The 57,681-nt window shown below is 43.7% G+C and overlaps 2 protein-coding genes and 1 long non-coding RNA gene across 8 annotated transcripts; 1 reads left to right on the forward strand and 2 right to left on the reverse strand.

Moving 5' to 3' along the window:
• Positions 1 to 2,495: 2,495 nt before the first annotated feature.
• Positions 2,496 to 5,490, reverse strand: LOC135302540 (uncharacterized). Of its 2 annotated transcripts, none has more exons than XR_010364127.1 (3): positions 4,978 to 5,490; positions 4,470 to 4,545; positions 2,496 to 3,725 (listed from the first exon to the last, which is right to left on the reverse strand). It is a non-coding gene; the product is annotated as an uncharacterized LOC135302540 (long non-coding RNA). The 2 variants fall into 2 exon arrangements; XR_010364126.1 differs by having other exon boundaries at positions 4,650 to 5,490.
• An 8,184-nt stretch (positions 5,491 to 13,674) lies between these two features.
• SOCS4 (suppressor of cytokine signaling 4) lies at positions 13,675 to 21,895 on the reverse strand. 3 transcript variants are annotated; one of them, XM_064423088.1, is made up of 2 exons: positions 21,745 to 21,895; positions 13,675 to 15,513 (listed from the first exon to the last, which is right to left on the reverse strand). In XM_064423088.1, exon 2 carries the CDS (start codon positions 15,410 to 15,412, stop codon positions 14,102 to 14,104), a length of 1,311 nt encoding a protein of 436 aa, XP_064279158.1. In that variant the 5' UTR covers positions 15,413 to 15,513; positions 21,745 to 21,895; the 3' UTR covers positions 13,675 to 14,101. The 3 variants fall into 3 exon arrangements, with proteins under 3 accessions (XP_064279158.1, XP_064279159.1, XP_064279160.1); XM_064423089.1 differs by having other exon boundaries at positions 21,703 to 21,855; XM_064423090.1 differs by lacking the exon at positions 21,745 to 21,895 and adding an exon at positions 15,722 to 15,998.
• A 37-nt stretch (positions 21,896 to 21,932) lies between these two features.
• WDHD1 (WD repeat and HMG-box DNA binding protein 1) lies at positions 21,933 to 50,458 on the forward strand. 3 transcript variants are annotated; one of them, XM_064423085.1, is made up of 26 exons: positions 21,933 to 21,971; positions 24,096 to 24,188; positions 25,141 to 25,252; positions 27,181 to 27,332; positions 29,277 to 29,388; positions 29,913 to 29,963; positions 31,063 to 31,158; positions 32,560 to 32,652; positions 33,559 to 33,665; positions 34,622 to 34,757; positions 34,913 to 35,105; positions 35,274 to 35,464; positions 36,071 to 36,255; positions 38,131 to 38,372; positions 38,878 to 39,015; positions 39,944 to 40,100; positions 41,736 to 41,850; positions 43,170 to 43,301; positions 43,775 to 43,992; positions 45,500 to 45,630; positions 46,258 to 46,317; positions 47,120 to 47,163; positions 47,299 to 47,457; positions 47,844 to 47,983; positions 48,882 to 49,017; positions 49,578 to 50,458. In XM_064423085.1, the coding sequence occupies exons 2-26, from the start codon at positions 24,112 to 24,114 to the stop codon at positions 49,776 to 49,778; spliced, it is 3,378 nt and encodes a 1,125-aa protein (XP_064279155.1). In that variant the 5' UTR covers positions 21,933 to 21,971; positions 24,096 to 24,111; the 3' UTR covers positions 49,779 to 50,458. The 3 variants fall into 3 exon arrangements, with proteins under 3 accessions (XP_064279155.1, XP_064279157.1, XP_064279156.1); XM_064423087.1 differs by having other exon boundaries at positions 27,181 to 27,274; positions 29,303 to 29,388; XM_064423086.1 differs by lacking the exon at positions 21,933 to 21,971 and adding an exon at positions 21,985 to 22,004.
• Positions 50,459 to 57,681: the final 7,223 nt, after the last annotated feature.

Raw genomic sequence — 57,681 nt, forward strand, 5'->3', positions numbered from 1 at the left:
GCCGTGGGAGACCCACCCAAGGCAAGGCTGTGGGACAGTGCCATTTGTGCCATGGGATGGCTGCTGGTGACCCCTGCTACCCTGGGAGCAGCTCCCAGCAGGAAGGATGTGCCTGGATTGCTGGACTCTCAATCACTCCATTTTTCATCACTTCCCCGTGACACCAGTCGTGGCTGTATCTTGAGTCTTGTTTTTATCTTTCTGTGTTGGGATCCGTTTGCTCACTGGGAGAGGTTTCTGTGCTTGGGCACTTTTCTCTGCAAACCTCTGAGGTCTCTGGTTTAGCACAGCCACTGACACAAGCCCTGGGGACATGGTTAGTGGTGAATATGGCAGTGGCGGGGTAATAGTTGGACTCGATGATCTTAGAGGTCTTTTCCAACCTGAACGATTCTAGGATTTTGTACATGACGTTAAATGATCGATACCGAGTTGTTCTCTCTGGTTCAGATGTGTATTGATGCTGTGGCCGTACTGGCAAGGTCAATGATCCACTGATGGGTGCCAAAGAACACATTTACAGGCAAATGGCTTGTAGCAATGCAGGGTATGAGGCACGGAAGGATCGTTCGAGCTCGTGAAAGATCTCTAAGTCATTGATGTGACACAGGTGCTGCTGAAGGGCATGTGATGAATTATCGACAAGAGTATTGAGTAAAAAACACTCTGTGCGAAGTGTTCCATCCAGAGCTGATCCAGGGGAGGGTGTGGCAGCGTGGGCTGAGCTGCATTCTCTGCTTTCCTGATGTTCTTCTGGTAATTTCAGTAGTTTTAGGAATCTTTCAGGGTGGGAGAAATTTTCCCCAGCATTTCTTCGCTAAACTGGTGTGGGCATTTACCAAGCACCTGGAACAGCTAAGAGAGTTGATTCCATTCCAGGACTGAGTTTTGTATTTTACCTCTACCCTCCCTGCTCGGGGCAGGGATTTGATGGCTGCAATTCCTTTGCCAGATTTGGGCTACCTCATCAAAAGAGCCCGAATTTCACCCACTGCAACTTCATACAGTTAAATCTTAGCCCTATTAGCCATTTAATGCTCCAAGAAATTCTGTGGGAATAACACCCATGCTATTCCTCCTCCTTCTCCTCAGCTTTCAGGCCCTGATTAAGCAAATAGCTTAAGTGCCAGGCTGAAGTGGTGCCTTTTAGTTGCTAATGCCATGCAAAAATGCCCTGAGAATAAAGCAGTTTTCATGATCACTGTTAAGAATCCGCTTCCTTCTTTGGGTCTTATTTTTCCATCAGCCTGCTGGAAGAGTACAGCCAGAAAACAGATTAGCCAGGGACAGACTTCTCAACTAATAAACAAACCGCAAATACACTTCTTAGTCACATTTTAGGTCAAATGGATTTGTCAAGTCAATAGTCGCCCAACTATGAAGAAGTCCTATAAATAAATGAGACATATATTTTTACTATCTGCCTAACAGAGATCCTGCAAAGTGCAGATAGATCTGGAATTAACTGAAGTCAAGATAATTTCTTGGAAAAAAAAAAAAAAGAGAAAACAAGATTTTGAACTTTTTTAACCTTGGGCTTGTTTCCAGCCACATCTCTCACAATGATAATAAATTAAAAAAATTCCATGAAAATCTCTATTCTTTGGACTCTTGAGGCATTTAGCATAATGGTCTCAGTTCCTCCCTCTTATGAAAACAGGAAGAAATTATGCAGGGTAGTAGCTGTTTAAATACTAGAAATTCTCCCTGGGGAGAATTACATCCATTTCAGTGATAAATTGCAAGTGAGATAACGGAAGGTTGGGAATGAGCCTGATCCAAACTTCATTTCCAAGCTTCCTCACTGATTTCAGGGCTTTTTGGATCAGGTTTGAGATGAGAAAGCCTCAAGTTTGAGGCTGAGTTTGAGTGGCAGGTTTGTCTTTGTGCGGGCTTACGCTGGGGAGTTCTCGTTGAAGCAGGGCGAAATAATGTCAGCTCAGCTCTGGATTTTTTTTTTTTTTTTTAAATTTTTCATGGAAATCCTACATCTAGAATTCACCGCGAGCCTTCCCAGCAGCCAGGCTGCTCTTCCCCGCCGGAGCAGAGCCTTACAGCCCCAGGCTGGGAGTGAGCATCATCCCTTCCCTCAGCCCTCCCTGCCGGGGGCCGGCACTCCTCCTCCTGTGCATGTTTGCAATATTGTCTGAAGAAACAGATCCCAAATCCCACCGTCAGCTCTTTCCCCCCGCCAGGGGCGAAGGCATCCTAATTAATTAGCGGGAATACTCCTCCCTACAGCCATTTAGAAAGCAAAGGGACCGACTGTTGTGATGAAGTGCTCGGCAAAGCATCCCGGGCTGAGCTCTAACAGCATCGCAGGGACCCGAGGCCATAATTGCCTTGTTATTTCCGTGCTCCCAGGGCTGTGCTGGAGGCGCTTTAGCAGAGCGGGCACTTAAAAAGTGCCTCCAGCAAACTCCGCTCCCCGCTGCCTGCTTTCCCAGATCCCTCATTGCCTTCGCTCCGCTTGGCAGGAGCTCGTTTTCCTCCTCCTCCGGGAAATTCCCGTCCTTAGGTTCCCCATGCCGTGAGGGCAGCCCCGGCCGTGGTGAGCGCTCGCCTCCAGCGCCGCTCCTGGAGCCATCTCCTGTTTCCCACTCGGAATTTCTTAGGAGCATCTCCTTGGTTTGGTTTGGTTTGGTTTGGTTTGGTTCGGTTCGGTTCGGTTCGGTCCGGTTTGGTTTGGTTTGGTTTGGTTCGGAGGTCTGCAGCACCGAGCGCCTGTTGCAGCACAAACTGAATGAATAACCCTTCCTCGGTGACATTGCAGCCCGGTGTGACAGCGCTCGGGCCGCTGGTGGCCTGAGAAAACCAGTCTCGTTCGGGACCGGGGCTCACTCCTCCCTTCCCTCGGCGCTACTTCAGCTGAACACATTCTGGGAAAACAACAAGATATGCGGCCAAAATAGCAGAGAGGACCAACTCCCCAAACAGGAGGCCTCCCCTGAGCTTGAACCGCGGGTTTAATGAAGTAACAGGAGGTAAAAACAACCAGTGCAGCGCTCTTTAAACTTCTGAACAGCTCACACACATTGTCTCTAAAGAATACATAGGTAGGAGCGAGGATTGCAGAATAAGACTCCAGAGAAACCATTATGCTGAAGTGCAGTAAAAAATGGAAGGACTCTTTCCCTCAGCAAAGATTTCACCGAGGTTAGGTCTTCTACTGCTTCTACTTCTATGCTCTGACTTTTCTTTTCGGCAATGTATACATTACACATGTGCTAAAATGTATTTTCATAGTTAAAAACGAGCTGTAATTAGCAAATGAATTGAGTGCACTTTTGTGGAGATCCACTCTCATTCACTCACTGATTTGCAGTCAGTTGTTTGCAATGACTCTCCCTACTGACAGAAATTCAGACACTTTATAACATTTAGCCCATAAATGCAGAATAATGGAATCAAAGAATATCCTGAGCTGGGAGAGACACAAAAGGATCATTTTTGAGTCTAAGTCCTTGCCCTGCACAGGACAGCCCCAAGAATCCCAACACGTGCCTGAGACAATTGTCCAATGCAAGAATTCAGTGTTTCATTCGAAGCAACTTCTTACAATAATGCTTATTTTTATTTTGAGATGAGTAAAGCGCACATTGATAAATTGGGCTGGCCACTGGCTGAGCTCCTCTTCCTTGAGCTTTCACTTGTGGCCACTGTGGGATACAGAGGACTCATCCATATGGACTTTTGGCCCAGCCTGGTGTGGCCATGGACGTGTTCTGCTTTTAGAGAAAACCAAGTAAGTCTTGTCTTACAGTACAAAAAGGAATTTTGGTTGCTCTTGACAGCGCTCCAGCCAGCAGGCGATGGAGGGAAGTGTACATGGCCTTTTTGCTTTGCTCCCTCCCACTGAGCATTTCAGGTTAAGGTGAATAAGACCCACTTGTGATTTCAGCTGTTACAGTATTAAATTTCATTTGCTAATGCCATATGTTATTTGTGTGCTAACAAATGTGCCATTTTTAGCTCGTAAAGTGCTGAATGAATTTATCTGCAATAATTTCCACCCTAACGTGGCCAAACATTTGGCAAACAAAGTTCCTAAGTGAGCTTTTGGGAGTTGTGTTTGATGACAGTGTGTGGGTATCGAAATAATTAGGAGTGCAGGCTGGGGGGAGGAGGACAGATGATTACAGAGCAGGGACACAACTCATAGCTTGGGAAGCCCTTGGAAAGAGGTGACTCCGGTTCCTCAGTTTCCCTGCCTCCTCTTTCTGCCTCCTTCCTCCCCTTCCTTTCCCCCTGGATAATCCTGCCTGTCTGGAATCAATAAAGGGAGCACATCAGATAAGGCAAGGGATTATTTCCTTATGCTTTTGCTATTATATGAAGCACAATATCAAAGTACTCCGTGCATCCTCCCAGCTCCTTGTGAAAGAAAGGATCCTTTTATTCCTTGGCTGGCCTTTTGTCTAGCCAAGTATCTGCCACCCACTCAGGTAATTTGTACTAACAGATCATACCTGTGGTAGCAGAAGATCCTGTCAGGAGGGAATATCCAGAAGAAACCAGGCATTGCTCATGGGTGAGGAAGGATGGCTGGAAAGGGGAGGAGAGCTGATTTTTTTTTTTCAATTCCTTTGGAGGAGGGGAACTCTTGGGAAGAGGTTTTTGCTCAAGCAGGGAACCTTTTTTAATCTTACCTTAGTAAATGTGTGTGTTCCTAGTGAGGTGATGAAGTGCCTCATCTGCTGAGGGCTCAAACTCACACCCTCCCACTCAGTATTCCCCTTGGCCATATCTTCCCCAATAAAATATTCTCTTATTTTGCCTTCATGTGGGGAAATAAGAGTCAAAAGAGTCAAAAACCTTAACTAAAAGCCCCTCTCTTTGGGCACAGGACCTAGATTCCTGGTGCACAAGGACACCAGATCCAGCAGCATCACACTGGGATATAATTTGTCTTGGAGGTTATAAAAATGACAGGAGTGTAGAAATGACAGGATGTCCCTGTGGCCAGCCCTGCGGTACCTTGGTGGTGGTGACATCTCAGGCAGCTCCCAGTCTGATGCCAGAGGTTCTGCTGGGAAGAGAGGGACAGAACCAGCCTTCAGCTTGTCCTCAGCTTCCAGCTTGCCAGGTCAAAGATGCCAAAAAACCACCAGGGTGGGGGTTCCCATTCCCACTGCTGCGAGGTCGTAGCCGGCCCACAGAGAGGAGGCTCTGCTGCACCCCAGCACTGCCTTTTTGCCTTGCTCCAGCTGTTAACCCAGTTTATCCCAGTCTGCTTATCCTTCCTGCTCCTGCAGACACCCTTCCCTCAGGCTGACAGCACCCTTTGTGTGTTTGTTGCATGAGAGGCTTCTGGGACAACACTACAATGCTGATAAAGAAATAAAGTTTGGGGGTGTGGGGGTGGATTAATTTCTAATATGCTGAAACCATCGAAAAAATAGCCACAAACCTGAAATTACCTCAATTTGCAACAGTGCAAATGTCATATTTAATAGAGCTACTCCCTATTTGCTGCCCCAGTGTTCATAAAGACCTTTCCTCCTTCCCCCGAGTCAGAGGATGAGAAGTTTTGGATGGCTCCAAACAACACAGGCAGTGCTCAGATTGATTATTCTTGATGAAATTTGCTTAATTTTTTTTTCTTTTCCGGGCTTTGGATATCAATTAAAAGAACACAACTCTTTTGTCTTGTGTGTTGCTCCCTTCAAAATAATGAACTGTTTAATACACCAGAGGCAATTTCAAATTATCTAGTTTAATGAGGAAGGTTGTGACGGAAGATTTATTACCCATTCTGATCTGCTAATGTATTTTCTCAACCATCCCAGCAGAACCAATCACTGTATTTTCATTATACACTCTATTTTCAGGGGTTCATTAGCTGTAGATAAAAATAACAGTGAAGGTCTCAATCTGAAAGCTAATTCAATTTTTTTTTTTAATTGGAAACAAAATTTGATCAGACAACTTTCTAACCATAACAGCATCAAGCATCAAGACCCTTACTAGGTGTTTTGTCCAATTTGGAACTTCATTTGGCTACACATAAAGACCTGACCTAGAAATACAATCATGTAGCTGCTAGGAAGGACAAGCCCAGCCTTTTCCTGAACAAAAAAAAAATATCCCACATTAGCACAAGCCATGGACTGTGGTCTAGTCCAATTGACACAGATTAAAAATAAAATGTCTGGCAATGAACCTGCTCATCTGAAACAAACTCAAGGGATGCTACTGGCTCAACATCAGACTTAAGAAATAACTAAGACTTTTTTTTCTCCCACAGAATTAAAAATAAAATCAAGAAAATAAGATGGAAGAGTTTCTAGATAGCCAAATGATCTCCCACCTTCAATCTGGATTGAAATCTTTAGGTTGGCACTTCCCAGCAATGTTGGATTATAGGATGGAACATGGGCCCAGTGTTTTTCCTGCTGCATCATTCTGATGTTCAAGAGCCACAGGAATAACAAGAGGACAGGGAAGAGGGATCCATATTCCCAAGGCCCAGCTTCAGCAGAGGGGCTCTGGCTTTGGCTCTCTACACAGGCCTGAAATATTTCCTGGGAAATGATGGTAATTATGTTGTGGGAATGTTCCTCACAGAATCATGGAATGACTGGGGCTGGAAGGGACCTTAAAGACCATAACATTCCACCCCTGCCATGGCAGGGACACCTTCCACTATCCCAGGCTGCTCCAAGCCCTGTCCAACCTGGCCTTGGACACTTCCAGGGATCCAGGGGCAGCCACAGCTTCTCTGGGCACCCTGTGCCAGGACCTCAAACCCCTCACAGGGAAGAATTTCATCCGAATATCTCATCCAAACCTACTCTCTGTCAGTTTGAATCCACTCCCCCCTGCTCTTGTAAAAAGTTCCTTTCCATGTTTCTTGTAGGCTCCCTTCAGGTACTGCAGGGCCACAATTAGGTCACCCTGAAACCTTCTCTTTTCCAAGCTGAACAATTCCAATTTTCTTAGCCTTTTCTCATAGGAGAGCTGCTCCAGCCCTCTGATCATTCTGTGGCAACCACAGGAGCTGTGCTTGCTGCAGGCATCCCTGGGGCTGGTCCCAAACCCACATTGTTCTAGGGATTCTCCACAGCAATAAAATATCTGGGATACCCACACGAGGCCATCCAGGGGGTGTCACCATCATATTTTCTGGAAAAATCTTTTTGCCAGGAATTCTCTCCTGGGAAGCTGAGAAGCCTCTGAGGAAAAGGAAAACGATTTTATCTCATTTGCTTCTCCTGTATTTTTCTGCTTTGGAATGTGGTTTGGAGATGGTTTATCCAGCAGGTGGTTTCATGTGAATTGCTTTTACTTATTGGCCAATCAGGGGCCAAGCTGTGTCTGACTCTGAAGAGAGAGTCACGAGTTTTTCATTGGTATCTTTTAGCCTTCTGTCTGTATCCTTTCTGTATTCTTTAGTATAGTTTAGTATAGTATTCTTTAATATAATATCGATCATAAAATAATAAATTAGCCTTATAAGAACATAGAGTCGGATTAATAATTTCCTTCCTTCATCAGGGTCCCAGAAAGTACAAGGAGGGGGCATGTGGCAGTCATTCCTAAAGGATCCCCACAGGAAGATGTTTGCAGTGACCTGCCTGTGGGGAGGCTGGGCTGAGGATGTGTTTTGTCCAGATAACGCATCCCCCAGACACCCAGGGGATTTTTAAAAGGGATACAGGGAAGTTATTGCACCTCCCGCCAGCCCCACACTATAGATTTTAGATGCATAAATTATATATTTACGTTCAGAACTCTATTATTCATAGAGTTGAGTAAACAAGTATCGATTTTTACACTGCAGCACGGATGAGTATTTGTAGTGATGCAGAGGCTCCTCTTTCACCCTGGGTACCTCTGACCTCATCGGTGCTTCCTGAGCAAGGAGCATCCTTTGCCCAGGATGATCAGGTTTAGAACCAGCTGGCTGCTGCTGCTGCTGGGAATGGAAATCAATGTGCATTTCCTTCTCAATGGACACTTCTCCACCCACGCCGCGTCACGTGCGGCTCGCCGGGATGCGGGGCCAGACAGAGGCGGCTGAAAAGTGAGGGAAGGGAGGATGTGTGAAAGCATCTCAGCTCACACACAGCAGCCTCGGCTCCCACCTCCCGGGCAGAATAGAGCAGGGAAAAAGAGCTGGAATGCATTTTAAAAGCGATACTACTGCAGAGATCACGTTAAACCCTCTGTGAAGGGTCTTGTGTCAAGATTTCTCTCTGTTAAATATTTCTATTAAAATTTTCTCTCTATTAAATACTTCTCTCTATTAAATATTTCTCTCTATTAAATATATGGTGCCACCATGCACATTTAGGGGTGGCAGGAAAAAGTCCTCTAACTGCATTTTCCAGTGCTCCGTTGTTTCAGAGGTTAACCAAAATCACTTACTTCATGGGTAACTTTGCCATATTGAATCAATGAACAAGTTCCTTATTGGATTTTTATTGCAGATAAAATTGACAGGGAAAATCACTAGGATATACTTAAAAATGGGAAGGAAATGTACGTTTACAATAAAAAGGTCTCTCCAGGTCTCTTGTTTCATAGGAAGGAAGCTGTCTTTATAGTGCATGAACTATAAAAAATGATTAAAACTGAAGAGAGACAGGAAGCTGATAATTTGATTTATCATCTTAATGGCTATGATTCATGAATAAATAATATAATGGTTTATGTCTCTCTTGTAAAAGAAGTAGAGAAGAGCAATTTGTCTAATAAATGACTCCAAAAATTACAGCTGAGTCTTGTTTGCCACGTTTGTTCTATTTAAAAAGAATGAGCAAGTATCTTATTTCTTATTACTTACTAGGACATTTGTTGTATTATTTATAAGAGTCAAAAACCTTAACTAAAAGCCACTCATCTCTGACCACAGTCTCCCATTAGCTTTAAATTCAGGAAAGAGAAAAGGATTGATCACTAGATCAATAAATCTAACCTTGGATCTGACTAAAAGCTTCCTTTAACCTCCTTCCTCCAGCATCCTTTTTCAAAATTAAAGTATCCCCATTTTTAATTATTTAAGAGCATGTCAATTTTATAGTAAGGCCCTGTATGACTGCATCATACAAGGATTTCTTTATGCTGGAAGCCCACCAGCATCTTTAAAAGGAAAGCATTTAAATAATGATAATTTGTTGGTTTGGCTTTTTTTTAAAGTTGGATGTGCTGCTATAGATACACATATCCTGCTCCAAATACACAAATTTCTTGATGAAATACACTGGATTTCATCAAGACAAATGCTAGAATAGGAAAATAGAGAAGAAATGTGTATTCCCAATTATCAGACACCCCAAGCCCGTCAATGACTCTGCTGCAGCTGAAGTCGCTCTGTATCAATGGCCCCAGGCCAATGAGTGACATTGTTACAGACCTGCAAAAAGTCATTCCAGGCAAAAGCAAACTCCAGAGGACACAATTAATGGAAATTAATATTTTTTCTAAACCATCCCATAAAAATAACTTGGATATGTAGTTTGCCCAGCGTGCATCAAGAGCCTCACCATTTCCCTCCCTCTTATATCAAACTAATAATCAGATCTTTTTTAACCAGAAGCTGCTCACACCAATTCAACACACTCTGTTTCCACTGTGCTGCTGTGGGACAACCTTCAAAACATCTCAAAGCACATCTTGCAGACACAATTCCTGATGCCAAACTGGTTGGGTGGCCCAAACAGGGGAGCTGTGACCAGAGTCACCTCTGGATTTATGGCCTTGCTCATCCGCTGGCCTGCTGCATAATCTTGAACACATGGGTGTGGGCACATCTCTGCACCTTCCCTTGTTCCACTTTAAATTGTCATCCTGAAGAATGGGGGATTTCTGTCTTGGCAGGATTTGGGCTGAGAAGAGAGGCTGTGGACTTCTCATCCTGGGAAATGTTCAAGGCCAGGTTGGATGGAGCTTGGAGCAGCCTGGGTGGTGGAAGTTGTTCCTGCCCATGGCAGGGGTGGAATTGCATGATCTATGAGGTCCCTTCCAACTCAAACCATTCTGGGATTCTGGGATTCTAGAAATGGAAGTTCTTACCCTCTTTTTGAGGCTAATTTTTAAGAGGGTTTCAAAATTGAACTCAAGACTTGCTTGTCTTTGGGCCAAGGTGTTCTAAGGTGGTACTGGAATGAGCAGCACTGATAGGACTGATAATGACAAGTGGGAGGAAAACCTTAGGGTGACAATTCTTGGCATATTGTAAAACCAGTCCTGCCAGGTTTATTTAAAACAGAGAGGGAAAGAAGAGAAAAAAAGGTAAATGGATTTAAACAAAATAGATATTTTGAATTTTTCTGTTTCATAAAACAGGTACAGTTCACGGCATGGATCTTGCACAGACTGCATGTGTGACACAACTCAGTGTTGTTAGGGACAAATGTCACACAGGTGGACAAAAATCAGGAAAAAATAGTGGGAACTTTCACAAAATTCCATTTATCAATACTTTCTACAAAAGATTTCTCTAAATTAATGCAATTAACTGCCCCAGAGTCCAAAGGCACTATTTTTACGTGCCACACCTTCTTCCCCCAACTGCTGTATTATATAGGTCTCCTAAATTTGGAGTGCTCAAGATGTTTTTGGGGTAAGTGATGCATCAACTCATGTCAAAACAATGTAGGCTGAATCCAGAACGACACTGAAACACAGTGTGTTGGGGAATGATACCCCAAAAAAGGTTCTCTCCTGGCCTTTCATTTTGAAGGGACAAAATCTTTGCTGATTTTGAAAATGACAGTGGCCTTCACTAACTTCTTAAACACCACTTTTGATCAAAATCTAATGTTTGTGGTCCTGCCATAAAAATAATGCTAATCCCTGTCTAAAATGATGAGTTTTTTGCCCTAATTAGGAGTTTCTGAAAGAGAATTTTCATCATGCAGACTGCAAATATCTCTGCTGTCACTCCAGATCTTGAACCAGCAGCTCTTCCTTCTTACTGCAGCCTCCCAAATCCCAGCCCACCATCCCACTGTGATGGGCACAGTGGACAGGAGCAGAGCAATGATGATCCCTACATTGCATTTGGAAAATGGCAGTGACAGGGTAAAATAGACTCAGCAATATGAATCTGCCCTTGATAAAATACAGTTTATACAAAGGGCAATGAATGAAAGGAAGGTAAAAATTACAGAAAAAAGCAGGGTGATTTTTCTGCCATCATTGCCACAATTCCACTTGGATATGGAGGAGGGAGGATCTCAGCTGGGATGAGCCACTATAAGTGTATCAATAAAGCCATGCTGATTTATAGCAGCTGAGAATTCGTCCTGGAGCGCGTTCATCCGTGTGCGATGCCACGGATTGATGTGTTAGCATTTTCTCCCTGGAGACTTTGGTTCCAAACCTATTTAAAACCCAGGGAAAACAAACGGGCTGGTCTCTAGGCAGATGTCCCTGGAAATCTGTTTACATCATCACAGTGGCAGCAGCTCAGTGGAAAGGGTTTTATCTGCTCAGGTTGGGGGTAAGGGCAGGGTGGCAGGTCCTGGTGGAGTTCCATGGCAAAGCTCCTTTGGTAATTCCTGAGCAGCCACCTTGCTGCAGGGATTTGATGTCCACAAATCTACAGGAATCCATACAAGGTGAAATGAAAAGATCCAAATTGCTTAGTCTGAGTCTACAATCTTGGAACCAGACTCTACAGCACTGTGCTCTACTGCTCCTTGCCTGCACAGAGATTCCCAAGGGATCAGTGATGGGTGCAGTCTTGTTCAGCTTATTCACCACCCTGGATGAAGGGACAGAGTGTTCCCTCAGCAGGTTTGCTGGTGATACAGAACTGGGAGGAGTGGCTGGCGCACCAACAGGCTTGCTGACACTCAGCCAGACCCAGAACAGCCTGGAGAGATGGGCAGGGAGGAACCCAAGGAAGTTCAAGCAGGGTGCCCCTATCCTGGGGAAGAATGACCCCCTGCACCAGCCCAGGCTGGGGCTGAGCTGCTGGAAAGCAGAGCTGTGGAGAAGGACCTGGAGTGAGGCAGCACTGTGTCCTTGTGGCCAGGAAGGCCAATGGAATCCTGGGCTGCATGAGGGAAAGTGTGGCCAGCAGGTCGAGGGAGGTGATCCTGCCCCTCTCCTCAGCCATGGTGAGGGCTCAGCTGGGACTGCTGGGTTCAGTTCTGGGCTGCTCAGTACAAGAAATGCAAGGAATTACTGGAGTGGGCCAGTGGCTGTGAAGGTGCTGAGGGGACTGGAGCAGCTCTGCTGTCAGGAAAGGCTGAGGGAGCTGAGCACCAGCTCTGGAGAAATGACAGCTGAGAGGGGAACCAATCAATCCATACAAATACCTTAAGGGCAGGTCTCAGGAGGATGGAAACAGACTCTTTCCAGTGGTGCCCTGAGACAGGACAAGGAGCAACAGGCACAAACTGAAACACAGGAAGTTCCATCTGATTATGAGGAAAATCCTCTTTACTGTGCAACTGATGGAGGCCTAGAACAGACTGTGCAGAGAGGTTGTGGAGTCTCCTACTCTGGAGATGTCCAAAACCCACCTGGATGTGATGCTATGCTTGAGCAGGGGGCTTGGATGAGATCCTCTCCAGAGCTCCCTTCCAACCCCAACCATTCAGTGACAACCTCACCCACAGGTCATTGCTGATTTTTTGATAGGATCCTTCACATGCATGAAATTCAACACATTTGTAATTCAGCAGGCTTGGGGCTCAGTTTCAAAAGCATTTTGAGAGGATACAAAGGCTCCCTGTAGTCAAAGGAGAGGAAACAATGTGGTTGTTTGAGTTACAATTCCACCATCTCACATCCTTTTGGCAGAGGAGTTCCGGGCCCAGTTTGGGAGAGGAGATAAAGCAGGAACAGGGAACAGAACTGCAGGTCACTGCTGCACCTCCTGCAGCTGCACCCCGAGCCCAGCCTGGAGTTCCCTGCCTGACCCCACATCCACTGAGTCTCCTGGGATTCCACCAACAGCTCAGCAGCAGATCTGCCATCCAATGTAAGTAATGCTTTTAGGAGCATTATCCATGCATGGTTTTCCCGTACATGGAATTTGGCAGGAAGCCATTCGACCGAATGTTTCACATTGCAAGAAAATCAGCAGACTTGTTTTCTTTTTAAACTATACTTATTAAAAAAAACCAAGCCCCCTACTAACAAAGTAGGAAAGTTATTCACCATCACCTCAGGTTCAACCATGCAGAATCAGATGGTTAAATATGCAGATTTTAAAGGAAATATCTTCCTTCCCACCCTCCCACCCTGTGCTGTATCATTTAAGCAGTGGCAGCTCCTACAGCAAAAATTGGGTATTTCATAAAATGCAACAGGAACACAGAAACAGAGTTCCCAAGTCCAAGCCCCATCTATCACAAGTAACTACATGATTATCTCTTCCAGACACTGATCAAATCCCAGTTTATGAGCAGTTTGCTTTTTACAGCTATTACACAAAATGAAAAGCTCTTCCAGAACCCTGCTGCTCTGACGACGATGAGTCTTCCTCCTCTCCAAGCAAAACCTTTCCAGGACCAGTTTATACATGTTTGTTCCTGCACTCAGTGTTGTCCTTAACTTGAATTGTTTTTCCTCTCCCTGGTATTTAGTCCCCTGATATATTTATAGAAAGATCATATCCTCTTTCAAACTTCATTTTGCTTGGAATAGTAATGTTAGAAATAGACTGACAAATTTACTGCAGTGGATAGGGATGGACAGACACACACACAGAGGCTAGAGCACTCATTTTAAAAGAAATGCAGAAAATACAGATGAGTCAATCTTTAGTTAACAGTGCATTATTTCAATCATGTCAGCAACACGTGTCAACTACAATAGAAAAGACAGATCAAGTTCAAAACTGATTTTCAGGGGGTTTTAGATCTAATGACTATCCATCTATAGAAATACCAGAAAGCCTACCTGGAATTCTGTAAAACTCTAGCCTAGGGACGGTACCAAAAGCCCACAATGAATATAATTTCTAAAAAAGAGAGCTGTGAAGACTCAAAAGTACATTTAAACAGAGACTAGTTGGGTGGTAAATAATATGCAGAAAAAGAAAAAGTAATCAAGTCGCTATTAAAAAAAATCCTAGAAGGAAAAGAGATTGAACGTACTATTGTCTGTTCGGAGAAAATTTCTTTCACAAAAATATTTTCTAGCTTTGCTGCTCTGGTACATCAATCCTGAGCACTCTAACTTTTGACTTATAATGATATTCCTTCAGATACAGCTTCACCGAGGGAGGAATGGGAAGTGCATCGATACCATCATAAGTTGTACAGTTGCAAATGACCGTTCTACATATATGCTGAAGAGAGAAGGGAAAGGTCCTGTTCAGGGGAGTGGATAAAAGTGGTTCAAAGAACATACAGGAACTTGGATCTTTGTAGTGTTCTAGAAGTCCCGTGATGTCAGGGGAATGGAAGACACAGGGATCATGGGCATCAAAGCTGAAGTTGTGATTCCACTGCTCTATCCGAGCGTGGAGGGAGCGACTGTAGCGCCGGAAGCTCACGGAAAACAAATAGTCCTCCTGGGCAGAGTCTCTCAACAGAAACGTTCCCTCTGGCTTCCCTTCCAGCAGCGCCTCAGCTGCGTATTTATCCATGACTCCCCAGTAGCAGGGATTGTTATTGATCTGGAGGAGGTCTGGCACTAGGCAGTGGACATAATCAATCTGGGTGTGGTATTTCGGGGGCGTTTCCATCCGCAGCAGCTCGTCATCCGTTTCCCACTTGGGCTTGTTTCGTTTCCGAGAACTTGTGCACAGAGTTATGACTTCATCGTCGGAGTCCATGTCGCTCTCATCTCTACTGCTCCTCGCCACCTTACCTGTCACCAGCTCAGGCCTCGGGTCACCCCGAGAGGAACTGCTGTCAGTGAAGTCACAGGACTGGGAGGGAGAGTCCATCCCCCCGTTGGCAATCTCCTCGTCTCGCAGCTGATCCTCCCTTTCCTCGTGCTGGGATAAATCAGCAATTATCCATTCTTCTGCCTTTGGACTTATAGGGGCCGTGTGCCTTTTGATCAAGTGCCACCTGAAAGCCAGCTCTGAGCGTGGAGGGAAAGGACACTTATCCAGCATCAGCTCACTGATATGGATCTTCCTTTTGGATGGCAGTCCGGAGGCGTGCCGGCTGCTGCAGTTCTTGATGGGAAAGCACTGACCCACAGCATCCTGCAGCTTCTGTTTGAGAGACCGCCCTAAAAACCTGTGGCCACAGGAGCGGTCCAGATCCAGCTCGATGGACGAGCAGCTGTACTTCCTCTCTTGGCTCTTTAAATTACTCCCCGACCTTCCTGCAGCGCTTGCTGTTTCAGTATCAGGACAATGCTCACTTTTCTTGGACCAGGAGAGCTTCTTCCCACTCCAGACATAGCCATCCTTTCTGTCTGCGCTCCTGCTCCGGCTGCTTTTGGGCCTCACATCTGCGCTTTTCGCACTGCTGTCCTTGTTTTCTGCCATTGTGACAGCTTTGCTTCACGAGTTGCCAGGAAGCACACGCTGTCTTTCTTGTGGGGTTTTTCTACATAAGGAAGCTTCCTCGAGGCACTTTCTGGAAATATCTAAGGAAACAGAAAACACGGCTCAGTTAACTGCTATGCACACACACAATGCAAATATAGGACAACAGTGACAATTCATTGCTGACCACGAAAAAATCATGTGATTGAGGTGAATTCAGTAGCTCACCCCACAAATACCAGCCTGATCCCAGAAAAATCTCTCTTAACCCTTCCTTAGGAAAAGCATCCTCCAGAAAGAACAAACTACCTTAACATATTTGTTGAGTTTTCATTCTGATTATGCAGCAGAGCAGAACGTTTTAGGCGTTGGCAACCCCATTGTGGCAGGGCCCATTTCAGAAGGAAACCCTTCCTGGGGCAGGTGATACTGCTTTAGCTGTTCATGGAGCAAATTCTGCATCTCTTCCAAATAACCTTTCAAGAAGGAACAAACCAGAACAGAAACAAGTAGGTCAGAGTACAAAGAGCTACTGTACCTAGATGATATGCCTGTTTGCTACTAATCCACAGGATGGGATGCCAGAGATCTTTTTCTTAACTGACACTTTTGGGTCACTTTTGGGATGAAAAAAAAACCCAAAAACCCCTAAATTTTATCAGTCACAGATTCTGTCAGTTTCTGAAAGCTGTTTTCCTCTGCCTTTTCAAAGGAAGGGAGCTAGGAAATACTGAGGCCCTAAGGGATTGAAATATCTGGGGCTTTACATACTGAAAAGGATTAAAACAATCCAGCCCCTTACTAAAAGCAATTTTAAAAGGCTGTGAAAGATGGAACTGCTTATTACTCATTAGAGAAGGAAGTTTACATTATTAAAATCAGTGTTGCTTTGAGACCTACGGTTGCTGATTTCATTTTCTTTTGTTTCCAAAGTTATATTGAATTCTCAGACAGATAAGAGGTTTCCTTTTGACTGCTGCACTTTGAAAAAAAGATGAAAAAAATCCTCTTTTGATTACTCAGTTGAAAGTGGAGCAGGATTTTTTCAAGATACATAGATAGCAATATGGTATGGATGCTATACCCCCTGAGGCATGGCAGGATGTAGAAATATTTCCCACCACTTATCATAAAAAAATCAGGATATTCTATGATTCTGTGATGCTTTTGCACCAAAACCATGCACAGCTCCTCTGGAGCTTTTTTTTTTTTTTTTTAGCTGTGGGTTTTTCTGTGTTGTTTTGGGGTTTTGGACTTTTTTTTTTTACAACTAATTGACATGGTAAATACTAAGCAGGAAAAGAAAAGGGCATCCACTTCCTCTCTCCATTCAATCCATTCTCATCATCAGGATTAGCCAGCATGACACAACCTCTCTGCAGTCCCCCGGGGCTGCGCAGGCTGGGTTGGAGCCTCTGCTTTCAGTAAGAGAACAAGGCAGCCTTGCCAAAAGGCTCACATGCAATCTGTGGGCCAAATGCATCCCAGATGGAACTTTCACCCAGGAATTTTTCACATTGCATTCCTTATTTAAAACCCACAGACCTGAGAGCTGTGGGGGAAAGGAAAAGGCAGGGGAAGGGAGGAGATGAAGAAATGTAGAAGGAAGGTAAGATAGGTTCACTATTGGGAATATGCTGGGAAGAAAAATGGCATCAGAGCAATGCAGATGAATATCACCTCACTGGTGCCAAGAGGAATCACAGGAAAGGGTCCATATTTCAGCAATTACAAATCAAAGATTAAACTAAAGATTTATTTTTCTTCTCTCAGGGTTTTGCAAATTGCTTTTCAGTGAAAGCATGGCAAGACACAATGAAGACAGGAGAAAAGAAACATGTGCATATGAGACTCAAAACATCTTTATTTAGACCAGGATTGATTCATTGATTTCTTTTGGAACCTTGATATTTTTCATCCAGAAATACCTAGAATGAAGCACTGAATTTTCTCCACAATTCAAAAAAAAAAGAGGGAAAAAAAGGAATCTCATTTACCCTGGTGACAGCCTGAAGTCACTGAAGACAAAAAGTTTTTAGATTCATCCTGTAGTAAAATACATTAATTGTCTATATATGGGATTTTTAATTGGACAGAGAGATATCACTGAGGTTGCAAAGTCAAGTATTTAAAAATTAGGATATGACAGTTTGTAATTGCTTTTGAAACCTTCAATTATCTCATTCTGCTCATCCAGCCCATATAAGGAATAAGAACATGCAGATTTTGGGCTTTTAATTAAAAACTACAAAACATACAAAGCCCAGAAGTGCCTGTTATCTCCTAATTTTAGCCTTCCAACTGAACGAAGCTCAGGTTTTATGGAATTTCTGGGCTGCTGTTGTATTGAGCTGTACAGCCACCTTCCCCTTTGTACCTTTCTCCTGTCGTGAATCATTAGTGGTACCTGAACCCTGAAAGAGAAGCTGGGGAAGCAGCACGTGATGCTGCAAAGCCACGCACCATTAGCCAGAGCTGCTTCCCTGGGGTTTGATTCTGCCACGTCAGAGCAGGAATTGCTAATCAGACAGAACACTAGAGCTGTGAAAAGAGCAGGGAACAAACGAAGAAAAAAGGGATGTCATCCTACTAAAGCCAGGTTTGAACCTGACCATGTGTTATAAACTGTGTGCCGTGGGAGAGCTGCCTCCCAAATCCTAAATCCCAAATCCCAGTGTTTGGCATTACAGCGAGGGATGGCACCTTCACACCCTTCTGGATCAGTGATTCACGGCCCCACCAATAAAATGGGGAGCAAAAATAATTAAAGTGTCAGGAAGAAAAAGGCATAAAGGGCAGGGAAGGCATTCAGTGTTCTATTACCACTTGGGGCCATCCATCTAAAGCAGCTCTTCCTTTCACAGCAGCATCCAAGGGAAATGCCATTAACGGCCGGAGCGCTGCTGGAAGAGCAGGACAGGAGGGCAAGGACAAAAGAGAGGGAACACAGAGTGTACTTTTTCCTAAAGGGGAAGGTTAAATGGAGGAGTCCAGCACTGTGCAGCTCACACACATCAGGTCTGAGCTCTTTTTGGGAGAAATAATGAGTGCCCTGCCTGCAAAAGCCTCGTCCTGCACGGGGACACCTCAGGCACCTCCGATGATGGCAGATTTGACAAAACCCTTATGCTGGAAACCCTTTCCCCTAAAGAAACAGCAAAGATAAAGACACACGGGGGGATAAGCAGAGTTCACTTCAGGCCAGAGGACCCGGCTGGTAGTCCAAGGTTACCCAACACTGCCACAGCTACAGTCCCTGAGGACAGGCAGAGAGCTGGGTGGCTTTTGCTGTGGGTTTTGTGCTCCCTCCTTCAGAGGTTCCTCTCTCTTGTCTGCAGACAAAGTGCTTTTTCTTGCAGGAGCTGATGCCTCTACCCTGAGACTTCAAGCCCACACTAAAAACAATATCCAGTTGCTGTTTGGAGGGATAACAATATTCCCTCCTAGCCAGGGATGGCTGCAACCCACAGCTGTGATAAGACAGCGACAGCCTCACCATATGTCCAATCAATAACGCCAATACCATACATGTAGACAGCCTTTTTTTTTTTTCATTTATTCAATAAATACTTGAACACTGAACTGCTTTAACCAGATACTTCTGTCCTGAGCTGCTGGATCCTTGCCTCTAGCCCAAGAGTCCTCTTCATCAAGCTGCTTCCCTTTCTGTATAAAGAAGGAGCAGATGGTGGGGGGTCTCCATCCCAACCTCCCACTTGGAGTGGGATTGTTGCCAGCGTGGGCTCAGGGGAGCCATGGCATGGCCTGGCCATGTCCTGAAAAGCTCCCAGGATGAAGGTCCCACCACCTCTCTGGTGCTCCCATGCTGCACAAGCCTCCTAGTGCAGGAAGTACTTGGAAAGTTTTCCAAGCACACAAAGCATTGCCGTATTGTTCCTCTAATTAAACAACAAAAGAAGGCTCACAAAGAACAATGCATCAATTTTGGAATTGTTATGGAAGTTGATTTTGTAGAGCTGATAAAATCTTGAGAGAGAAGAGCAAGCAATAAACTGGAGTACTTTTTCTTTCATAACTTACATGAAAGTTATTTTAAAACAAAATTTCACTGGTCACAAGCTGCTTTCATTAATTTCACCCAATTAGATTTTGGCCACAGGAACACATTTTAAAACCTGACCTTCCCAACCTACTAAGGATAACAATAAATCTCAATTCCTCTGTCTTAAATTATTTTTCCTCAGTTTTGGCTTTACTTTGATTTATGATACCATCTAAAAATACCTAAGCTTGACTCCAGAGGCCTTTACAGCAAATTAAAGCAATTATCACACATACACACAAAAGAAAAAGACTTTATAAGGTACCATTTGCAACCTAAATATTTTTTCCTTGGAAATACCTTTGATTTATCCCCAGAACTGCAGGAGGAGGGGGGACCATGCCCAGCTAACCCCAACCCGGGGGATATTTTATTCACTCCCAGGAGGTGGAACTGAGCTGGCAGCAGGTGCCAGAGGTGAGGGCTGCTCGCATCTCCTGCCTTAATGAAGCTCTGCTCATGTGTGGCAGGAGAGATGCTCGGCAAACCGCAGCAGCCTCTCCAGCACTAAATCAGTGAAAGCTTTATGGTCCATGACCAACACTCCGTGCTCCACCCAGAAACCGAGGGCAGCAGCGATTCCCGGCTCGCAGCCACTCACACCTAATAATCGAGGCAGCAGCAGCCCGAGTTCCCGACCGGATTTAAAGTCTAACTTCGCATTTGGTGCCCTGTCGCTTCCGACAAAGCCACAGCGCCTGCAGTCCCTTGGAGAAGTGATCACCCCTGAAAAAGCTCCCCTGAAAAACCTCCCCCCAGTTTTCCTGTGCTGTTCAAAGAGTTATCCCAGCAGGCAGCACCTCCAGACAAGGAAATTTAATGTAAAACGGCTTTTATACTGCAAAACATTTTAGGTGCAGTTTCTACCAGAGACTCTGAAAATTAAAGTGATTAAGAAAAATAAACACATTTGACAGGCATTTGTCTCCATCCCAGGCAGCGGCTTGCAGCAGGAATAGCTTGGTCTTCCCACTCATCTGATAAGCAGTTCAGCTCCGAATCATTTCCCCAGAACACATTATCCTCGCCAGAAATCATGATTTACTGAAATATGTAGGATACACCCATGGAAAACATGTCTCTACACAGCTTCCACGAGGTTTAATAATGAAATCTGGCCATATTTCTGTAATTTTTTTAAAGAAGTGTGCCTGCTTTGTAATCTGTCACTTATTCATTCATGAAACTAACAGCAATGTGAGTGTTAGAAACACAATTCCAATATAAATAAATCACTCTGCTCACCCCAACAACCAATAACCCAGCTGCAGAGCAAAACTGAAGATAAAAGAGCTTTGCCTGGAAGCAATTTTTTCTTAGAAACAGGAATAAACTGGGCCAGATCATCAAGGCTACATAAAGGGAAAACAGATAATGCTGGTTTTCCCTCTTTATTTCAGGTATGGTCAATTCTAGCATTTTTTTTTAATCCTTCAAGAGATCAGCCAAGAGGCTTTCTTCCTATTTTTCAGCTAAAAAAAAAAAAAAGCTTAATGATTTTTGCCGTGCAATCGCTACCTGCCTGACTACCACTGCTGTCACCTCCACCTGGCAGACGCATCAGGATGGCTGGAATTCCAGAGTAATTCCAGAGTAATCCCATAATGACCATGAGGATCTCCAAAGGGACGGGTCCTGCGGCTGGCTGAGCGCAGCCCCCCGCTGCTGTGGGGGTGCTGCCCGAGGGGGGCGAGGGGCACAGCCCCTCATCTGGGCTTTCCTCCTGTGCCTCGGGAGCAGCTGCCAACAGATCCACGCACAGAAGGATAAGCTGGGAAATATGCGCCCTGTATTTGTGCTCGGGTACACACGTCGGGCACGGGGTTTTTCAGAGGAGAGGCACACAGACCGAACCCTCCGGGGACAGAGCGGAGACCCTGCACCGGATCCCCGGCGGTGCCAGGAGACCCCGGGCTGAACGGGCACTGGCAGCGGCTCAGACCCCGGGCCAAGCCCCCGGGGACGGCAGAGCCTGGCCCGAGTCTGCCCCGGTGACAAGGCTCAGCCGCCGGGTTGAGTAACCCCGGGGACAGCAGAGCCTGGACCGAATCCCCCCGGGGGACGGCGCTGACCCCGGTCCGAGCCCCGCGGTGACAGCGGGCGGACCCCCGGCCAACCCCCACCGGTGACCGGAGACCCGGTGCGAGCCCCCCGGGACTGACAAGAGCGCAGCCCCCGCAGCCCGCCGGTGAGAGGAGACCCCGACTTCCCCGGAACGGCTGCTCACCCCCGCCTGCCGCCCCTCAGCCGCTTCCCGACCCCGACTCACGGTGCTGCGGCGGGCGCTGCCCGCGGGGCCGGCGCTCTCCGCCGCCTCTGTCCCCAGCGGGCTGCCGGCGGCTCGGCACTGGCAGCCGCGGCCCCTCAGCCGGCCACCGCCGCCGCCATCCCCGCTGCCCCGGCCCCGCCCCGGCGCTGACGGCTCGGCCCAGCCCCGCCGAGGGCGGAGCGGCGGCGGCGGGCGCGGGAAGGCTCGAACGGGCGGCGGGGCCTGCGGTGAGCGGCGGGAGGGAGAGCGGGGCATGGCGGGTGCGGCCCCAGCGGGACCCGCGGGCGGGGCAGGATCTTTCCGGAGCGGGGGCAGCCGCGGGGAACGGGGGTCCCTGCCGGGGTCCGGCGGGCGGCTTGTCTGGCCTGCCCTGGGACGGCCGAGGGAGAGGCCCCGGCGTGCCAGGCCCCTCCGGGCCTCGGTAACCCCGGCCCGCATCCCCGCGGTGTCCCCGTCCTCACGCCCCATATCCCTCTGTCCCCCTCCCCTCGGTGTCCCCATCCTCACGCCCCATATATCCCTCTGTCCCCCTCCCCTCGGTGTCCCCACCCTAACGCTCCCTATCCCCGTGTCCCCATCTCCACCATATCCCCCTTCCCGAGTTGTCACCCTCCCTACAGTGTCCCCATCTCCCACCCCGTGACCTCATCAGCGTGTCCCTCATTCCCGCAATGTCCAATGTCCCCATCTCCTATCCCCTTGTCTTTTTCCCGATGCCCCCATCCCTCTGGCTCCCCCTAACCCCATCCCCATCCCCGCGATGTCACCATCCCTACAGTGTCCCTATCTGCTGTCCCCATGACCTCATCAGTGTGTCCTCATCTCCCATCCCATGCCCCCATCACTGTGATGTCACCTGTCCCCTGCTCCCTTCCCAGCAATGCCCCCATTCTCATGTCCTGTCCTGGTTTGGCCTGGAAGTGTGTTTCTGGAAAAGTCTAACTCAGACCAATCAGTGGTCAAATTGAAATTGGCATGTGGTGTGGCCACTGAGGATCTGGACACGCCTCTGAGAACACACAGAGGTTAAAAGCAGAGGATTCCCAAAGAACTCCCTCTTTGGAGTCTGGTGTCAGTGAGTGGAGTCTGGACCTCTCCCCTGCCCAGCTGTGTCTGGGTGGGGCAGGCCATGCAAGGTGCAGGGGTGGAAGAGACTTGGGATGTCTGGGCAGCCCCCCCAGAGAGAGTAACAGAGACTGTACTGGCAGCACAGCCGGGATGCACGAGTGAAGGTGCAGCTGTGGGAGTCCTGGGCAGGCAGAAGGGAAGATTTTAACCCCTTGGTAGAATAATGGAAACCTTACAAATACTGATCCTCCTGAATCAGAATGAGGAGAGAGAGATGAGAGATGAAATGGGCAAGCGTGAGGAAAGCTGGAAGAGGAGAGAAGAATCCTGAGTAGAAGAGATGATGGAGTGGCCTTGGGCTGGACTCTTTCTTGTATAGCCATGAAGAGACCCGTGTTTTTTCCCTGTGACCCAGAGACTGTATTTAGGGGGAGGCAACACCCGGGAGTCAAGAGTGAAGCAGCGGCATGAACAGAGACGGCTGAAGGGGGTGTGGGATGCCCTCTGTCTCCGTGGGGAGGAAAATCTCTGTTCATGAGGCCCCTTGGCCCCAGGGGCTGAAATTTGGGGGGGACTGGTGTCCTGAAGTTGAGAGACTGCTGCTTTTGGAACTGGGTGGAGCATCTTTAAACGGGGAGCCCTAAAAGCAGTCCTGGCCTGTGTCCAGTGGTGAGAGCACTGGACATGGGGGGGGAGAAGTCACGAGGGCCGATGTTCTCTGGGTGGGGCCATGGGTGACACGGAAGCACAGGAGGTTTCAATTGTGCTTCTGGGGGAAGCCTGTGATGCAAGGGAGGACTTCTCTCTCCCTGATGGATTTGAGGGTTGATTATTTGAGGGGTGGTGAATCTGTGGAGAAAAGGGAGGGGGGAGGAGGAATGTATTTGGAAGGTTTTCATTCTTAGCTTTGTATGTGTTCCTTTCTAGATTTGTAATGAATAAAGTGTTGTGTTTTTCCCTCCATCCCTGAATGGGAGCCTGCTTTGTTCTGTTCCTGGGTCACATCTCACAGCAACCATTTTGGAAGTATACCCTTTCATGGGGGCCCTGTCTGGCACTGTGCGAGGGTCAAACCATGACATGTCCTCATCCCCACAGTGTCCTCATCTCCCATCCTGTGTCCCCATCCCCTTGGTGTGTCCCCAGCCCATGTCCCCATCCCCTCAGGTGGTTGAATGGGTGGGTGTCCCAGCAGCTCTCGCCTTGTCCCCCCATCTGATGCTCTTCCTGAAGTGTTTCCTTTTAACTGATGCCATTTCTCCTTTTTTCCTCTCCATGAGCAGACAGGTGGGAGCAAGGATGCCATCAAAGCAGAAGCCGATGCGGTACGGGCACACCGAGGGACACACCGATGTCTGCTTCAATGACACTGGCAGGTAACAGCCCCGTTCCCAGAGCCAGGAGAGGAGTGGGCTTGTTCCTGTCTGATGCTTTCCCAGCAGTTTGATATTAGGAAAAACTTCCTCTCTAAAAGAGCAATCAGCCACTGGCACAGCTGCCCGGGGCAGTGGTGGAGTCCCCAGCCCTGGGGGGATTCAAAAGCTGTGTGGGTGTGGCACTTGGGGACAGGGATGGGTGGTGGCCTCAGCAGTGCTGTGGGAGAGGTTGGACTCGATCTTGGGGGGCTTTTTCAATCTGAATGATTCTGTAAGTTTCTCTGTCAGCCACTGCTGTGTGAGGTACTGGGATGCATTTATGGCCTGGCATGGTCTAAGAAATCCTTTGGGTTTTGCCTGTGCTGAGGACTGACTGTGTGACATATTTAGGTGCTCTGAGTTTAGAAATGATTTATTTATAACTTAAATGTAAGCATATATATATCCCCATGTATATATATATAGTAAGAATTATATATATATATCAACTCTATATTCACATTTTATGAGAGTGACCTCATAGATTTTAGCAGAAATCAGTGTAGTGTGGGAGTAAATACGTTTATGTATGCACTAAGAAATTAAAAATATAGTTGAAGGAATGCAATATTGGGATTGCTGTATTTTCATCTCTTCCTTGTGCTAGTTCTTAAATGTATAAATACAAACTATATATTTAGTATTAGCTTTTTATAGACTAAAAAGTAAACTAAAAAATCCCCAAGTCCTCTCAAAACAAACTCAGAGGATCCACCTTATATACTGGTTATGGTTAAGGTCCATATTATTTTAGTCCTTTCTTAAGTTCATTATCATTGCAAAAACAGTTCATAGGAGATGGTCTGCTAACAATCCCTTGAAACCAACAAAAAGCCTTGTTTGGCATTCCAACCAGATGCTTCAAAAAGGATTCAGATTCCTGGATGTTAACAAATCCTGTCTCTTTCCACAGCTGTATTGTGACTTCTGGCAGTGATGGAGATGTTAGGATCTGGGAAAACCTGGATGATGATGATCCAAAGTCCATTAATGTGGGAGAAAAGGCCTACTCATGTGCTCTAAAGGTAGGGTTGTTAACACAGCTCCTCACAGTTGTGGATCTTCCTGCAGATCTGCCAGCTCAGGGATGCTGCCTCTGTGGGTAACAATAAACAGGAATTACCTCTGACAATTCATTCTACCCCAGACACAGCTGTAGAGGAATTATAACTTACACTAAACTTGTGTAATGCTTTTTTCCCTCCTCTTCCTTCACGTTCAGTTATATTAATTTCTGACTTTGATCTCCATTCTGAGAAAGAAACCCAGCAGATTAAGCTAATTATGCAGTGAACTTTTTAGGCTGTTTCAGTGTTTTCTCACCGTGTGAGTTGCAAGAATTTTCCCAGCATAGGATGTGATCAAGTATTAGGAAGAAAGCCAAGAGGTTGTTTTATGTGGGGCCTGTGTTAAAGTCCAAGGAATTATAATCTGTATTAATCAAAACTTGCTTTCACAAAGTGAGTAATGGTTTGGTAACACTTTTTTTTAAATAATTGGTTGACATTTCACTCTCAAAAATGTTGTTTGGCCTAAAGATGCCTCTGACCCAGTGTCCCTGAATATAATTATGTAATAGAAAATAATTATTTTTACTATGCATGTTCATGTATTTGGCTTGAGAATTGTCACATTATTTCCTTCATGTCCATTCTTTTTAATATTACATTAATCATAGTGAGTCTAAAATATTGTCTTTGTGGTCATTTTAGAAGAGAAGACTTCCAGAAGCCTACATCACTTCTAAATATTGTGTATTTAACCTGGCAATGATAAGGAGAAATTTAATTGTTTTTCAAATACTTGTGATTTTGTAGAGCAGTATGAAAAAGGAAATAAATGAGTATTAACATATTTGTATTGCATTGTAAAAATTATCATTTGAAATCGTATTCAGAATTAGTGCCTTAATTGAATCCTCTTTCTTATGTCCTTTTTAACATACATCATGTGTCTATTCCTCAATACCAGTAAAGTCTATTTTCATAATTGATTTTTAGGGTATTTTGCTGTAGATTTCCATCACATTAATTATTGTTTCACAAACCAAGTGAGGTGACTTGAATGGATTCTCTTAGCAAATCAGTGGCTGAGCCAGAAATTGCTAAAGCTATTAAAGAATAGATGAGGAAAAATCCTGGGAAAAATTGAAAAAGGTGCTCCTAGTTTTGAGGGATGTGTTATTTTTAAGCAGTGGGAGACTTAAATGTCAGGCAATCCTTTTTCAAAAATTACCTTTCATTAATGAAATGCCATGAGGGACTGTTCTGAGATGTTGATGTAATCTAGGTGATAAATCTAGTCTCTTATTTTTTTTAGGTTATTCGCTACTGACTGCTGCTTCCTTTACCTTCAGGATTTTTACTGTCATTTTATACACCTTAACAAAAACCCCAACCACAATCCTGCCTCCCCCCCAAAACATACATACAATAAAGAAGAAAATAAGACATTTCTTTATTTTAAAGTTTTACTGCTGTGTACAACTGAGGAATAGTATTGTCACTCAAAGAGGTATTATTTTCCAAGAATAGGATAATTATTTCTTTTGTTTTGCACCTTTAAAAATTTGGATTAATTTTTAGTAAACATCTGCCTTCTGTTTTCTGCAAAGAAGTGAGATATAGTTCATGAACTACTCATCTTTCCCTGATGGCATTTAACTGAGAATTCCAGTCCAAGGGTGCCCTCTCCTGATGCTGCAGCAGATCTAAATAGCATGCAAGTTACTTTGGTTAAAGTGATAAATTATTAAAGTTACTTTGCTTGTCTGTATTTTTGGGTGGAAAAAATATAAGTTAAAGAGTATTTTCTGTACTACTTTTACTATCAGATCTTTTTGGAATGAATGAAGTTAATCTGCCAAAATATTTGGGGCATCAGAGCAGGATTTTTGTCTCTGTGGCATAAATATCTTTTAACTGATAGATTTTGTGGCTGATTTTGTTGTCAGAATGGAAAGCTGATCACGGCAGTCTCCAACAACACTGTCCAAATCCACACATTTCCTGAGGGAGCTCCAGATGGGATCCTCACTCGTTTCACCATGCCTGTCAACCATGTCACCTTCAGTCCTGATGGCACCAAAGTTGCTGCAGGATCCAGGTAATGAGTGAGGAAAAGCACTGCTGCCCTTCAGAATCTGGAAACTCCCTCGCAGGCTGGTTGTTACCAGCGAGGTCACGAACCCACAAACCTCTGAGGGCTGGAAAATGCCTTCGAGGGCATGGAGGGGAAGAAAGGAATGAAGGGGAGTTTAGGAAACAATGCTCTGGGAGATACTTGATCCACCAAGTAGTTTTATGTAGAAGTCTGGTGTTGTGAAACAATTTCTTTCTGAAAACACTCTCTTGAGTGTTTTTCAGCTCTCAGTTGAAGCACAAGTGTTCACCCTTCTGGATGCCTCCTCTCATCAAGGATTTTGTCACTGGGAGCTGAGGATGATGTCCCAACTGCTCAGGATCATGGAGCTGCAGATGAATGTGCACATCTAAAAGTTAGATTGGTTCTGATTTGTGTGAGAGCTTTGAGTCATTCTCTGGCATAAGCATCACTGATCTGCCAAATGATAACAGATGACACTTTCAAGACTTGCCTGAGGGGAATTTAATATGTAGTTTAGTTCTTTTCTTAGGGCAGCATATGTGCTTTTGCAGCATATACTCTAGTCCTTTAACAGAGGAGGCAAAATAGCCAGCAGGCAATGGATTTTTGAGGATTTTTTTGTGTATTTAAGGCTCAGGTGATTCTTAATTGGATTTGGGGAACTCTTTGGGCAGTCATAGCTAATTCAAACTGTCTGCCACTCTTCTGGAATTTTGCTCCACGGGGGAGATGGCAGAGATCTGCTTCCTGACTCCTCTAAGTGTGAATTGAACCAGAAAAGCATTTTGGATGAACGTGCTGGACTGTGAACTCTGGCAGCAGCTCCACCAAAACTCGGAGGCTGGGCAGTAACCACTGTAATCCCCAGATCTGACAGGGATCATGGCTTTGGGCCCTCTGCTAGTGCTTGTTTCTCAGAGAACAGCTCTGCCCCAGGATCCAGCTTTGATTAGAGAGATTAGGCAGACAGCAAACTCTTTGCTGTTTCTAAAACTTTTATAACCCCCCAGAACTCCTGCAGCCTGGCTGGGGCTCCCACATTTTTAGGAAAAAGAGCTCACAAGACTGTCAGGCCACCCCTCAGTGAGGTCTCTGTGTCATACTAAAGGAGAATGGTGAAAGCCATGAAGTGAAGGAGTGCAGCTGAGAAGAATTGCTTTTATTTGTCCCAGATTTCTCCATTTTCATATGAAATCTTCAAACTTCAGTTGTATATGAATTTAACATCCAACTGGCTGCCAAAGTTAGCATGAATTACTTGAAGGAGGTTAAAAGTAATGGTTAACCCTATAGAATTAGATCCTAAAATGAAATTTCTGAGGGTATTGCAATGAGGTTTCAAAGGGAGCAGTACTCGAAGTTTATCACAGGAGCTTTTTGTCTTAGGAGTTAGGATTGATATTTTGAGTTAAACTGCAGCATTGGCTGCAGTTTTGGAAGAAGGAATGAAATTACTAAAATCCTCTCGTTGTATCTGATGCACTAAATAGTCTTAAAAATCCTGTTAAAAAGTCACACAAAATAAACTACTTGCACCATCTTTTTTAAAAAGCCACTTGGCCAAATAATTGTACTAATGAATATTGGTCACACTCAGTAGATAGTTCTTGTTAAGCCATCAGTTCTCTGGTATCTGAGCAGAGATTTTTATTAGGTCATGTAGAATATTTTGAAGAGATATATGGTCTGTGTGTGCATAATATCTTCACAAACAACCATATTTTATAAATTTTGACATGAACAAAAATAATTTTCTGTTAAAACCAGTCTGGCCTGACTCCTATTATAACAAGCCTGAAGATTCTCATTTTCCATTACATCATATAGTGTTGAGAGCTGTAACTTCCCCAAAAGATATTTAATGCCTAATTTCTATTGCCATAAAAACATAGTTTGTCATTGTTAATGGCAATGTTAACAATTTTCTGTCATTGTCATCTGCAGTGACTTTATGATCAAAGTTGTGGAGGTGACTGATAGCAGCAAGCAGAAAACATTCCGAGGACATGATGCTCCTGTTTTAAGCCTTTCTTTTGACCCCAAGGATGTTTACCTGGTAAAAAAAACCCATTTCTTATTTTCTTTCTGCTTTAAATCTCATTTTCCTTGGAAAAAAAAAATTACCAAAAAAAAAACCAACCAGTGACTGGGCAGATGAGACAATTTCATTTCATCTGACCTTGCTGGTGATGGAGTGTCACAACTTGTTGCATCCCAGGAGAACTCAGTCTTTGCTTTACTAATCAGTTACTGTCTGTGTTCTTCTGGAATCTAATTTAGAGGAGAAAAGGTGCCTCACTAAAGATATGTAATATTAATTTTGAGCCTCTTTTGCAAATAAATAGCTCACTTGAAGTATGAGGGTTTGTAATTACAGCAGCTTGGAGCTGAGCACAATTATCGAGATGACAGCATTGGAAAGTTTTAAATCTTAAAGTGGTTTAAACAGGGAGGATTTCTTCTTAAAACTGCCTGTGTTTCCTGTGTGTGTGGCATTGGTTATAGGGATTTTTCAATTTTGTAGCATTAATTTCTCCATGTCTTTAATTATTAATTTGTTTACTTCATTCTCTCACCGAGGCCTCGGCGAGCTGTGACGGTTCTGTCAGAGTCTGGAACATTGCAGATCAGGTAAAGGCTGCCCTTTCCACCTCAAATCTTTTCTAAGCAATGCAGGATTTCACAGACAGCAAGAAGAGCTGGACTGAAATAACCCTGCTGGAGTAGGATTTTCCTTTTGGGGATGAAATCTAGCTACACTTCACAGAATACTTCTGTCTGCTTCTGGGAGAAATTCCAAAACCTGATTATGAAATGTTGCCTGGGTAGCTGTGTTTTGTTCTTCCTGCCTGTGAAATCCCTGATTCCTTCCCTTCATCTCTCCTAATTGGCCAACACTGTGAGTGCCAAGGACAAAATGAGGATAGCAACTGACATCAGATTCCTCATTTCAGACTTTCAGGGCTGAGGTATTTTGATTATAATAAGCAATTTATTAACTGTAGTAAACACATATAGCCTCTGCTCTTAGAACTCTAAGGAACCTGAGAATTTCAGGTGAAGGCTTTAATAAGGCAGTTCTGCATGTGGATATGGCATTAGTTTTGCTAAATGCCACTGACTGGAATAAGAATCCCTGTGGAATTATTCCTGTAAGTGCAGTTGAAAATATCCCCCCCACACTTGTGGCTTGCTACTTTTTTAAGACACAAGCATAGTTGTGTGAAATCTCATGTTCCAGACTGACAGTGGCTGCCTTCTGGGGAAATTATATTGAGAATGTTCCAGGGTTGGGGCAGTTTGATGCATGAATCTGTGCTGTGATTTGAGATTGCAGCCATTCATTCTTTATACATCTGGGACCATATTCAGGCTGTGGTGTGTCACCTTGCTGCAGTTGATCTGGGTTTGACAAATGCTTTTTGGCCACATTTCTCTATAACCTAAGAATAGATGGGCTCATTTGTTCTCTACTTTGTTAAAAATACATGTTCTGTGATCTTATTTCTGTTACAAGTAGTTTTATTGTCATTAAAATAGTTTCAGGGCTACATTGACAAATTATTTTTAGGGCAGTATGTACTACTGTATTTTCATGAAAGAGATTGTTTCAGTTCAGATATATTTCTTCCTTTTGCTTTTTTCCCCCACCTGTTTCCTTTAAGAATTTGTCCTAAACAGCAGATTTTTGCTGAGCTAAAAAGCTTATTTTTTAAAATTTTGTTTTCAGACATGCACGAAAAGCTGGCTGCTGCTGCAGAAATGTAATGATGTGATAAATGCTAAATCAATCTGCAGGCTTGCCTGGCAACCTGGCACTGGCAAGGTAAGAGACATTCTTTTATCAGATCTTAATCCTTCTTTTGCCTCTGAGTCCAATGGTAGAATTCAATCTGGGCAAGCCTAAATTGCACCTCCTGGGAGTAAGGAAAATATTTGGGGTGAAGTTCCCTTTTAGGAAACATAAAAAGCTGGAAATGGCTCCTTCTTTAAGCTCCAGACTGAGTCTGGCAGGAGTCCAGCTATCAGCCCTAACCAGCATTAAACAGCCTTGGTGTGCTTGAAGAGGAAGGAACATTGTACACGAGGGAAATAATCAAATTGTTCACAATAGAGCATCAAAGGAGTCCTGTCCTTCTCTGCCTTGAGTAAATTTTGCTCTAGTCAGTAAGTATTTCCTCAGTAAGTTGCTCCCTTTCTTTTCACCTGAAGATCAAAGTTGCAGCCAGGGGGGGTCAGTGTCTTCTCCCAGGTCACAAACATCAGGACAAGAGGAAATGGCCTCAGTTTGCATCAGGAGGAGGTTTAGGTTGGATATTAGGGAAAATTTCCTCACCAAAAGGGTTGTCAGACCTGGCCCAGCTGCCCAGGGCAGTGGTGGAGTCCCCATCCCTGGAGGGATTTAAAAGCTGTGTCCATGTGGCACTTGGGGATGTGGGTTAGTGGTGAAGATGACACTGTCAGGTTAATGGCTGGAGTTGATGACCTTAGAGGGATTTTCCAACCTGAGTGATTCCATGATTCTTCAAAATCCCTGGCTGCTATGACAGTGTTATGTTTCAATTTTCCATGGAAGAGTGAATGTCACCCTCAGTACAAATTGTTTCAATATCCATATTGCATAAAACCAAATACTTTCCATTTCTAGGCTAATTCTTCACACACACATGTATTCAAAATGTAAGCAGTTGTCCTGCTTCTCTTACAAAGCAAATTGTTAGAATCCTAACAAAGATAAATCCTAAAGAAATAACCAGCCAGTAACATTTATATGGTTTTATGGAAAATGAAATGAGCTGGTTTAGGAATCAGCTATTAAAATCAGATTTATTGAGAAATTGAAACCTGATCAAAAGGAGTCTGGGGAGGGAGGGTAAAGAATCACCTAAGCCTTGTGCTCAGGGCATTGAAAACTATGTGTGTGTGTGTCATGTTTTGATAAATTAGAACTTATAACCTTATGGTGCAATTCTCTGCCAGAAGGAAATGAAGATTACAGTAAAAACAGGCATGTTTTGCTCTGTTGCCTGTGGAAAGCATTAAAGAACCTTGTAATTTAAATTACTTCAGCTTGCTCTCTCAGTTGGCATGGTTGGGATGTTAGAGAGCTGTTAAATCCTGAGGCAGTCACATCTGTGAGGCTTCTGAATGAAGAAAATGTGCTGCTTGAGTGTTCTGTTTGACAGGTAACTTGTTCTAAATGGTGTAATATTTTTCCTTTGAGCAGCTGCTGGCAGTTCCTGTAGATAAAGTTGTTGAACTGTTCAGAAGAGAGAGCTGGGATAGTCAATTTGATCTGTCAGATGCCTCCATCACACAGGTAGGTGCAGAAACCAGGGGCTTGTTAAATACTCTGTAATTTAAATGTTACTCTGCTAGAAATTGTCTTCTGCACAGTACCTCTTCCTGGCCCCCTTCTCTTGGTAATGATTGTTCACATTTTCTGTTAATTTCCCATCCTTTTGCTTTCTGTTGGAACTCAGGGCAGAGATGCTGAGTGGTGTCAAACACCTCCAGTGGCTCTGATTCCCCTCCTTCATTTATAGTAACCCACCAGGTCTCTGAAGTCTGCTGGTGACTCACCCACTGCAGCTGAAGAACATCTGTTTTCACAAATTGCTCTAAATACAGAGCTTTTTAGGGAAAATGTCAGGAGTATTGTTCCTGTATGGAGCAGAGATGTCACTTGTTCACTTTCTGTTTTACTGAGCTGAAATTTAGTAGACCTGACTGTGCCACCTTCTTTCTTTTGGCCTCACTATGTGCTTGGGAATTTTTGGGTTGAAGAGAACTACCTTCTAGTGTTATTAAAATGCAGAACACACAGCCTTGGATTTATGGGACTGTATGAAGTTCAAAATAAATAAAGCAATGTTTAGTGCTGAATTTGCAAAATACACTCTGCTTGTTTCTGCATGTCTAGAATTGGGTTTTGTTTGGCCTCATGGCACTGTTTAATGAGAGAAGATGCATGTTCTGAAACAAAAATATCTGTGCTATCTTAAAGAGTGTTTTTTTTAAGCAACTGTTTTTATAATAGTCTTTGAAGAAAAAGAGCTACGTAACCCCAGCCCATATGCAGAAGGCTGGATATGGTCTGCTAAAGATGATTATATATTTATATTTTTTTTATTCCAGATTGTCTGTGTGCTTTAAGCTCCAGAATAGGAATACTGTGCATGCATTGGTCACTTTTTATTATTATTTGTTTTATTTTTTGCCTTAGCCCTTGAATGTTGTGGTCTGGTCTCCTTGTGGGCAGTTCCTGGCAGCTGGAAGTGTGGATGGGAATTTAGTGGTGTGGAATGTGGAAACCCAGCAGTGCATAGAGAGGTATTCAGTGCTGTTCCACAAATCAATCCCCAAGTTCATCTCTTCTTCTCAAAATAAAATTTTATGGTCTTTTCTGTAAAACTTTTTTGTGCACAAAAGTGTAGAACTCTGCCTCTTGAAAAACTGAGATTTACAGGGTTTTCTGGTTTAACCTGTCAGGCACCTTAGGGAAGGGACTTGGATTTTGTTTAAATCCCAAAATCATTCTTTTTGTGTACATCTGTTATTATTTTTGAAACTGATGATTGAGTAAAGGATAGCTTTGATTGAAACAAAATTTCCTCTCATCCTAGTAACATCTTTTCTAGAGGGAGAGGGAAACACAGGTCAGTCAGTCAGCCATCCTCACCTGTAAACCAAAAAGGACAGACTGGCAAGTGCAATTTGGTTAATTAAAGCTCTTAAAAAACCCTAAATATCCCCCCAATTAAAATCAAAGGTGTTATTAAATGAAGTAGAGAAGAAGAGAATTACCTGAATATTCTGTGTAAGAAACATTATTGTAACTGCAATCTCTATGTTAAGAATTATTTACATCTTATGTAAATAATTAATGGGATGATTTTTGTAAGGATAAAGGGTGGAAAAGATAGAGTATTAATTTATCAGTTTATTCAAGAGAAACAAATAATATTCCTTCTATAACTGGATGGCTCTGGAATAAATGAGTGCTTAGGAGTTCCTTTGTGTTCTAAATGTGTATCAGGAAGCTGTTGTTTTAAAAATCAATCAGAATCATATTCTTAAAGCTTAAATTATTTTCTTTGTAGAAAGGGAAGACTTGCTCTGTTTTTGTAGCAGCTGTTTACTCTGAAGGTGGCCTATTAATTATCTTATTATGTGTAATATAGCTTTCTTGTACTAATAAAAATTATCACTTTTTGCAATAACTCTTGAAGGGGAAGGTTCTGCCCTGAGGACTTTACTAAAATTCATTATTTTCATATTCTTTTCAGGATGAAGCATGAGAAAAAATACTCAATTTGTGGACTGGCATGGCACCCTAAACATAAACAAATTGCTTACACAGACAATGAAGGAAATCTGGGGCTGTTGGAAAATATTGGTGATGTGGAGAAGCCCAATGACAAGGTGTTCAGTACCAATGACTTCTTGAATGAAATTCATTATTTAGGTTATGTGGAGCACTCTGTTTTGTGCTTTGCAAGTTCCCTCTTGTGTGTTAATTTATTTCTTGAGTTCCATGTCCAGAGGAAGTTCTATACTGACGGATAATCTGGTTGTAGGTTGCCAGTGCAGTGGCCAAGGACTACAATGATCTGTTTGATGGAGATGATGATGATTATTTAAGTGGGGATGTGATTGAACCACCTTCTTCCCCAAAAACTGGAGAGAATGAGGATGATGCTGATGACCTTATGCAACCCCCAGGCCACGGGAGACGGGCAGTAATTGATGATGATGATGATAACTCACTAGGTACACAATGAACTGGTTTTCCAGAGCTCTTTTACTGGGATGATCTTTTAGCATCCTCTATTCAGATATATTCTGCTTTGTTTTTCCAGAGAAATCTTGACTGTTTGAAATTTTTTAACCTATATTCTGTCATAATACTGTGTGTGAGATTTTTTTTTTTTCTTCTAGATATTGGGTTGATAAAAGCTAGTTCTGGTCTTCTTGAGAAGGAAGATGATGGTGATGATCAGACTGGTGGCTTTTCAGCTTTGCCACCATCATCTACACAACAGCCTTTCTATGATGGGCCAATGCCAACCCCCAGGCAAAAGCCCTTCCAGTCTGGCTCCACTCCTGTGCATCTGATGCATCGATTCATGGTAAATCTGTGTGGTTATTTAGATTTGGAAGCTGGTTATTTAGATTTAAAATATTAGTTTTGTATTTAATATTGTCCATTTCATGTCATGTTTTAATCTAGTCAAATAATTTTTTAATACTTTACAGTGTGAAGCTAAATAATGGAAGGTAGCTTTATTTTCATGCAAGGATTCCATAATGTTTTGGTTTACATTTCAGTTGCTTTGGAAATAAATACTTTGCTTTAAGACAAAATCAAGCTATGCAGTTTGTACCCGTGCTACTCAATTCTAGCAAATGCATTTAAAAATTCCTTTCTATGTCAGAACTGTGGATAATTTTGTGCTGTTAAGACTTGTATGTTAAACATTCACTGTAAAGTTCTTTTACACTTAATTTAGGAAGGAGAAAGATGGCTGAGCAGTGAAAGTGAAACTACTTTCTGCCTAATTCAGCTGTTTGAACCACAAATCCTGATTACTCAGGTCTCCAATCTTTCTCCAGCCTGCCACCCACTCTGGTTCCAGATGAAATAACTACAGCAGGCTGGTTTAGGGCAGCATATCTGATGGATTTAGGACACTTGCCTTGATGGGTTTCTTTGGGTGTGTGGTTCCTTCTGCCAGGTGTGGAATTCGGTCGGAATCATTCGCTGCTACAACGACGAGCAGGACAACGCCATAGACATCGAGTTCCACGACACCTCCGTGCACCACGCCACTCACCTCCCCAACTCCCTGGGCCACACCATGGCTGACCTCTCCACTGAAGCCATCCTGCTGGCCTGTGAGAGCACAGAGGAGCTTGCAAGGTAAGTCATGGCCTTGCTCTGCAAAACCCCATAACAGGGAGGTGCTTTTAACTTGCTTCAAATATTTCGGCTTTTGCTATCGGCTTCTGTCGATTCTGACAGATTCTGATTTTTGGGTTTTGATCGTGCTTTTTATTTATGGGTGTCTTGGTTTGAAAAGACAGGTGTCTGCTAAGGAAGGCAGGAGCCTTCCTTGAAATGGAAAATGCAACCTCCCTCCCTCAGAATTATTGCAATTTTGAAATCAAAAGGCTTTCAGGCGAAGATATGGGAATAGGAATAACAGTTCTTTAATAGGAAAACTAAAAATACAAATGCAATAGTACAAACAAGCAAACAAAAAAAAAAAACAAAAAAAAACCAACCAAACAAACAAACAAAAAAAAAAAAACAAACCAAAAATACACTGAGTCAGAACAGGACCTGTCCCCCTGTGGGTCAGGGTGGTGGCACAGTCCCATCCCATGGGGGCTCAGCCCTCCTGCAGTGCCAGCTGTGCTTCTGCTGGAGCAGGGATCCTGCACAAGGTGGGGTTTTCCTCTGGAGCTCCAGGGCTGCTGGAGATGGGCCTGCTCTTCCTCTGGGAATGCAGGGCAGGAGAAAGCTGCTCCTCTGGGAATTCAGGGCAGCAGACAGCTGCTCCTCTGGGAATGCAGGGGGCAAAGGCTGCTGTGCTGTTCCAGGCTCAGATTGTATCCAGGTAGGAATGCTTGGCTCCTGCCCTGGGCGGAGCATCTCCCCATGGGATGCTGGAATTTGATCAGCCATGCAGGGACACTCCCTGGCCATGGACAGCAGAGATCTCCTGGAGGGAGGATTGGCTGTGGGAGAGATAAAGAAAACTGCCCCATGGACAGAGAGAACTGCCCCAGCTCTGACAGATGGGAATAGAATACACACCCAGCTAAACCTGAGACAATGGGATCACTCTCAAGGAGGATTTTAGCTTCCACCTACTTGAAGACTTCAAGAGTATTGAAAAATGTAATTTGTTTCTTAAGAATTTCTTCTTAATTCCTTTTTCAAATGTATGTATACTGGAAACTTTACACAATGCAGACTCAAAGGAAATTGTAATCATGAACAACAGTTTTTCAGTCTGCTCAGATCAAAGATTGGTCATAAGAGTTCAGCTATTTCTTTTCACACTGTTGCTAAGGAGATGTTTGGAGACACCCAAAAGAATTTCAAGTGTGGAGAAGACAAGTTTATGAAAACCATAGAAAGGTTTAAGCAGCTGGGCCAGCTAAACTCTATTCTTGCATTTAAGAACAGTTTCAACAGTATTTTGTTGTTGGTTTATGTGGAAATATCTTGAAGAAAGAGCTTTCTTCTTATTTTCACACATACAGCCTTGTGGTAAGTTGAAAAGCATCCTTTAAAAGTATTATTTGTTATATATTGGTTGACTGATTTTGAAAGTGTCAGTGTTTTCCTCAGTGGAAATGGGTAACCTCTCAAAAGGCACAATGTCTGTGGATTGGTCATAGGCAGTTTTCAATTATTAAGAACTGAAGTTTCTAATATTTTTCCCCTTTGAAAGATACCTAGTATGACTGACTTCTAATGAGGGCTGACATTCAGGGTGCCAAGGAGGACCATTACCTGCTTCCATCTAAAAAATCTCCCCTCAGACCTTTTGACTCTCTCTGCTTCAGGCTTTAGAGACTTTAAATCTACAGTGCTGGGGGTCAAGCTGGCTCTTCAGTTTTTGAATAATAAGAGCAACACCTTTGCAAATGACCACTTCAAATTTGCAGTGCCACCTGTAGTTCCATCAGAGATCTCAGAAAAAAAATTATTATACTGGTGTATTTTCAGATATTGTATTTACTTCATGTTGAGATGTTTGTTGGTTCTTTGTCTCTGCCTTAGCAAGCTCCACTGCATCCATTTTGGCTCCTGGGATGCCAACAAGGAGTGGACTGTGGATATGCCCAAGGAGGAGGAGATTGAGGCCATCTGTCTGGGTCAGGGCTGGGCTGCCTGTGCCACCAGTGCCCTGCTGGTCCGTGTGTTCACAGTGGGAGGAGTCCAGAAGGAGATCTTCAGTCTCCCAGGCCCAGTGGTGTCCATGGCAGGACATGGAGAGCAGCTGATGGTTGTTTATCACAGAGGTAGTTTTCTCCCTTTTGGTTTTTTTTTTTTTTTTTTTTGAACTGGGATTGTTTTCAATCTTCACCTCTCACTGGCTTCACACACTAATTAATTTGTTTGTAATCACCAGTGTTTTCTTCTTCTTTTCCTCATGGTGTTTGTCCTTTTCCTCTTCTGGGTGATGCTTTTACAAGCACATCCATCACAACCCACAGACCTGTGACTTCTGACAGCAGAGCCTGTGTTTGGTATTGGGATGCTGAGATTAAACTGTGGGGAAGGGGAGAATTTTACAACACTAAAATTAATAAATTAAATTTGGGTTTCAGATGTGACAGAAGGAATTACTACAGGAAATTAAGGAAGTTGTTGTTATGCACATCTCGTCTGTCCAAAATATCAAATAGTTGTGTGTCTGACAGTGGTATCCATGGGTAACACTGCATTAGAATTAATTTTTGATTCAAAACTAATTTAGCCAATTCTTCTGTTTTCTAACACAATCACTGAACAACTTCTTCCTAGGTACTGGGTTTGATGGGGACCAGTGCCTTGGGGTACAGCTGATGGAGCTAGGAAGGAAGAAAAGACAAATTGTGCATGGAGATCCTCTTTCTCTGACAAGGAAATCCTATTTGGTGTGGCTTGGATTCTCTGCAGAAGGTATGAAACACCTGCATGAGAGGTGATGGGAAATGCTGACACTGCTGGGGGGATTGCAGGAAAGCTGGAGAGGGACTTTGGACAAGACAAGGAAGAATGGCTTCAGACTGCCAGAGGGCAGGGTTAGGTGGGATATTGGGAAGGAATTCTTCCCTGTGAGGGTGGGCAGGCCCTGGCACAGGGTACCCAAATAAGCTCTGGCTGCCCCTGGATCCCTGGAAGTGTCCAAGGCCAGGTTGGACAGGGCTTGGAGCAGCTTGGGATAGTGGAAGGTGTCCCTGCCCATGGCAGGGGGTGGAACAAGATGGTTTTTAACATCCTTTCCAACCCAAACCATCCTGCTATTGTATGGAGAAGTTTGGCTAATTAATGCCCTTTCAATAATGTAGATCTTGGGACTTGGACTTTTTCTTCCTCCTCGACAATAAACAAAATTCTGTTTTTCTATTCTTTCAATATATTTTTCAGAAATCTTTAATATTTTCCCATTCAAATGTTATCAGAACTTGTTCTCCTGATTGCTTTTCCTGCTCAGCCAAAAGAAATAAACTCTGTTAATACACCATAAGAGCACCCCAACCCCCTAAAATTAGTAGCTTGGGTGGACCTTTTATAATAAACATAAAAATTAATTGTATAATAGCTGATTTCCTTTGGGAATCTGCCCAAGCAGTATAAATTCGATTTCTCCATAAAATGTTTTAATTTTGAACTTGTCAGTTGACCAGCAGTGGTGCTGGCTGACAGAAGGTGGCGCATCTCTCCAAGGAAACTGCCTTTTCCAAGCTGATTTCTGCCGTGTTTGGGAGAGAGGATGTCTGTCTCAAATAATGTAAACCATCATTTCCCAGCTGTACCCACCACTCCCACCTTGCTGGGCTGTAATTTGCTGCCTGCCAGAGGAAATGCTCTCATTTGTAACAAACAGGTACCCCTTGTTATGTGGATTCTGAGGGAGCCGTGAGGATGCTGAACCGAGGGTTTGGCAACACTTGGATTCCAGTGTGCAACACCAGAGAGCATTGCAAAGGGAAATATGATCATTATTGGGTCGTTGGCATCCATGAAAAGCCCCAGCAGCTCAGGTCAGATAATTCGTGCTTTGTTTGTCTTGGTTTTCAGTCCTAGAGAATCCTTTTCAATCTCTTTTTACAAAACTGCAAACTTCAGCTGGTGCTGAAACAGGTGCCTGGTAAATATGCACAGCAAATGGTAACTCCCCAGATGGAATTCTGCATGGAGGATTCTTTATTAAACTGGCTTGGAGTAACTCATTAGAGTTTTCTAATTTGTGACTGATTAATTGGCTCAGAGGTGTGTGTGTACTTTATTGACACATTCATAAAACTGCATTTTGCTAGAGAAACTTTCTGAAGTTATGGTGGCTGTTAGAAATCGACTTCTGCTTTTGATGGCTTTGGTTGTTTTTTCTTTTTTTTTCCAAGTTTTTGGGGTTTTTGCTATATTTTTTTCTCCCCATTTGTTTTCCCCTTTTTTGACTTAGAAAATAATTCAATCCAGTAACTCATCTGCATCATCAGACACAGATAAATCAGAGCTGTTATTTCATTAATATTTAGACTGTGGCCTTGAAGAACCATTTTGTATGTAAAATGCTCAGCTAAAAGCTAACCATTTCTTTATAAAATGTTATATTGGTGTGTCTAAGTAACTGTTTGTCTTTAGTGTGACATGCATGGTGGACATTTTGTTGCTAAGCTTTATTTGTAGCAGTTTTTATTCAGTGGTCTGTGTCCTTTTCCTACCAGGGCAGAATCCATCAGCTCACATATTTTACTGAAATTTAGACTCTTTTACTTTACTAATTACAGACAATTGTAGAGTTTGGTGGGAGACTGAATTTTATTTAAACTTATGTGGCATTCTTCATAATACTCTGCTTTTTTGGAATAAGGGTAATAATTTGATACCTCTGTTAAAATGTCACTTCCCTGTCTGTTTTTCCCTCCAAATCCTTATGTTGGCCTCCAGAAAATTCACCAAAAATGTGCAGATCACATCACATTGATAAGATGGTCAACTGTGAGTCTCTCATCCTGAGTTTTTCCTTGTACTCCAAGAGGGAGAATGCTGCTCTCTGAATTGTTAAGCACATTTTACTCAAAGCCAGCAGCATAATGAAGATAAGGAAGGGGGAGGGTTGTTGGAGAAACAGCACATGCCTTAATTAAGAGATAGCCAGAACACTGATGCTTCCTGTTCTTTTTTTCCAAGTCTCTAAAACAGCAGCTTAGAAACCCACATGTTTTTGTCAGTGCTGCATTGGTGCTGCAGGAAACACAGCTCTTCCCCAGTCAATGGTTTGCTTAAGTGATTGTTACCAGAAATTACTCCTTTAAATATAATGAAGCAATAAGTCTGTGCCTTCAGTTGTTCAATGGTTTCTGATTTTAATATATTGCATTTACTTTTTGTAACAGCTGTTAAAACAAACATTCTGTGACATCAAGATCAGAGTGTATTACGTGCCACATTTGGAGTTTAAAGTGTGAACAAGAGCTGCATGTGCCTTGCTGGTTTTGAACTCTTTTCTTGCTTGCCATATAAAGATAACCCTTTATCATGCAATCTTACACATTGCTGTATTTTAGCCAGTTGTTTAATTGCTACTTTCCAAAGGACAAATCCTCTTAATCTTGCTGCTTAGGAGACCTGGCTTGGATGTGGAACATCTGGTGATGTTTTGTTTCTGTGCACAGGTGTATCCCTTGCAAAGGAGCCCGCTTCCCTCCCACCCTGCCACGACCTGCTGTAGCAATCCTGCCTTTTAAACTGCCTTATTGTCAGGTTGAAACAGAGAAGGGACAGATGGAGGTATGGAATGGTGTGGAGTCCACAGCTGGGGGGCTCAGGTGTCCCTGGAGTGGGGATGACACAAGACTCCTATAAATCCCCTGTGCTGTGAAAGAGGAACAGTGCAAATCCTGAGGAAAACATGTGGCCAAAGGGGTTATTTGGGTTCAGTGTTTTGTGGAGCCTCTCTGGTTTGGTTCACACCTGTTCCTAGAAGAGCACAAAATAAAACTGGCAGAGCTGATGCAAAGTGGTATTTACACATGATCTGTTTCTGACTGCTGAAGTCTTTCTCGCTCTTGTTTTTTTTAGTGGGTTGTGATACCAGATTTGGGGATCCCAGTCAAGATGCCCTTGAATATGTCTGGGTTTTACTATTTTAGATGTCTTTCAGAAATTTTGTTAAGTATCCAAATTCATAATCACTGAAAACACAGGTCTTCTGTCTTGGCTTATTTAGAGTCTGTTTGAAGCAAGATGTGCCTGTGGACAACTTTTAGAAAAAGAACTGTCTTTATTCTTCAATTTCTATTGGTTTAAGTATTTCAAACTTGTAATGCTCAGCTGTAATGCACAAAAGAGAAATGAACATACATTTCTAACCTCAGCCTTCGAACAGTTTAATGCTATTTGAAATTTATTCTCTTTGATAGAAGTGTAGATAAAAAGTGTCAATAGTAAACACCCTGACATTTTTAATGAATTCTTCTTCATTTGGTTAAGTGTTTTGTTCTTTGTCTGATACTTTGCCATTCCTCTTTCTACCCAAAATAATGGGATGAGAATGCCAGGAACTGTTGATTTGGCTTGAGGGAATATGTGTAGGTAAAGAAAAGTTATTCTAATACATCTGATGAAAACATACTGGTTTTGAAAAGTTTATAATCATTTTGAACAAGGCTAGCCTGGTCTAACAGCCATACTTGCATTATAGTTTCTGTTTATGTGTCTCTCAGGTAAACTCCTAAGTTTGCTGAGTTATTCTGGAGCACTTCCAGTTTGCTGTGGGACAGCAGATAAAATCACTTGTTCTAGAGCTGTCTATCCTGATAGTATATTGGTGAACATGTAGGTTTCATCCTGCTGCAAGCCTGTCATGTAAATGGAATTCAAAATACATGGCAACTGTTTGGATCAGTTTGTGTAAGTGTGGTTGTTATCCATCTTTTCCTTGGTAGGCATTGACGTGAAGGAGAATTGTCTGCCCCTCATCCTCATTATCAGAGGAAAGGAATGTTTAGGAATAAGTGGATAAAATACATTGTAAATTATTATGTATTATGTTATGGACTGTTTTTCCCCTCTGAATTCCAACACTTGTCTTTCCCCCTGTTTTTCAGGAGCAGTACTGGCGTTCTGTTTTATTTCACAGCTACATGGATTACTTGTCAAAAAATGGATACGAGTTTGATGAAAATGCTAAAAATCAGGCAGTGAAAGAACAACAGGAACTCCTTATGAAGCTGTTTGCTGTAAGTACAAATACATAATAGAAAGAATCCCTAAGATTTATCCCTGGGACTGCAGGTGCAAAGGGCCAGGTTGGACAGGGCTTGGAGCAACCTGGGACAGTGGAAGGTGTCCCTGCTCATGGCAAGGGGGTGGAATGAGATGAGCTTTAAGTTCCCTTTCATCCCAAACCATTTTATGATTCTATAATTTATTTGTAGATGGCATCTGATGTAAATGCTGATGTGATTCCTCTTATTAGGAGTCTGGCTAGTGATTGGCAATCCAGCTAGTTCAGACTCAGGTAAAAGTGGGCTACAGTGTGAAGTGTGGGGGAAGAAGGAAATAACAAAGCTTTTCTTTGATCTGTAGCTCATGATTGTTGATGTCTTATCATTATTCATTCACTCCACCAAGACCATGATATGCTACTCCTGGGGTCTTGAGGGAGCTGTGGAACTGAGGTGTGTGACTCCCCAGGCTCCTTCTCTTGCAGCTTTCCTATAAGCTGGAGCGCGAGTCCCGCTGCGTGGAGCTCGCTGACCTCATGACCCACAACGTGCTCAATTTGGCCATCAAATACGCCTCCCGCTCCCGCAGGCTCAACCTGGCCCAGCTCCTCAGTGAGGTGGCTATGGAAAAAGCCTCAGAGCTGGCAGCAGCACAGGAAGATGAGGAGGAGGAAGAGGATTTCCGAAAGCACTCGAGTGCTGGGTAAGGCGAATTTCTGTGGCTAAAAAACTGGGATGGTTTTTGCTGCTCTGGTGAGGTTTTGATGCACTTCTGTGGCCCACAGTTTGCAGGGAATTTGTGGGTGAAGTGACAGCTCGAGTTGCTCTGCTTGGCAATGATACTTTGAAATGCCACATCCTTGGTGGTGATTCGTGAGGACTCATTAGTCCCAGGATACCAGCACAGAGGGAAATATCTCCTCTCCTCACTTCCTGTGTGCCTGTGTCCAGCAGCCTCAGAGCCAAAGCAGGCTCAATGCTAAGTTGCTCTAACTAGAATTTTTTCTTCCCACATTTCCCTACCTTTGGTTGAATCCCACCTATTTTTTTTCCCTCTTCGTCTCAGTCTCTCAATCTCGATTCATTCCACACCTGTCTTAAAATCCTATCTTTCTCCACCCATCCCTTTCTTTCAATATCCCATCTCAGTTTATTTTATTTAGTCTTATTCCCTCCTAACTAATCCCAGCTCTTCAAAACGATGGAACATATTACAGGTTGGCTTTGCATTCTTTTTCTCTTTGTGCTATCAATCTTTCCTCTCCTTCCTGCATCTGCTTTGTGTAACATGATGAGGCAAAAGGTGTGTGTCTGTTTTGGTAGGTTTTTTAAAATTGTCATGGGATTACTTTTCAATATATTTAAATTTATAATAGTAATTATATATATTTATATTCATTTATGTCATATTGTTGAAAGCAATGTCTCCCTATAGCAATTTTATGTATGAAGTTTGGGACTTATTTAAGCAAAAGGAAGTGATAAGTCCCTGAACTTATCTGTAGCCTTTTCCTTATTCTTCTGTGTTAAACTGCACAGTCAAAACTAATTTCTAAATATTCTGGCTTGTTTTTCTGGATCCTGTGTGGAAGCTGTAATCTCATGTCTGCAACTTCACTCTGAGGGTTAAAGTCCATCAAAATCACTAATACTGATTGCTTTGGTTGAAAGAAATGGGCTTTTTGTTTATGTATATTATACAGATTTTGGTAATTGGCAAATTTTAGGAGGAAAATGCAAGAATTGTACATCCTACTATTTGGGAGTTTAGAGAATAATCAGATTAAATATTCAAACTTGATGCCTTCAGTATGAAATTATATATCCATGTTATATATATATATACACACACACCTATTATATATGTGTATATATATAAAATACATATATGCAGCATATATGAATATAATGTGTGTATTCATGTTTGCAGAAAAGTAATCTGATGATACTGGAGGTATATGTGTTTACATGAAGATTAGAGAAGATCTTTAATATTTGCATTTATATTTGTTGCAAAATGTTTTGGCAATGAAGTTGTGGAGTGGTTAATGAATCTTTAATAATCACAGTTTAATCAAGGTATAATGCACATAAATGCCAAATGTTGTTGTTCTTATTGCCTAAATTAGGTAAGTGAGCTTGCTGTCTGTTGTTTCAGTTTTCCTGCTGACTTGGTGACCACTTCCTTTCTGCTGAATTCCTTCCTTTAGTTCCAGCAGCTCTGCCACCAAGTGGGGTCAGCTGCCAGGCAGGAATGTTCAGCAGGACCAAGAAGTGGAAGATGATGAAGAAACTGATGCCTGTGAGGAAGCAGAAGAAACTCTGGAAGTGCATAAAGAGAGTAAGAAAAATACATTCTCTGAATAGACTGGGAGTTATCCAGACAGCTTTTGCAGACTTAATAAGGAATTAAGTGGCTGCATATTCCAGCCTGTGCCTGCAGTAACTGCAGAGAAACAAGTTCACTGTGTGTCATCTGCTGTGTCACAGCTCTGTGTGCTTTGTGCTCAGTATCCATTAGAGGGGCCCTGGGGGACTTTTTCCTGTTGCCTGATTTTATTCCTAAAGGACTGGCTCACCTTCTAATCAGTTACTTTGATTTCAGCTCCAGTCTTGCAGGAGGTACATTGATAGATGAGTAGTTTGGGCACATTTTAAGTAATAAGCTTAAGGTTTAAGAAAGAAATTTACAACTCTAAATCTAGGTAGAGGTGACAGATGGTTTTGTAAAAGTGTTTGTACTCTCTGATAATTTTACTGTAATCATGGAATCACAGAATGGCTTGGGTTGGAAGGGACCTTAAAGATTATCCAGTTGCAGCCCTGCTGCCAAGGGCAGGACACCTTCCTCCAGACCGGGTTGCTCAAGTCTCATCCTTCCTTACTTGTCAGTTTGGTTTGTTTTTTTAAAAGAATTTATGCTACAATATTTTATTGCATTTAAATATGTTCTCCTTTCCTTTTTCAGAAGAGCCAAATTGTTTCTCCAAAGGTGTCACTTCAGCAGAGGTGACTACTCCAAAGCCTGGTGAGCAAATAATTTATTCCAGGAAAAAAGGATGACACCTTTGTCATTCTTCACAAATCTGCTCCTGTTTTTTTTTTTTTTCCCCTTGTTCTCCCATTACTACTGAAATTTAGTGCATGACAGTGTTGTCAAATGGTAAATTCACAGAATCATGGGATGGCTTAGATTGGAAGAGACCTTAAAACTCATCTCATTCCACCCCTCTGCCATGCCAGAGACACCTTCCACCATCCCAGGCTGCTCCAAGCCCTGTCCCACCTGGCCTGGTCACACAGATTATTTTTAAGAAGTTCCATATTCCTGTCTTCAGTAAATAATGGTGTCCATAACACTTCTGATTGTGCCAAATGCTGAATCAGTGCCTGCCTGGCTGTGCCATGAAGGCATCCTTTGGCACAAGGGAGAAATGAGAGCAGTGATCAATGGATTTGTTTCACTCCCCACAGGCACATTTATTACTTGCAAGGCAGAGTGAGAAATCCTGAGGTAGAGCTGTGAGTGTGGGCAGGCAGGGGCAGACTGTGACCTCCAGCAACCTGCCAACCCTTGAGCAAGAATAATAGAGTGGAAACGGATTTGGGAGTGGAGGAAGTACTGGGTCTTCCTCTGGGTTTGTATTTTAAGCTGTTGGTCCTGTGTGGCATTTCTGATAACTAAGAATAGCTGAGCACTCACAGCATAATCTTCACAGGGTTATTAAAGTGTCTTTCTACTCATCTAAAATGTGCACAGTGCCTCAAAGATTTGGATATATGTGTGAGTGCACACGTTTTTACATTCTTTTTTCACTCCTCTGAAACAGTTCTGGTTGCATCCAGCAGCAGAGGACGAGTGAATCCATTTAAGGTAAGAATTTCACAGCTTCGATTGTGATGCTCTGAAAATCACAACACATTCTCTCTGGAATTTCCAATATAACTGATACCTTGGAGGGGAACATGACAGAAAATAAATAAAACACCCATTTCTTTGTTTTGCTAGGTGTCATCCAGCAAAAAGGACCCAGTGGTCCCCTCAGGAAAAGTTTTAGACAATATGACCAAATACTCAAAGAAAACATCTTCATCTGGCAGTCGAGCTGCAGACAAGCAGAACCCTCCAGTTATAAAGCCTCTGACTCCCAAACCCAAGACCAAGCAGGTAATGTTTGTAGTCTTTCTTGCATCATTTCAGTGAGGAAAGAACAAAAAAATTAATTTTACCAGCTTTTATCAAGTATGAAACCCTGTGAGTAAAGCAGCTTAGATGGCAGAATTCATTTAAGCATAGTGCAAAGACTGTGATAGCACATAAAACAGCAGGAAAAAAAATCAATTGTAGAAATTACTTTCTGTACTGATCCTTGTGCTTTTATTTTAAATAATGTAAACATCTGCTCTGCTGAAATTGGATGGACTAGATGCTCTATTAATGCAAGTGATTATTATGTCTTTAGGAAAGACTTGGGGTTTGTTAGGCTACATGGTACATGTTGTCTGAGAGTGAGGTGATTTTACTTTTTTCTTTCTTATTTTCCATTTCTGTAGGCTTCAGCAGCCTCCTTCTTCCAGCCTCGCACACCTGCAGCTAATCCTGGTGAAAAAACAGTGGAAGAAAGAGAAGAAAAAGCAGGAAATGAGTCCCAAGAAGCCAAAGTCACTGCACAGGAAAACACTGAAAACAGAAGGTGAGAGACACTTGTATCTCAGTGCCATGTTCCAATTTTGATAGAAATACAAGTCCAAAATCTGTTGTATTTCTGAAGATGTTGGGCTGGCCAGAGAAATATAGCATAAAATTTAAAGTTTAGCTCACACGTTGTCACATTTGTGAACCCACTTGAAAAATGTGGGAGGGAATAATAAATGAGCAGTTCAAAATATAATTTTGGGGCTCTAAGCAACAATTTTTGCCTTGATACTACTTGTAATGACAAATGAAACCATGCTGCTGTGACAGTTCCAAGTATAGGAAATACTGAAAGTTCCAACAGCTCTAGAAAATCTCAAAGTCTCAAAGCCTTGAATCACCTGAGGAGCTCATCTCTTCCTAGCTGAGGCTCTAATCTGTCTTCTTCCTGGGAAGCAGATGTATTTCCTAACAATCCCAATCCTCATGAAACCTGCATTATTCCAATCATGTTTCATTTAGGCTTCGTTTAGCTGAGGAAGATGAAGGTAATTATTACTCATTTGGACTGGCATTCTTTCAGTTAACCTTTACAGATGATGTTCCACAACAAGTGGCAAGCAGAGCTGTGAGAAGGATGAGCTGAGCTAATGAATGTGCTCTATTTTTAGCTTGATGGGACCCTGTCAGAAAGGAAGAGAACCATTATGCTTTGTCATTCTAAAACTGGAATGTTAATCTCCATATATATCACAGCTTTAATAAAAATGCTTGACTTAGTCTTGCCTTGTCAGCGTGTTCTCAGAGCATCCTGCAGTGGGAGAGAGGAGCTGCTGCCCTGAGAGGTTTTTTGAGAGCAAAAATACTCAGTCAGGTGCTGCTCAGAAATGTTGTTTGGGGGGATGTGGTTTTCCTATAATCTTCTTAACCAGACAATTTTTGTGTGCTTGCTTTAGACCAAAGACAGGTTTCCAGATGTGGCTAGAAGAGAACAAAGCAAACATTTTGACAGATAATCCTGATCTGAATGAAGCAGAAGTAATAAAAGAAGGAATGAGTCGATTTAGAATGCTGACATCAGAGGAAAGGATGGTAAGAAAGCATTCTCTAATTCTGTGGGTTTTATAATTTTTTTCTCTCCAGTGAATCCCTGGGTTATTTTCAGTTAGGAATTTTTTCTGGAAATTCCACTCCTATCCATCTTTATGGATTTCAGTTTTGAATTGTGCCATGATCTATGACATATAATTTATGAAAATATAAACTGAATTATAAGCAATATCAGAAAGCAGCTTTTCCAAAGTGAGGCTTGTGAGAGGAATGTAATCAATGAACAAATAACAAAAGGAATGAGTTCAAAGTCACACAGCCAGGCTTAATTCGCTGGGGATTAAATTTGTTCTCATTTAACTTGTTGAATCTTTTGGGTTTCTCATTTCTCCAGAAAGACAATTAAGAGCTTCAGTTTCACATACAGTTTCAAAAGAAATCCAGTTTTGAAGGAGAATGTTGTTAGAAAAAAGGAAAGTGAGGAAATATTATTAGTTCATCACAGGAGTTATTTCAGTACCTTAAGATTGGAGTGAGAATGTGTATAAAACAAAGTGGTGAATTTTGTGACCTAATTTGTAGTTTTCTGGTCTCCTTCAAAGGTGTGGACTGAGAAAGCAAAAGGAGGAAGAGTCAGTGACTCAGCAGAAGACAAAAAAAGGAAGCGTCCCACAGCTGAGGAAGATGAAGTGAAACAGAGCCAGGAGCAGAAATCAGAGGACACAAATGTATCCAAAAAATCCAAGCCTTTAGATCCATCCACCAACAACAGATTGTCATCTTTTGCCTTCAAGCAGAGCTAGATGAAGTGGTGCCTTCCCAGTGTCTGTGTTCTGAAAGAATTCATGGAAGAAATTCCTCTGTGTTGAGGAGTTGGCTGCCATGCTTGAAGAGCACTGGCAAAAAGAGTGCCTGGCTCCAAATAGTCTGTTAGAAAGTGGTTTATTATCAATTTTTGAGAGGAATGTTGAATCCCCTCCCACAGTCTTTGATGAGTTCCTGCTCATGGGCCTGTTCCCTGGCAGCACACCCTGAGCAGAGCTGTGTACTGTGGTACACCCTGATAGCAGGGATATTGGGTGCTAAATGTAGATTAATCTTTCTGGGGAGGGTAAACTACTACAAAATCTGCCCTGTGGTTTTAGAGAACCAAAATAATGGCTTCCCTACCACCTTTACTGCCTTGAGAGTAAGACACTCCAGGAAATGGGTGTGAGGGGGAGAAAGCTGAACACCAGCAACATGTTCAGCTGTGTTTTCAACTCCTGTAGCATTGGCAGAGCTGATATGAGCAGGGATAGAAAACCAGAGCAGAAACTGAGTTAGGAAGGTCAGGTGAGCAAAGCCAAACCATTCCAGACTGTGCAAAGGTGCTTTCCCAATCCCTGCCTCAGCAGGATCCAGAAACTGCTCGGAACTTGTAATGTTTCTAACATTTGTGTCTGTAATGTTTGTTTCTTTAAATAAAATGGCTGTTTCTTTATTTAAGGTGGTAGAGTGTTCTTTGCAGTTGTAATTAAACAGATTTCTACCTACCAGCCCTAAGGCAGTCAGCTGGTTTTACCCTGCTCTTTAGACAGAGCTCTGTGTCTAATAAATGTATTTGAAGCAAACTCAAATTTTGAAACATTTCCTAAGATCAGCTAAAATAATGTAAGTTTTTAGCATAACAGCTGAGGCTGGAGAGTTCTCAAATTCTTTTTTTTTTCCCCTTGTGTTTGCACAGCCTTTCATTACTTTATTTTCTCATTCCTCTTCATAGTGGCACAGGGTGCCCAGAGAAGCTGTGGCTGCCCCTGGATCCCTGGAAGTGTCCAAGGCCAGGCTGGACAGGGCTTGGAGCAGCCTGGGACAGTGGAAGGTGTTCCTGCCATGGCAGGAGGTGGAACTGGACATTCCACCCAAATCACTGTGATTATTGCTGAAAATACATTAGTATGACTTGATTTGATCTTGAAGATCTTTTACAACCTTAATTCTTTGGTTCTATAAGAGGGAAATTACTTTCAATTCAAAACACACTTTAAACCTTGAAATCTCTGGGTTGAAGATTGGGTGAGATTTCACTAAAAACCATTCGATTTTACTGGAATAAGTGTTTTATTAGACTATTTTAGCAATGGCTGTAGGTAATTTTGGAGAAAACAAGACGAGGGTTGTGATGTCAACCAGGGATGGAAATACCAACAGAAAATCCTGAAGACCTGACAACTTCAATACTTCTGTCATCCACAGTTCTTACCCATCATTTCACATTTTGTTTAAGCTGTTAGTGGACAGCAAGTCATATTTAACATACATAATTTTTTGCACTAACGTAATGCATGAAGCATTCTGAGTTTTCTGCATTCTTTGGGAAGAAATTATTGTATCAGAGATTGGGATTTATTTTTAGCTAGTAAAGCCTATTTGGATTACAGTGGTAAGGAAAACATCCTGATGAAAAATCACTGGGCTTGGTGAACTCAAATATTTTCTTCTAGACTAGGTTGTTCTGAGGGTGACTTGAGAATCTTGAGTGTGGTGCTGGGAGATTTTCCAGGTAATTCTTGTCATCCACATCCAAAATCCATGCTTGGGCTGCCTCTCCAGAGCCCTTTCTACAGACCTGATTTTGGAAGTGGGCAGGGAAAACTTCCAAGGGATCTGGGGAGGCATCCACTGCTGCAAACAATGTCCTACAGAGCATCCAAAGTCCTTCTGGCTCCCAGTGGAGGGAGGAAAACAGACAAAATAAACTTCAGGGGAGTTTTCTGGGAGCTGGATGTTTGCAATGACACAGCTCTTCTGAACAAACACACCAAAGGTCGATTCAAAAGGAGGCTCCTGGGGTGGTTTAGGGGTGGTTTCATGGAAATCACTGGGGATATTGGGCACCATCCTGCAGGGCCCTGATTTCCATGGGTTTTTCCTCCCTGCATAATAGTTTTTGCAGTGCAACATTTGTGGGTTTCATCAGACACAATGTCCCCAGCCTTGGGGTCACAGTCTGGATCACAGCAGGTTAGAGCTTCCAACTCCAAATTTGAAAACTTGCATCAGAGCTCTGTGACTGCAGGTAGAATCAGAATTCTAGAATCAGAATTTTTAAGGTTGTAAAAGACTTCCAAGACCATTGAGTCCAACCATTCCCCCAGCACTGGCAATGCCACCACTCACCCTTGTCTTTAAGTGCCACATCCACATGGTCTTTAAATCTCTCCAGGGATGGGGACTCCACCCCTGCCCTGAGCAGCTGCTGCAGTGCCTGAGAACCATTTCCATGAATAATTTTTTTCTAATATCCAATCTAAACCTCCCTTGGTACAACTGAAGGCTGTTTCCTCTGCTCCTATCTCTCTTCCCCTGGGAGAAGAGCCCGACCCCTCCAGCTGTCCCCTCCTGTCAGGAGCTGTGCAGAGCCACAAGGTCCCCCCCGAGCCTCCTTTGCTCCAGGCTCAGCCCTTCCCAGCTCCCTCAGCTGCTCCTCACAGGATTTGTTCCCTGGTGATTGCTGTCCATGGCCCTAAAACAAACACCAAACAGGCTCTTGGGACCACGGCAGTGAATATTCCAGCTGCTGTACTGCTGGGAGGATCATCTCCCACGAGGCTGCTGTTGCATTCCTATCATCAAAGATGGGTTTTGCTTTATTACACAGCTCCAGGCAGAGCTACAATTGCATCCTCCATCACCTGGAGCCTTCCAGGGAGCTGGGCTGGGCTGGGGATGGGGTGCACTCATCCAGCAACAGCAGCGGCAGGACAGGGAGAACTATAAATCCTAATTCCAGTGGAAATGAAAAGCCAGACTAAGAAACAGAAAATGTGGAATGGATTTTCAAGTGAAAACTGGTAAATCTCTACCTGGTTTTCATTTTTTGTTTGTTTGATTGTTTTATTTTTTTTAACAATGTTGCTAAATAATTCAATAGAATTTCACTGAAGTATTCAGAAATGCTTGTTTGTCCTGAATTTGCCACCTTTCTGCTGGAAAACCAGGAACTTGAAAACTGTGCCAAAGAATCTGCCTGATATTTTTTCCTTTGGCCTTGCTAGGAATCCCAGTGATTGGATTTGATGTTTGGACTCAGTGATCTTAGAGGTCTTTTCCAAGCCAAATGATTCTGTGGAATGGGAGAGTCAGGATGGATCCATCACTTTTGGATTCATAGGGTGGAGCTGGGCAAGGGAGAACCTGTATTAGGATAAGATGTCCCCTCTCAGAGGTCCTCTGGCTATGAGAGGCACCTCAGCTTCCTTCCAAAAAACGTAACTGTGCTGGTCATGGAGTGACCTGGTGGTCCTGGCTGGATAATCCAGGGAGGAGATGGGCTGTGAGAGCTGCCTGTGAGGAAGCTGGGTGCCTCAGGGAGCTCTTTGACAGAGAACAGCAGATCTGGCTTCTCCCTCTGCCTGGTTGTTGCACTAAACGTGCTCAGCTGAATGCTGCCAAACAAATTTAATAGTAAATAATTTACTTAAAGGCAGGCAAAACACAAATACCGACCCAGGCTGTGAAAAGAGCCACTTGATCCTGACTCAATTGGACATGAATTGCAGGGAAAATTTGCAGGAATAGTTTCAAGCCATGTGTTGCCAGGGAACAGTCTGGTCTCCAAATCACATTATCGATATCTTGGGGTAATAACAGTGAGGAGCAATTGAGGGGAGTGATGCAGGGACACGGCTGCTGTTCCCATTTTCCTGGGCTGTGAGTCCAAAGCCACCCTTGGTGATGGAATGGGATGGAATGGAGGGACCTAAAGATCATCCTGGCTCTTGTCAGACACCTTCTATTGGGAATAGGTCCATGAGGGCCCAGGAGATGTGTCATATGTCTGGTTTCACATTCACAAATATAAATTCACCTCCTACAGCCTACCCAGCCCAATCCTTCTGATGTTTTCCAAATTTTGGGGAGGAAACACCCATTTGGGGAGGAAACACCCTGTGTCCTTGCTCTGTGAGGGCAGGAAAGGAAATCTGGGGCAGGGCAAAACTGCTGCCTCCACCTCCAGCCTCATCCCTAAAGTGTGAGACCCCCACCAAGCAAGTTAAAGTGCAGATCCCATCTGCAGAAAACCCCTCAGACCCTGGGGATCCTCTGTCCTCGTGGAGCAACAAATCCTCCTGTAACAAATTAGTACTTTAGGAGCCTGTAATCAATTTTGCTCGTTATTCTTGGTAATAGAATGAAACTGCTCGTGATTCACTCCTTCAACTGACGCACTGTGATTCCAGGGGCTGATAAATCTCAGGCTGTTTCCAGAGTATGGCAGGGATGTCTGTAGGCTGGGATGTTGCCATCCATGGCCTCTGTGGGCTCAGCTATTATGCCAGGATCACACCGGGGCCACGTCCTGGCTTGCTGTTAACAGCAGGATTGATCTGCTTTGCTCTTTTGCTGCTTGAGCTGTTAATGATGTGCTGGATTGAGAGAGTGGAATTTACCATCTCTAACTTGAAGCTCTGAGCCCAGTCCTGAATGATCCCATTTTGTAGCCAACAGAGGAAAAGCAGGTGTCTTCTGCTGAATTATTTGTATTTATTCTGACAGGTTTTAGTAGCTGTTGGTGCAGAGATTCCCTTTGAAACACCTCTTTGATGGATCTCAGTGAGGACTGCCCAGGGTATTTCATCCTTAGCCTTGGCATGGAGAGGTTTGTTTTGGGGACTCCACTCTTGCAACCCTGAGAAGCACATTTCACACACAGGGAATGATGCTCCAGCCCTTCCCAGCTGGGTCTCACCAAAGCCACAAGGAGCTCAACAGACTAAAGCAGGTCAAGGAGCAGGAGCCTGAACACAGACCTGCTCCATTCTCTCCCTTTTTGATATTTACCCCATTTTCAAAGACAAGAGAGGCCTCTGAAGGGCTTTCCCATGGACCTTGGCCCCCAGCAGCATCCCCTGGCTCTCTCAAGGAACCCCCAGCACCCTTTAGTGGCTGCACAGGGCTTTCACCTCCTCTAAACCTTATTCTACATTTGAAAAGAATTCAAGTTACAATACCAGGATTTTTTTGCACTCCTTGTTCTGTTGATCTTTAAGAATTTATTCTCTTTAAACTGTGAAAATACCCTCCAAGATCTAAGCAAGGACAGGGGAGAAAAACAGGGCACATTCCCTCCAGGGGAGGATCTGGAGCACGAGTTCTGTGAGGAGCAGCTGAGGGAGCTGGGAAGGGGCTGAGCCTGGAGCAAAGGAGGCTCAGGGGGGACCTTGTGGCTCTGCACAGCTCCTGACAGGAGGGGACAGCCGGGGGGATCAGGCTCTGTTCCCAGGGAACAGGGACAGGACAAGGAGAAGCGGTCACAAGTTGTGCCATGGGAGGTTTAGATTGGATATTGGGGAAAATTTCTTTAGATTGGATATTGGGGAAATTCTTTTCTTCACTGAAAGAATGGTCAGGCATTGGAATAGGCTTCCAATGGAAGTGGTGGAGTCACCATTCCTTGAAGTGGTCAAAAACCATGTGGATGTGGCACTTGGGACATGGGTTAGTGGTGGCCTTGCCAGTGCTGGGTTAATGGTTGGACGTGATGGTCTTAGAGATCAATTCCAACCTTTAATATTCATTGGTTCCTCTGGTTTATAGTTTGTATTTCACCTTTTTTGGTATGTATTCAGAAATAGCAAAGAAAAACTTATTTGAGAAAGCTTAATGAGAACATGGGGTGTAAATAACAGGGAACTATCAATAAAATCTCATCATAACATACTTCGAAACCCCAAAAGTCTTAGTGCTTCTTCTTACCCAGCTGATGTGGGGTTGTGTTTCAAAGGGAGAGGACTCCACTGTGGCTGGAAATTGGGCTGTGACCTTCCACATCCTGGCACAAATCCCAATTACCTGAACCTACTAATGCCATGTTGGCAAAGGCCATTAACAGAACTGCTGGCATCAGCTCCCGTGTGTGCAACTCCTGCTCAAACACCCTCAGAAAAAGTGTTTTTCTGCACAGCCAGGCAGCGATCATGCTGGTAAATAAGCTGGAAACTGCCCTTCTTGCCCCATAAACAGGAGAAAAATTACAACCAGCTCCCACAGCCGCTAAGCTCAGGCGGTTACAAAGTCGGGGTTGACTCCAGAGGGAGCTTATATTCTTTTCCAAGAAAACAAAGAGAGCAGAGACTAGGGAGGGCCAAGATGCTTAGATGCCCTTTGCTAAGCCCTTTTCTGTATGGCTGGTTAGGTCTCAGTGGTTTGAAGCTTCTCAGGAACATCACCCAGCCCTCTGAACCGAGTCTGCTCGGCCAGGATCCAAAGGGAAGCGCAATCCTTCTGCTGAGGCCCACAGATGTTTTTAGTGAGGGAACTTGTCTGGTTCAAAGAGAGGATTTGAACATCCTCAGAGGACAGGGAAATGAGCTGGGTGTCTGGGAGGAGCAGGGATGCAGTTCAGGGCTCCAAATCCTTCTGGTTCAGCAGTTCCTGCTCCTGATGAGAGCCCGGGGCAATAACAGGGAGTAAAGCCTGGCTGGCTGCAGGGCCCTGGATTTCACCTGAGTCATCCTGACTGTTCTGGTAAAACCTGTGATCAGAAACCAAATGATAAATGTGGAAATGTGTGGCGTGTTACAGCTGCTGGGGTATTTTTTCTTTTTTTTTTTTTTTTCTTTTTCTCTTGCTTGTCTTAGTCAAATGCAGCTCTTGTGTCAGGAGGAGGAGGAGGAAAGCCAGTGAGTCACACCCCACCCTCTAACAGCTCCTTCCCCTCATTATCTTCCCAGCAATTTACCATTTCCTAGGCACAAGAAGGGGACAATTTGTCCCTGCTGCCTTAAGGACCGGTGGTGTGAAGAGAAGGGTTTGTGGCTCCTTTAGATCCTGGCCATTTATTTGATTGCAATTCAGAAACTATGAGTCCCCCTGCTCGTGCTTGGATGATGGAGCATTCACCCTATGCTCAGCTGAGCCTTTAGACTCAGTTTCCAGCTCATAAAATCCCAGCTGGAGGGGACCTGTGTTCCAAAAATCTGCCCCAGCATTTATTTGTTCACCAACTCTTGAACCCAAGCTGTGCTCTGTCTGCTGGGTTTGCCCCAAAAGCGCCCAGGAGGATGCAGGATGCTCAAACCACTTTTTGGGTGACATGCCTGTAAAGTTCTCCACAGAAACTTCAAAATATTTGGTCTTGGTCATGAGGGTTAGCACATTTCCAGAATCCTGGGTGGGAATATGAAAACACTGGGACACGGCAGCCCTGCAGCAGGAAGGTGTCTGCAGAGACCAGGGGTTTGGAGGGACGGAAGCCCAGCTGGGATCAGGTGGTGGGAATGGTCACCAAGGAGGCTCAGTCCATGCCTGGGATCATTCTGGTGACTGCATCCCAACCCCAGTGGCCTCGGAATGGTGCTGGTGGCATTCCAGCAGTGCCAGGGAGTGACTGGGCAGGATGCGTCAACACCACCCTGCTGGGAAAGGGACCAGCTCTAGGAGTTTGAGGGGATGGGGAGAACATGGAGAATGATGCTGGGAGCTGCTGTGAAGGGCACAAACCTGCATCCCAGCAGGACCTGCCCCATCCATCCTCATTCCCTTGCTGTTCACCCTGGGCTCCCCACAGCCCTCCCCAAAGTGGGGGATGGCAGGAACTTGGGGCTGAATCCCCAGCCCAGGGAATCCCCCCAAAACCCCAGCCCACACCTCAGCCTGGAGAACCCCAATACCCCCAGCCTGAGGGATCTCCCTGTACCCTCCTCCCATGCCTCAGGGATTCCC

The sequence above is a fragment of the Passer domesticus genome, chromosome 6, assembly GCF_036417665.1.
Source record: "Passer domesticus isolate bPasDom1 chromosome 6, bPasDom1.hap1, whole genome shotgun sequence".
Lineage (NCBI taxonomy): Eukaryota > Metazoa > Chordata > Aves > Passeriformes > Passeridae > Passer > Passer domesticus.

What these genes read in the sequence shown, in the direction of transcription:
- WDHD1 (XM_064423085.1), top strand. Translation starts at nt 24,112, where the DNA reads ATGCCATCAAAGCAGAAGCCGATGCGGTACGGGCACACCGAGGGACAC. An exon ending in GAAAAGCCCCAGCAGCTCAG is followed by an intron (nt 40,101 to 41,735) that starts GTCAGATAATTC and finishes TTCTGTGCACAG; the next exon opens with GTGTATCCCTTGCAAAGGAG. An exon ending in TCCTTATGAAGCTGTTTGCT is followed by an intron (nt 43,302 to 43,774) that starts GTAAGTACAAAT and finishes CTTCTCTTGCAG; the next exon opens with CTTTCCTATAAGCTGGAGCG.
- SOCS4 (XM_064423088.1), bottom strand. Translation starts at nt 15,412, where the DNA reads ATGGCAGAAAACAAGGACAGCAGTGCGAAAAGCGCAGATGTGAGGCCC.